The sequence below is a fragment of the Zingiber officinale genome, chromosome 3A (assembly GCF_018446385.1).
Source record: "Zingiber officinale cultivar Zhangliang chromosome 3A, Zo_v1.1, whole genome shotgun sequence".
Taxonomy (NCBI): domain Eukaryota; kingdom Viridiplantae; phylum Streptophyta; class Magnoliopsida; order Zingiberales; family Zingiberaceae; genus Zingiber; species Zingiber officinale.
Genome location: NC_055990.1, coordinates 33,855,974 through 33,928,062, shown reverse-complemented (window position 1 = coordinate 33,928,062; position 72,089 = coordinate 33,855,974). Strand labels below are relative to the sequence as shown.

Below are 72,089 nucleotides of genomic sequence, written 5' to 3'. Positions count from 1 at the left end.
TTTTATGATTAAATTTAACTTTTTCTGTAAATTTATAAAATTCATAGCTCAATTAGTCGTTTATATAATGTCATATTATTAACTTTATATATTTTATCTATTTATGCTGTGTATTTTTTCCTATAGATAAGTAGAGGTGACATTATTATTGCAGATTCTTACATGGTAAGTTTTTATATTTATTCTTCATTAAGCATAAATTTTTTATTTACTTTATTTTAATTTTGATTTTTGGTTGTCAATTTTGACAAGGTGGCTATAGATGACAGAGGTCTAGCACTGGTTAGACTAACTCACCATCTCCCAACATGGTACCTATAGCCCCCCTCAGGCAAGACCTTCACATGGTCAGTCACCGGCAGGACCTTTACATGGTCAATTGTCGGTAAGTCATTTACATGGCCAATCGCCAGCAGGACTTTTACATGACCAGTTGCTGGCAGGACCTTCACATGGCCAGTCATCGGCAGGACCTTCACATTCACCTTCCCCACTCTATTCACCGGCAAGACCTTCCCATTCACCTTCTCCACATCAGTCATTGATACCCGCCAGACACTCATCTGCTGAGATTATTGACACTCGACCGCATATAGTTCCTTTGGGAGACTCGTAAGTATTAAAAATATTATAATTTTTCAACCTTCTTAATTATTTAACGTTGTTTATTTATAACTTTATGATAGGTTTAAAAATTTTGTAAGTGTTATTCGCGAGATTAATCAAATTATGAATAACTATTCGAGAGGGGACTCCATGTCATATTCAAGGACTCCAGGACTCACAAAAGAACTCTGATGGTTCGAGTTTAAGGTATAATCGGTTAATTTTATATTTGATACAATTAAGTAAATATATAATCAATTTTTTTCATTTTTAGTGGCAATTCACTTGGGCCCCTTATCAAGAGACAAATTAGAAGATTTTTTTTTAAAAAAAATGCGGTGATAACATTCGGCATGTATTGAATCATGCTAAAAATAATGGGAAAAGCCAACCTTCATCACATCGAATAATTGGAATAAGATCTCCAATTATTGGTAAAGCCATGAGAGCAAAACAAGAAGTCACCAGAATAAAATGAATCAAGCATATAATTCTGGAGAGTCATCTGCAACATATGCGAGAGGATCTATAAATATTGAGGAACATTCATGTAATTTTTTAACTCTATATCTAGTTTTTTAATCTATTTCAAACTGTTACATTATTTCTAACTGTATTATTTTTAGTCCAAGGAATTGGAAAAATAGTTAGATTTTATAAATACTTTCGTTCGAACTTTTCAAAAAAAAAAAGATAAAACTTGGAGCTAGAGGGGGTGAATTATTTCATTCTCAAATGATTTTTCAAAAATTTTTACTATTATTTAATTTTCTATGAATTATTTATCAAAATATTAATTTTTAATATTAAAAATTATTGAACATTCAATTTTTAAAAATTTATTTTTTTTAGAAATACTTACTATATTACATTCTCAAAAAAGTTTTCAAAATTTTTTAAGCTTAGAAACTATTTTTAAATATTTTGTTATGAAAATATATCTCTCTATATAAAATATTTCATTACTGCTAAATATAATTTTATTTTTTTTAAAAATTTATCATTATTTTGGGTAAATATGTTTAGTCGTAACAAAAATTTTCAAAATTTGTTAACAATTAAAAATAATTTAAAAATTATTTCTTTCAAAACTAATTTATAAAATCATAAAAATTCAGATTTTCAAAATCTAAACTTCATAATTTTTCTGACGATTAGTTACTATTTTTTTTCTCTTAAAATTTATTTCAAATTTATTTTCAGAGTATACCCATATTTTAATGTGATCAAAATGAGATAATTATATATTAAGTATAGGGGGAGGTACATTTTTTATTTTACATTGCATAAATATTTATTAATTGCAATTGTTTCCCTATTACTTTACTATTTTTTTGTTTTGTTTAACCCTAATTTAAGTTGAGTTGATCACATCAAAAAGGGGAAGATTATAAGTACCCCGTGTTAGTTTTAATGTGATCAATTAAGTCAATTTAGGTTTTGTTGTGTTTGATCCTTGTGACTAAGTGTGCAAGAATTCAGGAGCACAAGAAGTTGAGCAAAGATTTAGCTAACCAGAAGGATGGCATGGGAAAGAGTCACTGGGCTCGGTGCATCCGAGGGACGAGGTGTTGCGGAAGAGTACTTTAGCGGACGAGAAGGAAGTGCACGACATTTCCGAGGGATGAGAAGTTGAAGTAGAAGATTGCTCGAGGAGAAGGTCGGAATATTGATTTGGGTGAGCTCAATTTCGGGTGACCGAAATCACCTAAGTGACCAGAGAAGGTGTCGGACAGTCAACACAAGGCTGATTGATCCGTGTGCCTAGACCGTCAGAGCGCTCGGACCACCAAGGTGCCCAAAGGGTGCCTCATCGCTGCAGAACAACTTTTGCATCCACATCAACTATGGTTCGGCTGCCCGAAGAGGGTCCGGAGCCCGAAAAGTGGATAAAACTTTATTGCTAGGCCATTACATGGAGATAGAGCTTTGCCATGCTGGGGTGCCCAAGAGGGTCATGGCACTCGGACCGTGCCACGTCAGCAAATTATCACTTCGACCAGTGAGCCTATAAAAGAAGCTCTGGTGCTATTCATTTTACACAACACTTTTTGTATTCGAATTCTTTCACTATGTTTTTCATTTGTCTGTGTGTTCAATATTCTGTACGAGGTTTTTCCGCGTCTGACTTGTGTCAAAGGAGTTGATTAGTTGAGCTTCATATGCCTTGAATTAGCAACCTTCCTCGTTGAAAATCAAGTAAATCTTTTTGCCTCGTACTTCTTTTATACATTTTATTTTATTTTATTTTATTTTACTTATTAGAGAATAATAAATTAGTTAAAATAATATTTCAATAAAAAAACGAAGGGAATATTATGACATTATATTTTAAATGAATATTATTTAATTATGATCAATAATATAAAAACTATCAAGTAGTTTCTATATCATATAACAAATGATGACTAACTTCTAGCCTATGTAGTAGCCCGTAAAGAAAGAGTAATACTAAATGGTCAGAATCTAACCAGCTAGAATACATGCATGCATGTATATACAAGGGCATTTTAGTAATATTATATTTATATATTAATTATATATATGCGCATGCATGTATTATAATTAGAAGATAAAATTTTTTAACTAGTCAGATTCTGATCAATAAAATTTACTTATAAAGAAATTAGACGGTCGGCTATGATTCAAACTCTAAATACATTAAGGGTACTTCGAATAGTTTCGAGAGCGTCCATTTGATGCTAATTGAAAAACGGGACGCCCGTCTAAAGAGGGGCAAATAGTAGGTGCCTATTTGACTTTTGCCTCTGCTTTTTTCCCCACTAAATCATAGGACAAAGAAAAGAAACGGTAAACTATAGATAAATCCTTATTCATGAATGTTTCTTTATGTCCGCTCTCTCTTTAAACAAAACTTATTTTACACTCCCCAAATTTTTTTTTTAACTCCCTAATACATGAATTTACTGTTGGTGCGGTTAGCACTAACGATTTAACCCAGGTTTTGATAAATGACAAATCAGGTTAAGTTAGTTTGTTATTGTCTGACACTTTGATCAAGTGTGCAGGAGAAGCCCAGACAGGTCGACGGGCTGACCGGATGTCTGGCACGAAGTCCAGCTAGGTCGACGGGCTGACCGGATAGCTGGCGAGAAGTCCAAGCGGGTCGACGGGCTGACCGGACGCTTGGTGAGAAGTCCAGACGGGTCGACGGGCTGACCGGACGTCTGGCAGGTAAGTGAGGTAAGTCACTGGAGGGGAGTGACTGCGAGGACACGTTCCCGGGAAGGGAACATTAGGCGTCGATCCGGCTTAGATCCATTTCGGATGTCTAAGTCGAGATCGTGACTAGATTCCGGTCTCGGAAAGACGGAATCTAAGTCATACTCTTTTTATTTATCTGTTGAACTTTAACTGTGCTGACAATCTGTGTTACAGGATATACATTTGCCTCGGACTAACTTTGTTTTGCAGGAAAAAGGAGTTTTCTGGAACAAGGTGGTCCGGGCGCCCGGAAGGTGAATTCTATCCAGCCGTGTCGTCGCCACGTGGAGCATCATGGTTTGTGCAGTTACGTCACATTCCAGGCGCCCGGAAGGGATCCAGGCGCCTGGAACAGCATATAAAAGAAGCCCCAGGCAGGAGCTTCAGAATGAATCAATTAAGCTGAGAATTCTTCTACTGCTGGTCTTGCTGCTCAACGTTCAGTGCGACGCCAACAAAGCTCCGACACTACGCTCCATTCTTTTCCCTTCTTGTCGGTATTTTGTTTTTAGTTTTCATTAGCATTCACTGTACGATTCTTTTGTAATCATTATTTCGAATTGCTAGTGATTGCCCAACGAAAGTGGTCAAGGACCACGGGCCTTCGAGTAGGAGTCGTCACAGGCTCCGAACGAAGTAAAACAACTGTGTCTATTTTACTTTTCCGCTGCGTTTATACTCGTCTTTTTAGAATCGATATTCACCCCCCCTCTATCGAATCTAACGGTCCTACAAGTGGTATCAGAGCAGGTACCGCTCTGATTTGGTGCAACCACCACTCAGGCAAAGGGGGGACTTTTTGAAAGAAAAATTAGATATCGTTTGTCTTTAAAATAAAACCTTACGCCTTTCGTTTTTTTCCCTCCAAAACAATTTTTGAAAAATACATCGCCATCTCTTCACAATTACTTAGTATTGACAAGATATTACATTTTCAAAAATTTGAAATAATATTTTTTATTAATATTTTAATAATATTTTATTATTTTTTCCGAAAATAGTGAAATATTATTTTTTCCAGCACTGCTAATCCAAGACCAAGTCTTGGGATTTTTTTTATGTTTCTCTGTGTGCAAGAATAATGACTTTTCAAGAAGGACGGAACCCCCACGAACCACCACCATACGATCAAGATTTCAACTATTGGAAGCGATTAATGGAATGCTTCTTAGGAAGCGTAAACTTTGATTATTGGCTGATATTGAGAAAACCTTCTCAGAACTCAGAACTAAACACAAATGTAAGTAAAATCATTTGTAATGACCTAACAATGTTTTATGCAGACTAGAAAAGTACAAAGATGCACATGAGCTTTGGACCCAATTGATCAAACTTCACGAGGAGCCGATGAAGCTCAAGGATCAAGTAAAAATTGAATCCGAACTCGGGTTAGATCCAATCGAAAAGCCTACTGAATTAGGGGTTGCGCTCAAGGTTAGTGATATTTACCAAAATACCCCTGCTAATAGTAGTTTAAAAAATATGAGCATTGATCTGGTTATTTCTGAAAATATATGCGAAAATAATATAGTTGACAATAATTACAAAAATACCCCTAGAATATTATTTGATAAAACAAATCCAATTAATTTTAAAAATTCAAACTTGAACCTAAACAAATCTGAAAACTCAAATGATAGAGATGACAAGGTCAATATTGATTTAGATAAAATTAATAAATTATTTAATAATCTAGACAATATTAATCTAGAAAATCCTATCCAAACCCAAGATAATTTAATTAATAATTAAATTTTAACGATAAGAATAATCTAATAAATTCCACTAATTATATCAACTTAAAAAATAAAGAAAATATAAGGATAAAATCAAACACTTTGATAAAATCAAAACGGAATTTAACAAACTTAAAATTAAATGTTAATGATAACATATTAAACAAAAATAATCTAGAAATTTCAAAATTAACAATTAATAAAAGGTTAAAAGATAAACCTTTAAGGAAACATAATTCAAACAATTTAATTAATTCAAAGTTAAAAATGAATAAAAACTTAAACTTTAAAAATAAGCTATTAAAGAAAGATAATTCAATTAACCTAATAAAAGTGAAATTGAAAGAAAATTTAAATATTAAATATATTTTCTTAAAGAAAGATAATTTGACTAATTTAATTAATTCAAAATTAAAAACTTGAATCTAAATTACAAATTAAACATTAGATTTTAACCAAAACTTAACTATAATCAACCCGGAACTAAAAACTAAATTAATGGCCAATAATTCAGGGGGAGGTTCCAGAATAGCTGGCACCTCCAAAACTAACCTACCCGACAGGGTAACCCTAACCAACCTACTCGAAAAGGGTAACCCCAACCAACCTACCCTACAGGGTAATTAGGACTAGTTAAAGAGGGTTCAAGTTTAACTTGAATCATGGTACTGGTGAAGTTTTTTGATGATAGTACGTTGGGGAAGCTTGGGCATCGCATGTCTAGAAAGATATGGCTTCAATCATGTGCATTTGGCCAAGTGGAACCGACCGAAGCTACCTTTAAATGGATCCTAACTAGTTAGGCCAAGGTTTAGTACTAAGCTCCGTGGATAGGACTATTCGGAAAATCTCGAAAGGTTGGTTACTTCTAATGACGTCCATGTGACTCACCAAGCTTAGAAGTTTATCCGAAGAATGCCTATTTGTTGAGACCAAAGCTAAACCTGAATCTAACACAAGTTAAACCAAACTCTGTAATAAAATCTAATTCATCTCACAAAATTATAGGATTCCCTGATTGATAATCTAGATCGGGTGAGATGAATAAGGATCAAATTAATTTTCAAATTAAATTAAAATCAATTAAAATTCAAATTCAAATTTTAAATTGAATTTCAAATTAAAATTAAATTTCAAATTTCAAATTTAATTTCAAATTAAAATTAAATTTTGAATTTCAAATTTAATTAAAATTAAAATTTTAATTTCAAATTAAAATTAAATTTCGAATTAAATTTCGAATTAAAACTAAATAAAAAAATTAATATTAAATTAACTTTAAAAAATTATTTTAAAAAATATTTTTAAATTTAACTTTAAAAATTTTATATTTAACTTAAAAAATTTATTCTAAATTTAAAAAATTATTTTAAAACATTTTAAAAATTATTTAAAAAAAAACTCTTTTAAAAATCATTTTAAAAACTTTAAAAAAATTCTTTTAAAAATTATTTTAAATTTTTTTTAAAAACTCTTTTAAAAAATCATTTTAAAAAACTTTAAAAAATTCTTTTAAAAAATTATTTTAAAACATTTTAAAAATTATTTTAAAAAAAAAATCTTTTAAAAATCATTTTAAAAACTCTTTTAAAAATAATTTTAAAAACTTTAAAAAATTCTTTTAAAAAATTATTTTAAAACATTTTAAAAATTATTTAAAAAAAAAACTCTTTTAAAAATCATTTTAAAAACTCTTTTAAAAAAAAATAATTTTAAAAACTTTTTTAAATTATTTTAAATTTTTATAAAAACTCTTTTAAAAATCATTTTAAAAAACTTTAAAAAATTCTTTTAAAAAATTATTTTAAAACATTTTAAAAATTATTTTTTTTAAAAAAAAACTCTTTTAAAAATCATTTTAAAAACTCTTTTAAAAATCATTTTAAAAACTCTTTTAAAAATAATTTTAAAAACTTTAAAAAATTCTTTTAAAAAAATTATTTTAAAACATTTTTAAAATTATTTAAAAAAAAACTCTTTTAAAAATCATTTTAAAAACTCTTTTAAAAAAAAATCATTTTAAAAACTCTTTTAAAAATCATTTTAAAAAATTCTTTTAAAAATCATTTTAAAAACTTAAAAAAATTCTTTTAAATTTTTTTTTCTCTTTTAAAAAATCATTTTAAAAACTTTAAAAAATTCTTTTAAAAAATTATTTTAAAACATTTTAAAAATTATTTAAAAAAAACTATTTTAAAAATTATGTATCATTTTGAAAATTTCTTCTTATTTTTTCACTATAATAAAATTCTTTTAACTTAACAAAAATAGTAATAATAATAAATTATTTCTATAGACTATTTTCACTTTAAAAATTATTATTTTTACTTTAAACTCATTTTTAATCCTAAACATCATTTTAACCTTAAAATTATTTTTTAATTTAACTTAACTGAAAATTAAATCTTAAATTAAAACTTAATATTGATTAAAAATTTTAACTTAAACTTAAAATTAAACTTAAACTTAAATTAACCACTAATATTAATTTAAATCCAAAATCAAAACTGAATCAAACGTATGTTAATTGACATAAAAATCATTTTAAATTCCTTTTAAATGCTGGTTTAGAAATCCCTTTAAAAAAAATTTAATAAATATAAATAATAATAATTATGACTAACACTTTCATTAACTAACTCATTTTTTTTATCAACCTTTAAAATATTAATTATTTTTATTAAAACATAATTAAAGTTTGACTTAAATTGAACCTTCCTTAACCTTGTTTAATAACAAGTTTAACTTCAAATTACTACCAACTTTAAACTAAGTTAATCCAACTTAAAAGGAAGTAAATGAAAAGTTAAATTATAACTAACACCTTCATAAATTAATACAAAATTTAGATTATAGCAAAATTTAATCAATAAATTATTAATATTGATTAATTATTGAATTAATAACAACTTATCTTACTTAACATTACACTAAAGGTTAACTCATTTCAACTGAATCTAACGTTAATTACGTTTAGTCAAATTTAAATGAACAATTTTATAAAGATAATTATACAATCGCCTAAAACACTTAGATACGAAAATATGTTACGGTTGTAAAATCTTATATTAAGGGGGAGTAATAAATAAGGAGGATTAATAAATTAAAGGAGTATCAAATTCAGGGGGAGGTTTTTAATTATCTCCTTAAGTGTTATTTTTTAATCTTCTCTTTAAAATATCTCTATAAAATTCTACCTCGATTTTTTTTCTACTTTGAATATATTTAGCAAATATTTTCAAAATTTTATGTCAGGTTCAGGGGGAGAAATAAAACTAATTCAGTTTTTCAAATCGAATTTTAAACTTAATTTTGAAAATCAAAGTTTAAAAATCAGTTTTCAAAATCAACCTGTTTAAAATTATGAAAAATTTCTTAAATCAACTCACAATTGTTTGTTTTAAATCACAAACTTTTTATCCTTTTTACTTAGTACTTGAAAACTGAACTTTTCTAGTATTTTAAACCATGGTTTTGAAACTAGTACTTTTCTAGTATTCTAGAAAACTGAATTTTTCTAGTATTTTTCAATCAGTTTTGAAAAATAAAATTTTCAAACTTAGTTTTGGAATTTTGGTTTTGAAAACTTATGTTTGAAAAGCGTTTCAAAGTTGAAACTTGTTTTGAAAATTTAAACTTGATCTTGAAATTTAGACCTTATACACTTATGTTTGAAAATTAGACTATCTAAACTTTTTATTACTCTACACTATGCTTGTTTACCCCTGCTTATTTTTTGATGAATGCCAAAGGGGGAGGGTTAGGTGGTTAAGTTAGCTAAACCAATTTGAAAATACTAACTAACTTAAAAACCACATAAATGCATGTTGTTACTTGCATATGTTTTCACTAACTTAACCAGGTTGTCATTCCATCAAAAAGGGGGAGATTGTTGGTGCGGTTAGCACTAACGATTTAACCCAGGTTTTGATGAATGACAAATCAGGTTAAGTTAGTTTGTTATTGTCTGACACTTTGATCAAGTGTGCAGGAGAAGCCCAGATAGGTCGACGGGCTGACCGGATGTCTGGCACGAAATCCAGCTAGGTCGACGGGCTGACCGGATAGCTGGCGAGAAGTCCAAGCGGGTCGACGGGCTGACCGGACGCTTGGCGAGAAGTCCAGCTAGGTCGACGGGCTGACCGGATAGCTGGCGAGAAGTCCAAGCGGGTCGACGGGCTGACCGGACGCTTGGCGAGAAGTCCAGACTGGTCGACGGGCTGACCGGACGTCTGGCAGGTAAGTGAGGTAAGTCACTGGAGGGGAGTGACTGCGAGGACGCGTTCCCGGGAAGGGAACATTAGGCGTCGATCCGGCTTAGATCCATTTCGGATGTCTAAGTCGAGATCGTGACTAGATTCCGGTCTCGGAAAGACGGAATCTAAGTCATACTCTTTTTATTTATCTGTTGAACTTTAACTGTGCTGACAATCTGTGTTACAGGATATACATTTGTAACACCCCACCCTCCTCACTACTGGACTGTGAGGGCGGAGCGCTACTGGACTACTAACTTTACTTAACTATCCTTGTTCACATGTTGATAGTAAGTCCTAAAACTTTCGGAGAACTCAAAACTTACAATTAACTAGCAGCGGAAGACTAAATGACTCATCTAATACATTCTACTCAACTCTTTGTTAATAAATTCTTATGCTAAATCCCAAGGCTTCTATAGTCCAGGCATCACACATCCATCCGCACCTCCTTGTCGCCTTCCTTTGCTATAACTTTTCCCTTCCTTTATCTGCAGTAAGAGGAAATGCAACTATAAGCAAAATTGCTTAGTAAGCGCTATCTAACTCACAAAACTCGAATATGCATGTGAATAAAATAAATCTAAAACTGATTTGTGAAGTTTTGAAAACTATTTTCATAATAGATAAAAATAATAATCAACTTTCTTCTTGGGCCCGGCAACTGTACTTGCTATGCGCGCATCCCTAACTAGACCCGAGATAGCTGGTCCCGAATCTAGTAGGGTTTACTAGGTTATCTAAACCTAGGGACGACTATGGGAGCCCAACCCAAGGACAACTAAGAGTCCAGCACAGTGCCACTGATAAAAGTAAAATACTGATTTATAAGCTGATTTATCTTAATTACTTCTTCTTTAAATGCCTTGGCATTTTAACGAGCACCTTGTGTGCCAAAATCCCTAAAGTCTTGACTTTGGGATCTACTTAAGGCCTTGGCCTTTTTCTTTCCTTTCTTTATCTTTCTTATACTTGTTAATACCTCTAATAAAATAATGCTTCTTTAAAAACTGAAATGTTTAAACAAATTCTAACTTTGAAACGCATAAACAAAAATCTGCATACTATGCTAATCAAAATTCTGCATACTATACTAATCAAGATTCTGCATTCTATGCTATACTATTTCTGCATACTATGCAAACATAAATTCTGCACTATAATACTTAACCAAACTGCACTATAATCTTTTTCTTTAAAAACTGCATTATAAGTTCCACAAAAAATCTGCACTACAAGTTCCACCAAAAATCTGTACTATAAATTCCACCAAAAATCTGCACTACAAGTTCCACAAAAAAATGTGCACTATAGACTTTAAAGAAATCTGCACCATAAGCTCTTATGAAATCTACACTACAAGCTCTAAAGAAATCTGCTCTAAAGAAATCTGCATTTTAAGCTCTAAGAAATCTACACTACAAGCTTAATTAAAATCTGCACTATAAGCCTACATAAAAATCTGCACTATAAGCTTAATTAAAATCTGCACTATAGGCTTAATTAAAAATCTGCACTATAAGCTTAATTAAAATCTGCACTATAGGCTTAATTAAAATCTGCACTATAAGCCTAATTAAAAATCTGCATTATAGGCTTAATTAAAATCTGCACTATAGTCTTAATTAAAATCTGTACTATAAGCCTATATAAAAATCTGCACTATAAGCTTAATTAAAATCTGTACTATAGGCTTAATTAAAAATCTGCACTATAAACGCTTCTCATGCTTCGAATTCAAGAAGAACAAAGGTCCGAAACTACTCCTACTGCAGGTGAGAAGCACTTACCTTGATTCTTGGACTCACAATCGAACAAAAAGGGCATCTAGGACCTTGGCCGACCGCCGGAGATGATACCCTAACTCCCTTTCATTTTCTGCCCGAGCTCCGCCATCGTACGCAAAAGAAAAGGAGAGAATGGTTTAAGTCACGGGAAAACAGAGCATCAACTTATCCCCTTTTATAATCCAATATTCTGTTAATTATCTTAAATAAATTTGCTACTTTTTCTAAACAAACAAATCCAACATCAACTTATCCCTTTTATAATCCAATATTCTGTTAATTATCTTAAATAAATTTGCTACTTTTTCTAAACAAACAAATCCAACATCAACTTATCCCTTTTATAATATTCTGTTAACTATCTTAAATAAAGTCGCTATCTTTTCTAAACAAACAAATCCAAGATCAACTTATCCCTTTTATAATCTAATATTCTGTTAACTATCATAAATAAATTCGCTACCTTTTCTAAACAGAAAAATCCGTTTGCACACCTGGTCAGTCGGGTTTTGACCGAGTCAAAGGTCATGGGTTCAACTCTCGACTTGGACATTTTTTTGTCAAAACTTCCTTCGTTTTGTAAAAATACCAAACGATCTCCAAAAATTACATAAAAATACTCTAAAAATTTCTAAAAATCCCAAGAATATTTCTATAGCATTTTTAAATATTTTAAAATTACTTTTAGGACTCTAATTGAGGAAATTTGGGGCGTTACAATTCTCCCCACCTTATTAAAAGTTCGTCCTCGAACTTAGAATAATTCTGAATATCTCTATCTCATACTGTCCTCACGATCCTAAGTAACTTCCTCGTGCTTCTGGTTCTAAATGACTTTCACTAATGGTACTCTTTGTTCCTTAGTCTCTTAACTTCTCGGTCCTCTATTATTCATATCGCATCGTACCCATTAGGGGTCCTTAGAAGGCTTGATAAGGTCACTATCCATTCTACACATACTATGGAATGACTATAAGAGTGTCCATATCGGGTCCTGGAAACTATTCGGACTCTTCATTCTCCTGTGCTCGGTCCTAATGGTACGGGACGTCCTCTTCTTGACATCTAGTTATGTAGAGAAACTTAAAATCGTCCCTATGCTTTCTAGACATATATACATATGTAAACAAAAGAAATCAAGAACTTCTATCTTACTTAAACATTTCTAAGCAAATACTCTATACTACAAATAATAAGAAAAGTATAGAAGAAAAAACTTAAATACTTTCTTACTTGAAGACGACAAAGATGGTGCTGATGTGTGATCTGGAGAATAGAAACTGCTCTGATACCAACTGTAACACCCCACCCTCCTCACTACTGGATCTGTGAGGGCGGAGCGCCACTGGACTACTAACTTTACTTAACTATCCTTGTTCACATGTTGATAGTAAGTCCTAAAACTCTCGGAGAACTCAAAACTTACAATTAACTAGCAGCGGAAGACTAAATGACTCATCTAATACATTCTACTCAACTCTTTGTTAATAAATTCTTATGCTAAATCCCAAGGCTTCTATAGTCCAGGCATCACACATCCATCCGCACCTCCTTGTCGCCTTCCTTTGCTATAACTTTTCCCTTCCTTTATCTGCAGTAAGAGGAAATGTAACTATAAGCAAAATTGCTTAGTAAGCGCTATCTAACTCACAAAACTCGAATATGCATGTGAATAAAATAAATCTAAAACTGATTTGTGAAGTTTTGAAAACTATTTTCATAATAGATAAAAATAATAATCAACTTTCTTCTTGGGCCCGGCAACTGTACTTGCTATGCGCGCATCCCTAACTAGACCCGAGATAGCTGGTCCCGAATCTAGTAGGGTTTACTAGGTTATCTAAACCTAGGGACGACTATGGGAGCCCAACCCAAGGACAACTAAGAGTCCAGCACAGTGCCACTGATAAAAGTAAAATACTGATTTATAAGCTGATTTATCTTAATTACTTCTTCTTTAAATGCCTTGACATTTTAACGAGCACCTTGTGTGCCAAAATCCCTAAAGTCTTGACTTTGGGATCTACTTAAGGCCTTGGCCTTTTTCTTTCTTTTCTTTATCTTTCTTATACTTGTTAATACCTCTAATAAAATAATGCTTCTTTAAAAACTGAAATGTTTAAACAAATTCTAACTTTGAAACGCATAAACAAAAATCTGCATACTATGCTAATCAAAATTCTGCATACTATACTAATCAAGATTCTGCATTCTATGCTATACTATTTCTGCATACTATGCAAACATAAATTCTGCACTATAATACTTAACCAAACTGCACTATAATCTTTTTCTTTAAAAACTGCATTATAAGTTCCACAAAAAATCTGCACTACAAGTTCCACCAAAAATCTGTACTATAAATTCCACCAAAAATCTGCACTACAAGTTCCACAAAAAAATGTGCACTATAGACTTTAAAGAAATCTGCACCATAAGCTCTTATGAAATCTACACTACAAGCTCTAAAGAAATCTGCTCTAAAGAAATCTGCATTTTAAGCTCTAAGAAATCTACACTACAAGCTTAATTAAAATCTGCACTATAAGCCTACATAAAAATCTGCACTATAAGCTTAATTAAAATCTGCACTATAGGCTTAATTAAAAATCTGCACTATAAGCTTAATTAAAATCTGCACTATAGGCTTAATTAAAATCTGCACTATAAGCCTAATTAAAAATCTGCATTATAGGCTTAATTAAAATCTGCACTATAGTCTTAATTAAAATCTGTACTATAAGCCTATATAAAAATCTGCACTATAAGCTTAATTAAAATCTGCACTATAGGCTTAATTAAAATCTGCACTATAAACGCTTCTCATGCTTCGAATTCAAGAAGAACAAAGGTCCGAAACTACTCCTACTGCAGGTGAGAAGCACTTACCTTGATTCTTGGACTCACAATCGAACAAAAAGGGCATCTAGGACCTTGGCCGACCGCCGGAGATGATACCCTAACTCCCTTTCATTTTCTGCCCGAGCTCCGCCATCGTACGCAAAAGAAAAGGAGAGAATGGTTTAAGTCACGGGAAAACAGAGCATCAACTTATCCCCTTTTATAATCCAATATTCTGTTAATTATCTTAAATAAATTTGCTACTTTTTCTAAACAAACAAATCCAACATCAACTTATCCCTTTTATAATCCAATATTCTGTTAATTATCTTAAATAAATTTGCTACTTTTTCTAAACAAACAAATCCAACATCAACTTATCCCTTTTATAATATTCTGTTAACTATCTTAAATAAAGTCGCTATCTTTTCTAAACAAACAAATCCAAGATCAACTTATCCCTTTTATAATCTAATATTCTGTTAACTATCATAAATAAATTCGCTACCTTTTCTAAACAGAAAAATCCGTTTGCACACCTGGTCAGTCGGGTTTTGACCGAGTCAAAGGTCATGGGTTCAACTCTCGGCTTGGACATTTTTTTGTCGAAACTTCCTTCGTTTAATAAAAATACCAAACGATCTCCAAAAATTACATAAAAATACTCTAAAAATTTCTAAAAATCCCAAGAATATTTCTATAGCATTTTTAAATATTTTAAAATTACTTTTAGGACTCTAATTGAGGAAATTTGGGGCGTTACAATTCTCCCCACCTTATTAAAAGTTCGTCCTCGAACTTAGAATAATTCTGAATATCTCTATCTCATACTGTCCTCACGATCCTAAGTAACTTCCTCGTGCTTCTGGTTCTAAATGACTTTCACTAATGGTACTCTTTGTTCCTTAGTCTCTTAACTTCTCGGTCCTCTATTATTCATATCGCATCGTACCCATTAGGGGTCCTTAGAAGGCTTGTAATAAGGTCCTGGAGACCACAGGTGCATTGGTTACACCAAATGGCATGACTATAACTTCGTAGTGTCCATATCGGGTCCTGGAAACTATTCTGGACTCTTCATTCTACTGTGCTCGGTCCTAATGGTACGGGGACGTCCTCTTCTTGACATCTAGTTATGTAGAAAAACTTAAAATCGTCCCTATGCTTTCTAGACATATATACATATGTAAACAAAAGAAATCAAGAACTTCTATCTTACTTAAACATTTCTAAGCAAATACTCTATACTACAAATAATAAGAAAAGTATAGAAGAAAAAAACTTAAATACTTTCTTACTTGAAGACGGCAAAGATGGTGCTGATGTGTGATGCTGGAGAATAGAAACTGCTCTGATACCAACTGTAACACCCCACCCTCCTCACTACTGGACTGTGAGGGCGGAGCGCTACTGGACTACTAACTTTACTTAACTATCCTTGTTCACATGTTGATAGTAAGTCCTAAAACTCTCGGAGAACTCAAAACTTACAATTAACTAGCAGCGGAAGACTAAATGACTCATCTAATACATTCTACTCAACTCTTTGTTAATAAATTCTTATGCTAAATCCCAAGGCTTCTATAGTCCAGGCATCACACATCCATCCGCACCTCCTTGTCGCCTTCCTTTGCTATAACTTTTCCCTTCCTTTATCTGCAGTAAGAGGAAATGTAACTATAAGCAAAATTGCTTAGTAAACGCTATCTAACTCACAAAACTCGAATATGCATGTGAATAAAATAAATCTAAAACTGATTTGTGAAGTTTTGAAAACTATTTTCATAATAGATAAAAATAATAATCAACTTTCTTCTTGGGCCCGGCAACTGTACTTGCTATGCGCGCATCCCTAACTAGACCCGAGATAGCTGGTCCCGAATCTAGTAGGGTTTACTAGGTTATCTAAACCTAGGGACGACTATGGGAGCCCAACCCAAGGACAACTAAGAGTCCAGCACAGTGTCACTGATAAAAGTAAAATACTGATTTATAAGCTGATTTATCTTAATTACTTCTTCTTTAAATGCCTTGACATTTTAACGAGCACCTTGTGTGCCAAAATCCCTAAAGTCTTGACTTTGGGATCTACTTAAGGCCTTGGCCTTTTTCTTTCTTTTCTTTATCTTTCTTATACTTGTTAATACCTCTAATAAAATAATGCTTCTTTAAAAACTGAAATGTTTAAACAAATTCTAACTTTGAAACGCATAAACAAAAATCTGCATACTATGCTAATCAAAATTCTGCATACTATACTAATCAAGATTCTGCATTCTATGCTATACTATTTCTGCATACTATGCAAACATAAATTCTGCACTATAATACTTAACCAAACTGCACTATAATCTTTTTCTTTAAAAACTGCATTATAAGTTCCACAAAAAATCTGCACTACAAGTTCCACCAAAAATCTGTACTATAAATTCCACCAAAAATCTGCACTACAAGTTCCACAAAAAAATGTGCACTATAGACTTTAAAGAAATCTGCACCATAAGCTCTTATGAAATCTACACTACAAGCTCTAAAGAAATCTGCTCTAAAGAAATATGCATTTTAAGCTCTAAGAAATCTACCCTACAAGCTTAATTAAAATCTGCACTATAAGCCTACATAAAAATCTGCACTATAAGCTTAATTAAAATCTGCACTATAGGCTTAATTAAAAATCTGCACTATAAGCTTAATTAAAATCTGCACTATAGGCTTAATTAAAATCTGCACTATAAGCCTAATTAAAAATCTGCATTATAGGCTTAATTAAAATCTGCACTATAGTCTTAATTAAAATCTGTACTATAAGCCTATATAAAAATCTGCACTATAAGCTTAATTAAAATCTGCACTATAGGCTTAATTAAAAATCTGCACTATAAACGCTTCTCATGCTTCGAATTCAAGAAGAACAAAGGTCCGAAACTACTCCTACTGCAGGTGAGAAGCACTTACCGATTCTTGGACTCACAATCGAACAAAAAGGGCATCTAGGACCTTGGCCGACCGCCGGAGATGATACCCTAACTCCCTTTCATTTTCTGCCCGAGCTCCGCCATCGTACGCAAAAGAAAAGGAGAGAATGGTTTAAGTCACGGGAAAACAGAGCATCAACTTATCCCCTTTTATAATCCAATATTCTGTTAATTATCTTAAATAAATTTGCTACTTTTTCTAAACAAACAAATCCAACATCAACTTATCCCTTTTATAATCCAATATTCTGTTAATTATCTTAAATAAATTTGCTACTTTTTCTAAACAAACAAATCCAACATCAACTTATCCCTTTTATAATATTCTGTTAACTATCTTAAATAAAGTCGCTATCTTTTCTAAACAAACAAATCCAAGATCAACTTATCCCTTTTATAATCTAATATTCTGTTAACTATCATAAATAAATTCGCTACCTTTTCTAAACAGAAAAATCTGTTTGCACACCTGGTCAGTCGGGTTTTGACCGAGTCAAAGGTCATGGGTTCAACTCTCGGCTTGGACATTTTTTTGTCGAAACTTCCTTCGTTTAATAAAAATACCAAACGATCTCCAAAAATTACATAAAAATACTCTAAAAATTTCTAAAAATCCCAAGAATATTTCTATAGCATTTTTAAATATTTTAAAATTACTTTTAGGACTCTAATTGAGGAAATTTGGGGCGTTACAACATTTGCCTCGGACTAACTTTGTTTTGCAGGAAAAAGGAGTTTTCTGGAACAAGGTGGTCCGGGCGCCCGGAAGGCGAATTCTATCCAGCCGAGTCGTCGCCACGTGGAGCATCATGGTTTGTGCAGTTACGTCACATTCCAGGCGCCCGGAAGGGATCCAGGCGCCTGGAACAGCATATAAAAGAAGCCCCAGGCAGGAGCTTCAGAATGAATCAATTAAGCTGAGAATTCTTCTACTGCTGGTCTTGCTGCTCAACGTTCAGTGCGACGCCAACAAAGCTCCGACACTACGCTCCATTCTTTTCCCTTCTTGTCGGTATTTTGTTTTTAGTTTTCATTAGCATTCACTGTACGGTTCTTTTGTAATCATTATTTCGAATTGCTAGTGATTGCCCAACGAAAGTGGTCAAGGACCACGGGCCTTCGAGTAGGAGTCGTCACAGGCTCCGAACGAAGTAAAATAACTGTGTCTATTTTACTTTTCCGTTGCGTTTATACTCGTCTTTTTCGAATCGATATTCACCCCACCTCTATCGAATCTAACGGTCCTACATTTACAAATTTACCCCCTCATTCATTCTTTTCCTCTCCCCCATTTCTTTCCCAGCCACATCCATCGGACATAACAAAAGAAAAACCCTAATCCTAACCAAGCACGCCAATCCTCACCTCTCCCCCATTTCATTCCCAACCACATCTATCAGTCCATCTCTACGAAGGAAAAGCTCTAACCCTAACCAAACAAAGTCATTTGTCAACCAATCCCACCGATGACAATGTAAAGCTCTAATCGTCGAGATCCACCAACCGACCGACCAAATCCATCGACGAGGAGACTGAAGCAAACGACGAAAGAAACAAAGTCGAAGTCAGCCAATCACCTCAAAAAATAGTAAGTTTCTTCGCTATTTGGAGTTTTTGATCGATTAATCTTATTTTGTTCAATTTTCACATTACATTATTTGTTTGTTGTTGGTTATTGTTCAAATTTTTTGGCTTCTCGATTTTTAGCAGGTCATTGTGTGATTTGTACAATATTTTTGTGCTATTTGGTGGTGGTTTTTTTACATTTTAGTATCCTTTTTATAGATAAATGAGATATCTAACTACTATGAACCTATAAATTCTTCAACTGAATAATAAATGTTTTAAGAGAGATTAACTTTATGTAAGAAATCAGTTTCACTCCCTGATATATCAATTTACAAATTTACCAATTGAATTACTTTACCTCTCCCCTATTTCTTCTTCAAACATGATCTCCATTCGAAAAACCCTAACCAAACAAATCCATAGAAAATCCACGACCATGCAAAATCCTAAACACTGAGATTCAGTGACCGGCCAAACACTCCGACGAGGAGACTGAAGCAGGCGTCGAAATAGATAGTCGAAGTTTCTTCACCTTGCATTAAGCCTCTTATTAGTCCGATCTCGTTGCTTCCAACTAGTCACCTTGAAAAATAGTAAGTTTCTTCACTTTTTATAATTTTTTGATTTATTTGTCGCATTTTGTTTGATATCCACAGTTCATTATTTGTTTGATGTAAGTTATTGTTCGAATTTGTTGGCTTCTCGATTTTCAACATGTCATTGTACGATTTGTACAAAATTTTGTGCTATTGGTGATGGTTTATTATATTTTGGTGCCCACTAAATTAATGATGACATGTTTTGGATTAAGAATCTCTGCAAACCACTTTGATTTATTATATTTTTTTTAATCATTATTCAGTGCTTTCTTGCTGGAAGGAATTTGCACGAGGATAACCACTTTGGGAGGTTGGACAAAGGGATACTTAGCAAAAATGTGATACTGCAATGGGTATATTAAATAGATTCTTTGTCCAAAATATGGAACACTTCGTATTGAATATTTTTATTTTAGAGAGAGCAAGCATATAGAACCAACTAATAGAGGTTATAGAATTTGAGAAATTACATTGTGTGTTCCACTTCCTAAAGACAATTTTCTAATGTTATATAAGAATAAAGGCCGATAATATTTGAATGAGTATATTGTTCCTCATTTATGATGTGTTATGAAATTGTATATCATTTCTCAATTTATTTTGTAATTGATATTATGTTATGATTTGATTATGAAATTGTATAATGTTTTCTAATGCAATTTCTCAACCACTTAGGTGACGCAGGTTTTTGTTCAATTTCTTGGAGAAATGGAATCTGGATCAGGATCTTCGAATTTTTCATTTCTAGGTAGTTGCAAGTATAAAGAAGACCTCTATATGATTTCAATTTTTAATGGCTTCAGTCTAATGGAGTTGTTTCTTAATCTTGGAAGAAAATGTGAGGAGATTGCTCCACAAAATGTGATCTTGCAATATCTAGCTCCACATCAGAATATGTATGTGACATTGAATGAAGATGATGACGTCCGTATTATGACACATCTTTACACGTCTATGAGATTGACAATAATTAATATGAGAGCGGTGAAAAAAGATGATATGGGTTCCCACAATCTTGAAAGGTAAAAAATTTCTGCCTTGATTTTTTTTTTATAGGAATTGGGTTGATATTGATGATGATGAAATTTTTTTTTTTTTTTTTTTGCTTTGCTTGATATTTCATTTGTAGATTACAATTGCTGATGATATCTTGTTTAGTTATTTATCATTTTTTATCATATGTTTCATGGAGATATGTTATAGGTGTGCTTCTTGTGAATCTTGATCATGCGTGAGTTTTAGTTTTGAAGACATTGGATCATTTGAACTATTAAATAGAACATGACTATATTCCATTTACGTTGCATTAATAATTTATTAAAAGGTAAAAAATGAGAGATCAACAAAATATTGAACTACTTAAAATAGTTAAAAAATGATATCCTATTGTTTAGATTTCATACGCATCCACATGTTGTATTGTACACATTTCAGTTTCATTAATAAGTCTTTGATAATTATTTAAGAATTTAATGCTGTGTGTTTTGGTATATAGATAGTAGGTTAACTAAAATTGTTTTATGCGTACAATGATATTATACTCACTGTTAAATTGATAAGGTTTGAAACTGAAGAAGAGACACAGACTAGTAATGATGACCATCTTGAAGTGGGGTTGGTAAGAAATTCCATAGACATTTGGAGTCATTGCATCCGTGGAGAGGGCCAAATATTCAAGGATGCTGCAGAATTTCGAAAATGTGCTAAAAATTATGCAGTTGCTACGAAACGGTCATTTTTGTATAAAAAGAATGATAATAAGAAGGTTATTCTTGTCTGTAGCACAAGCAACTGTTCTTGGAGAATATATGCTTCAAGACATAAAGCTGACAAACTTTTTGGCATTAGAAAATGCAATCTAATTCATACTTGTGGAGATGACAATCTTCGTAGTAGAGGACATCCTAAAGCTGATGCTGCCTGGGTTTCTAATATTGTGATGGACAGATTGAGGGGAGAGCCCTCGTATCGACCATGCATGATGTTGAAAGATATTCACAGAGATTATGGGGTTGAGCTTAATTACAACAAGGTTTGGAAAGGGAAGGAATTGGCAATGCATGACATTCATGGTGTAGAGGAGGGGGCGTATGATAGATTAAGATGGTATTGTAGTGTTATCAAAGAAACTAATCCTGGAAGTTTTGTCGAGTGTGAAATTGATCATTGTAGTAATAACTTTAAATGATTATTCATCTGTTTCAACGCATGTGCAACTGGTTTTATCAATGGATGTAGGCCCTTGGTTTTCTTGGATGGCACTCACATAAAGAATAAATACAAGGGATGTATTTTGGTTGCTGTGGCAAAGGATGCTAATGATGATCTTTTCACATTAGCATACTTAGTTGTAGATGCTGAAAATGATGATAATTGGGGATGGTTTTGTTTCCAACTTAAAAGTGCTCTACTTTCACATCGCTTTATTGGGTTCCATGAGTTTACCTTTTTCTATGACAGACATCCTGGGATAATCAAGGCTATTCAGTTAGTATTCCCAGTCAGTCATCATGCCTACTGTTTAAGGCATTTGGTAGATAATTTCGTGAAACAGGTTTGTCTAATGGTATACTTTTGTTAGGAAACATTACTTTTTAGATATTACTTTGTGCATACTAGTTTATATTCTTTTTTTTTATTTGAATGTAGGTCATGCGAAGCTACCCACTTCATAACAAAAAATATTGGTCATCTGTTTTCAAGAAAGCTATATATGCCCTATCGAGACAAGAGTTTCAAGAACATATTAACAATATAATACGGTCAATGCCACTTGCTAAAGACTTCATAGTATCTTCGTGTCCAGAAAGTTGGGCAAATGCATGTTTTCTAGGAAATCGTTGGGGTGTCATGAATAATAACATAGCCGAATCGTGGAATAATTGGGTTAAAACAGCATGGTTTCTTCCTATTGTGCCCATGGTGGACCATATACGCATTCAAATTATGGACATGATGCACAGACGACGTGAAGCAACAATGGGGATGGTTAAAAGATTGAGTCCATCAAAGGAGAATGCTCTTGCAAAAACATATGCTGAATCTCGCAGCTTAAAACTACGTAAGGCATGTGGCTGGAGTTTTGAGGTTGTGGATGGAGATAAATCATTTGCTGTTGATTTGTCTGTTATGACTTGTTCGTGCAGAGCATGGCAGGTTAATAGGTTTCCATGCAAACATGCATGTGCAGCAATAGAGTCAAAGTCATTGTCATTATATGATTTCTGTGACAAATACTTTAAGATAGAGTTGTATCGTGAAAGCTACAGAGGAATCTTAAATCCAATCCCTACATGTCACATGTATGAGTCCAATCCCGAGCACCCATTTGTAATCAATGCTCCTGATGTTCGAAGCCAACCAGGTAGAAGAAGAACTCAAAGGATACCTTCACAAGTCGAAAAACGTGTGACAAAGTGTGGTCGATGTCATGGGCGAGGCCATAACCGACGCAGTTGCAAAGAAGCCATTAACTAACTCTGCTTTTGTTTTGTGAAATAGTGTGAAACTGTTTGATTTACAAGTAAATTGCTGAAATTTCTTTAAGGAGCATGTACTCATATATTTGAACTAAAGATTATGGTTGTTCTAAAAACAACTAATATGTTTTCCAATGTACAGGAAAAGGGGGATGATAGAACAAAGAAGAAGCGAGGATGCATCGACAAGAAGGTGTACTCGATCTAGCGACAGTATTCGTGGCCGGTTGTTGCGTTGATGGTCCTTTTTTGTTATTGTATTCTATTAAGTCAGTGACTCCTATGTACTATTTATGAAAGGTGAGCTTATTAGTAGTTGATGTTTGAGAATGGTGTGATATCTATATTTCATACTTTTAGTAAGTGACTTGTATTTGTGGTTGTTGTGTCAGTGTATTTTCTAGTTCAGTCATGAAATTAAATGTTTAGTATACTCTTTATTTCCATGTCATTTGTGGATATAGTAACATGTGTAATAGGATCTTGTCAAAATTTCATCAGTAAATAATGATAGTGAAATAATAATGGTAGCAACTTGTTTTGCTACTTAGTTACTAATTATATGTGAGGTTGCAACAAGATCATGATGGAGGTGCCACTAGAACTTTATACTTAAATTTCTTAAAATAATACACAATCTAAAACAATTCGTACTCAATTTTTCACAATGTATACTAAAAATTTACTATTCTGTACCAATAATTTACTTGCCCTTGGCATAATGATGGTAGTAAAATTATTATGGTAATAACTTATTTTCCTACTTAGTTACTAATTACATGTGGGGTTGCTACTAGATGATGAAGGAGAAACCTCTAGAACATTATACTCGAATTTCTTAAAATAATACACGATCTAAAATAATTCGTACTTAAATGGTCACAATGTATACTGAAATTTTACTATTTTGTACCAATAATCCACTTGCTTTTGACAATTTCTTGGTAGTGAAATAGTAATGGTAGCAACTTATTTTCCTACTTAGCTGCTAAATTACATATGAGGTTGACTCGAGATGATGAAGGAGACGTCACTAGAACTTTATACTCAAATTCCTTGAAATAATACTCAATCTAAAATAATTCATACTTATATTTTCACATTATATACTGAAATTTTACTATTTTATACTTATATTCATAATTGAGTTTGCATCAAGATCATAAAAGAGGTGACACCAGAACTTTATACTCATTTTTTTAAAAAATAATACTTAATCTAAAACAAATGATGAAAGAGACGCCACAAGAACATTATACTCGAATTTCTTAAAATAATACTCAATATTAAACAATTCATAATTAAATTTACACAATGTATACTGAAATTATACTATTTTGGTTTTAATAATCCGCTTGCTCTTGGTATTTTCTTGGTAGTGAAATAGTAATGGTAGCAACTTATTTTCCTACTTAGTTGCTCGATTACATGTGAGTTTGTATTAAGATCATGAAGAAGGTGTCATTGGAACTTTATACTCAAATTTCTTAAAATAATACTCAATCTAAAATAATTCAAACTCAAATTTTCACAATGTATACCGAAATATTACTATTTTATATTAATAATCTGCTTGCCTTTGGCATTTCATAATAGTGAAATAGTAATGGTAACAACTTATTTTCCTATTGGTTGCTAATTACATGTGAGGTTGAGTCGACATGATGAAGGAGACACCACTTGAATATTATAGTCAACTTTCTTAAAATAATACTAAATCTAAAACAATTCATACTTGAATTTCCACAATGTATACTAAAATAATATCATTGTGTACCAATAATCCGCTTGCTCTTAGCATTTTCTTGGTAGTAAAATAGTAATAATATCAACTTATTTTTCTACTTGGTTGCTTAATTACATGTGACTTTGCATTAAAATCATGAAGGAGGTGCCACCTTTTACTCAAATTTCTTGAAATAATACTGAATCTAAAATAATTCATAATTAAATTTTTACAATGTATACTAAAATTTTACTATTTTATACTAATAATCTACTTGCTCTTAGCATTTCCTTGGTAGTGAGATAATAATGGTAGCAACTTATGTTCCTACTTAGTTACTAATTATATGTGAGTTTACATCAAGATCATGAAAGATGTGTCAATTGAACTTTATACTCAAATTTCTTAAAATAATACTCAATCTGAAATAATTCATACTTACATTTTCACAATATATACTAAAATGTTACTATTTTATACTAATAGTCCGCTTGCTCTTGACATTTTCTTGATAGTGAAATATGTAATAGTAGTAACTTGTTTTCCTACTTAGTTGCTCGATTACATGAGAGTTTGCATCAAGATCATGAAGGAGGTGTCATTGGAACTTTATACTTAAATTTCTTAAGATAATACTCAATCTAAAACAATTGATACTTAAATTTTCACAATATATACTGAATTTTTACTATTTTATACCAATAATTTGCTTGCTCTTGGCATTTTCGTATTAGTGAAAAATTAAAGGTAACAACTTATTTTTCTACTTAGTTGCTCAATTACATATGAGTTTGCATCAAGATCATAAAGGATGTGTCATTGGAACTTTATACTCAAATTTCTTAAGATAATACTCAATCTAAAATAATCTATACTTACATTTTCTCAATATATACTGAAATTTTACTATTTTATACCAATAATCCGCTTGGGCTTGGCATTTTCTTGATAGTGAAAAAGTAATGATAGCAACTTATTTTCCTACTTAGGTGCTCGATTACATGTGAGTTTGCATTAAGATCATGAAGGAGGTGTCATTGGAACTTTATACTTAAATTTCTTAAGATAATACTCAATCTAAAACAATTGATACTTAAATTTTCACAATATATACTGAATTTTTACTATTTTGTACCAATAATTTGCTTGCTCTTGGCATTTTCGTATTAGTGAAAAATTAAAGGTAACAACTTATTTTTCTACTTAGTTGCTCAATTACATGTGAGTTTGCATCAAGATCATAAAGGAGGTGTCATTGGAACTTTATACTCAAATTTCTTAAGATAATACTCAATCTAAAATAATCTATACTTACATTTTCTCAATATATACTGAAATTTTACTATTTTATACCAATAATCCGCTTGGGCTTGGCATTTTCTTGATAGTGAAAAAGTAATGATAGCAACTTGTTTTCCTACTTAGTTGCTAGATTACATGTGAGTTTGCATCAAGATCATGAAGGAGGTGTCAATTGAACTTTATACTCAAATTTCTTAAAATAATACTCAATCTGAAACAATTCATACTTACATTTTCACAATGTATACTGAAATGTTACTATTTTATACTAATAATCCGCTTGCTCTTGGCATTTTCTTGTTAGTGAAATAGTAATGGTAGCAGCTTATTTTCCTACTTAGGTGCTCGATTACATGTGAGTTTGCATTAAGATCATGAAGGAGGTGTCATTGGAGCTTCATACTCAAATTTCTTAAGATAATACTCAATATAAAATAATTTATACTTACATTTTCTCAATATATACTGAAATTTTACTATTTTATACCAATAATCCGCTTGGGCTTGGCATTTTCTTGATAGTGAAAAAGTAATGATAGCAACTTATTTTCCTACTTAGGTGCTCGATTACATGTGAGTTTGCATTAAGATCATGAAGGAGGTGTCATTGGAACTTTATACTTAAATGTCTTAAGATAATACTCAATCTAAAACAATTGATACTTAAATTTTCACAATATATACTGAATTTTTACTATTTTGTACCAATAATTTGCTTGCTCTTGGCATTTTCGTATTAGTGAAAAATTAAAGGTAACAACTTATTTTTCTACTTAGTTGCTCAATTACATGTGAGTTTGCATCAAGATCATAAAGGAGGTGTCATTGGAACTTTATACTCAAATTTCTTAAGATAATACTCAATCTAAAATAATCTATACTTACATTTTCTCAATATATATTGAAATTTTACTATTTTATACCAATAATCCGCTTGGGCTTGGCATTTTCTTGATAGTGAAAAAGTAATGATAGCAACTTATTTTCCTACTTAGGTGCTCGATTACATGTGAGTTTGCATTAAGATCATGAAGGAGGTACCATCAGAACTTTATACTCAAATTTCTTGAAATAATACTCAATCTGAAATAATTCATACTTACATTTTCACAATGTATACTAAAATGTTACTATTTTATACTAATAATCCACTTGCTCTTGACATTTTCTCGGTAGTGAAATATGTAATAGTAGTAACTTGTTTTCCTACTTAGTTGCTAGATTACATGTGAGTTTGCATCAAGATCATGAAGGAGGTGTCAATTGAACTTTATACTCAAATTTCTTAAAATAATACTCAATCTAAAACAATTTATACTTACATTTTCACAATGTATACTGAAATGTTATTATTTTATACTAATAATCCGCTTGCTCTTGACATTTTCTTGGTAGTGTAATGGTAGCAACTTATTTTCCTACTTAGGTGCTCGATTACATGTGAGTTTGTATTAAGATCATGAAGGAGGTGTCATTGGAGCTTTATACTTAAATTTCTTAAGTCATACTCAATCTAAAATAATTTATACTTAAATTTTCACAATATATACTAAATTTTTACTATTTTGTACCAATAATCCGCTTGCTCTTGGCATTTTCTTATTAGTGAAAAAGTAATGGTAACAACTTATTCTCCTACTTTGCTACTTGATTACATATGAGTTTGCATCAAGATCATAAAGGAGGTGCCGCCATTACTTTATACTCAAATTTCTTAAGATAATATTTAATCTAAGGTAATTCATACTTAATTTTTTACAATGTATACTGAAAGTTTACTATTTTGTACTAATAATCTGCTTACTCATGGCATTTCCTTAGTAGTGAGATAATAATGGTATACTCAATTGAACTTTAGTTGCAATTTATAGTGAAATAGTAATGGTAGCAATTTATTTTCCTACTTAGTTTTTAATTACATGTAAATTTGCATCAAGATCATGAAGGAGGTGCCACCGGATCTTTGTACTTAAATTTTCTTAAAATAATATTCAATCTAAAAAATTCATACTTAAAATTTTACAATATATACTAAAATTTTATTATTTTGTACCAATAATATACTTGCTCTTGGCATCTCCTTGGTAGTGAAATATAATAGCAACTTATTTTCCTACCTACTTACTAACTAAACGGTAAACTAAATGTGTGGTTACTTCATAAGTTCATACACAACCTATTATGTACTAGACGCTCAATTTATCAAAAATTATACTCAAGATTGTATTATTTGTGAATAACTTGGCTATAAGTCTCCCTATACGTATATATTCATTTGATAATGCATGTATGCACCATAAAATGTTTCATTTCAAAGACACCCTATGTAAGTTATGCACTATTTCTATTATGAAAAATAAATTATATTCATATCAGCATTTTTCCAGGTTTCAAACTAAATTAACTCAAAATAATTCAAAACCACTTATGACTACATATCATATATAACCAACATTACCTATTTTCCAGATTTCAACAACAAAAACATCCACTTTCCAAAATAATAAGCATACACACTTAAATAGCAAACAAAGTTTATCAAAGTCAAAATATCCACAGATACACCAACTCACAACCTAAACATGTTTTCCACCAACAACCATAATCACATGGGATAAATTAGCGAAGACTACTTTTCATAATTCCATTTTCATCCGACAAAATAACGGCTGCCATGTGTGCCCGATAAGTGTCCATTTTCACTTCTCTTTCATAATTCCACATTTCATCATCGTCATGCGCCAGACACTCAATCCACAAACAGGTGTAAACACCACAGTCGAGGGTCTCACCTTGATGACGACACTTTTTCTTAGTTACCGTGACCACACCAATGTTGAAACCCGAGAAATGCATCATGTATCCAGCTAAAAATCGTGCCTGCAAATATAGGTTATGTTTTAAAATTTAAATTTGATCAGTTATTGAAATACAAATGATGAAACTCACATAAATTTTTGCTGTCCCAAAAGAAGATGGATGAGGCTTTGGGTTCATCACCTTGAATTGACCTTCTATAGCTGAATAGATTAACAGAAACCAATGCCATCCATAGTTCAAGGGAAAAATAATATATTTGCATCTTTTAAATAAATTTTCATTCAGATCTTGCAGTTGCTTTCTTGTTACAGAAGTCAGTTTTCCAACAAAATCCTCATACTCCCCATGTCGCAGTGTTCGATTGTTCCTGTGTCGTTCCAGTTTATCAAGCACTTCTCTCTACATGTAGAAATAGAGTCATAATTCTTAAAAATTAAATAAATCAATTGTAAGGTCAAAGAATAACAAAAACCTGAACACCAATGTCCATGCAGAAAATTTCAAATCCTTTCTTGTGACTTTGCTTTTTCATTATTCTCATGTAACAATCAATAATTTCCCCTCTAACTGGATTACGAAATAAAAAACCACAGAATTCGAACCCACCGAGTACCACATGATCTTCCTCCCACACGACAGCACTACAAAATATCAAAATTTATTTTATATTACACTAGAAATGAATAATATTTCAAAAAAAGTAACCACATATAAGATTAACATACTCCAACTTATCTCGAGAAAGATACTCTGTTAACATCTTTCGCTCTTCATCTGTTGCTTCTTCATTTCCACAAAAATCTGCTTTTTCTCTAAATTCATTCATCATATCCTCAACAGCATTCCTTCGTATTTTAGTTGTGCTGGTGTCTTCCTACATGGGAAATAGATTTAGGAACATAAGAAAAAAAATAGAAACATGGTTAGCAACAAACAAATAAATTAACTGTATTTTACCGATTCCACCGTTACAGTGTCAATGAGCGATGCTAAAACCTCTTTGCCCGCGTTTCTCCTACGTTTTGGCGTTGTACTCGGCGGTGTAACAAACATTTCAACCTTTTTTTTCTTAACACGATCTGCCCTTGTCATTACGGTCATTGCAATGGATGACGGGAAATGATGGGTCATGCCCATTGCTAGTGAACTACCAACAATGCTCCCTGAGTCACTTTCATCATTAGTCCCCTTCACAAAATGCTCTGTTGATATAATATTCTTTTCCACAGGCACTTCAAGAAACTGATCAATATCACCTTCACCATCAACTTTAACTTCCAATATCTTGTTCTCTGTTTTCTCACTAATATCTTCACTAGATTCATCTTTCTCCTTGCTTTTACACTCATCCGTATTATTTTCACATTCAATCTCTGGCTCATGTTGTGGCTCACCATCAATATATTTTGTTATCGGTCCACTATTCCACCAATTTGTACCATCAATGATTCCGCCACACTTTGCACATTCCGGAACCTAAAAAATTTGATTCATGTAGTAAATAAATGTTTTGTCAACTTCATTTAACAAAATATTTAATTATTCATAATATTACCGAAAAGCATCCTCGCTTTTGATGAAAAAGTTTATCTTCATCTGAAAATGGTACGATGGACAACACCTTTTCACAATTAAAAATAAATGGTCACTACAACTGATCATATTTGAATATATCTATTAAAAGAATATGAACTTACTTTAGTATAATCAACGCATTTCAATAACTTCTCAGCCGAATCAGCTTTTAGGTATCTTACTTTCACACCAACGGAACAACCGTGGAAAAGCACGTAGAGAACGCACAACTCCAAGGGAAGGAATTTTTTCATATAGCCATGCCTAAATAAATAAATATATTAATATAACAATACAAAACGTAATAAAAACATACTTAAAAAACTCACCATCAAACCAACGGTTGAACCATCTAAATACTTCTTTCTTGGAACATTTCCATCTCCCTTTCCAATATATTTTGAAATTTGGTAGTTCAAAAATCTATATGCCGCATCTCCCCACGAATAATCAAAGAAGGTTGTTAGGTCATCAATATATGACATAATGAACCGAGGTGTTGAGTAGTTGCCAACAGGAAAAATGATACAATTAAACACAAAACAAATAAACATCCTAACAAAATCATCAACATCGGAGTTATTCTCTGATCCAGCTAAGGAGGAAAGTCTCTCATAGATCACACTTCTGCTAATATTGCCAACTTTTCCTGAAAAATGTCGAGCTACAAATTTAGATTTCAGATTGACATCTAGATCAACTGGTTGCCCTGAATAACGCAATCCAAGAACTATGGAAAACTCTGGCGATGTAAAGGGAACAACAATATTTTCACCAAACACAAATGAACGAGATTGCAACTGGAATCTTTTTAAAATTAGATCAACTCTAGAACTGCTGATGGGCAATTTGGGCATCTTTAGCCATGGACCAAATGGAGTGTTTTCAATACTCTTTTTTTTCTTATCACTCATTTTTGGACCGACTTCAGCCATTACAGCTCTGAAAAAAGTTGGTGAACATCCTTAACTTCTTTGCTACTCTTAACCTCCTTTGCTTCTTTGCTAATCTTAACCATCTTTGCTCTTTACAACCATTAACCTTCTTTCCAATCTCAAAATATCATTTCTTAAATTCCTTACATTTTTATACCATTTCTGCACCAAAAACATAAAGCAAATATCCAACACAAATTTAGCATTCAAATCATAAAGTAAACATTTGCATATTTACAAAAAAAATAAACATTCAATTTAATAGAAAAAATTGGATATCATCATTAAACATGAACAGTTTACCAATTGAAGAACTTTAACTCCCCCACTTCTTGATGATTGATACTATACTAATGAAACTGATTTCTTACATAAAGTTAATCTCTCTTAAAACATTTATTATTCAGTTGAAGAATTTATAGGTTCATAGTAGTTAGATATCTCATTTATCTATAAAAAGGATACTAAAATGTAAAAAAATCACCACCAAATAGCACAAAAATATTATACAAATCACACAATGACCTGCTAAAAATCGAGAAGCCAAAAAATTTGAACAATAACCAACAACAAACAAATAATGTAATGTGAAAATCGAACAAAATAAGTTTAATCAATCAAAAACTCCAAATAGCGAAGAAACTTACTATTTTTTGAGGTGATTGGCTGACTTCGACTTTGTTTATTTCGTCGTTTGCTTCAGTCTCCTCGTCAATGGATTTGGTCGGTCGATTGGTGGATTTCGACGATTAGAGCTTTACATTGTCATCGGCGGGATTGGCGGACAAATGACTTTGTTTGGTTAGGGTTAGAACTTTTCTTTCATAGAGATGGACTGATAGATGTGGTTGGGAATGAAATGGGGGAGAGGTGAGGATTGGCGTGCTTGGTTAGGGTTAGGGCTTTTCTTTTGTTATGTCCGATGGATGTGGCTGGGAAAGAAATGGGGGAGAGGAAAAGAATTAATGAGAGGGTAAATTTGTAAATTCATGTATTAGAGAGTTAAAAAAAAAAAATTAGGGAGTGTAAAATAAGGATATATGACTCGTTTGGGGAGCGGACATAAAAATATTTATACGGCTAGGGATTTTTCACTAAGTCTCCCACAAAGAAATCAGTAACATCATTAATTAATACGCTTGATTTGTTTTTTCCCTTCAGGTAACAACTTACCGTATTAACGATTGATTAAGCGACATCATTGGACACTGTTTGTACTGCATCGTATTAACTATTAATTAAGCAAAGATAATGCAGCTCCAGTAAGTCAACCGGCATCATTTAACAGTAAAGTCAGTATGAATTCATTAAGGCAATCAAACTAATTCCCCAACCACTGCAATTTATATAAGCACACACATGATTCCAGAAGCCCAAACAGTGTCTTTAGAACATAGGATACTTTCCCACCCAATCTCTGTAGTTCATATCGGGACCATGCTTCATTTAAGGACTTGTTTTTTTTTAAATTTAATTTTTAATCTTAATCAATGTGAGCTAAAGGTGCACCTCTCTTTATCAGACTCAAGAGAGGCTTAGACTGTCCATGTCCATGTTAATGTCCTTGAGAAGAGGCGCAAAGCAGAGTGATTCCTGGCCTCCAACACTGATGCATAGTGATGAACTACCACTGCTAGCGTAGTCCTTGAGAAGAGAGGGAGAGAGAGTATAGTATTCCAAACACAATTCCCAACAGCAAATCAGTTCAATCTTTTCGACTGGCATTGCCTCTTGTCATGGACACATGGTTGTCACTGCTAGCCAACAACCAGGTGGGGACAAGCAGGTGCTTGACGAGCCTCATCTTTGTCCAGGGTTTGGCCATTTGGGCATCCTCTGCATCTGCCTCATTTATCTGCTTTCACTGAAAGGGAATGGTAGTCTCTGTGTTCCTTCCATCGCTTCTGATTACTATCTGCAGATAAGAGATGAGCTAGCTGCTCTTTATCTTCTTGGAGATGGAGTCCGTTCCCAAGTCACTGCACCGCCATGGGAGAAGGCTGTGCGAGCTGCTGGAAGAGCAGCAAGAGCCTTTCCTGCTCGATGCCTACCTCTCGCAGCATGGCTACTCGGATAGAAGAGCAGCTGACGCCGCTGCATGCGTTTGCTGCCTTGGCAGCGCTTGTTCGAGGCTGAAAGGGCTCTCCGACCACTGGCTCAGGAGGAGGAAGAGGAAGAAGAAGAAGAAGAGCGAGGCCGTCAGGCATGTGCTCGCCAAAATTGCCTGCGACAGGATGATCAGGAGAGCTTGGAGGCGCAATGCTGCGGCCATTGACAGGTTAATGAAGGCCGAGAATCACGGTGGGGAATTCCATAGGCTCTCTTCCGCCGCCGCCACCGATGAGGCTGAGATGGACAAGGAGGAGCGGAGCCCTGTCTCGGTCCTTGCTCTGCATTCTCCTGTCGCAGCCGAGGGAGAAGAATCGACATCGCCGTCGAGTTTTGGGTCGACGGAAGAGGCAGAGAAATCCGGCAGCAATCTGGAAGATTGCCTGAGGGAGTTGGAAGAAAGCCTTCGAGTCGACTACTGCGATGGAATCGTCAACCTATCGCAGCTGATATCTGGCGATCTCTCCAGTTCCAACAAAGAATGGAGCCAGTTCGAGCACGAGAGAAGGGAGGTCGGAGCTGAGATCGAGCACATCATCTTCGAAGAGATCAGACAAGAAACTGCACTCGATCTCCTCCTGCATTGCAACTGCACACTGCTGCGTCGACCTTCCGTCGTCGACGATTCCAGTCATTATTATTATTATTAATTTCAATATTTGCTAATTTCTTAGATCACCAAATCTCTGTGCCGGACGATGCGTGCAGTTCCTCCAGCTCACAAAACTACAAAAATGTCACAGAAAGAAACAAAACCGAGCAATTCCCTTGCTCATGCCAGTTGTTTCTCTAGTCAATGCTGATGAATTAATTAATTCCCTTAATGCCAAGGCAGGAGTTGAAGCTTATAAATGAACGTCCTCAAAGTTGACATGCAACTCATGGAACCTTTTCTCTTTTGTTTTTTTTTTTTCCTTTTTCTCTTTTGTCTTTAATTTGTGAATTTACATGCAAATAAAGAGTTATCCTTTCACATGATTATACCATTGCACTGTCTCATATGCCAAAAGCCATGGAAGGAGAACGCAAGGGCCAAGGGGAGGAAGGAAGTAGTTGGAAAGGGAGTTATTTTGAGTTGGGTGTGTGTATAAATTACAATGCAATGGTCCATGCCATGGCCACAGAGTTAATGGGTCAGGTCGTCGTCTAGGGTTCTAGCAAACCATGTGCAACTTAAATGACGAGAGGTGAAGGAAGAAAGGATGCACGACACCTTTGCTACCCTACCCACACGAGAACATGAGAAAGACCTAGCTAAATTACAAAAAGGACAATTATAAGGGATATGCAATCTCAAGTCTCTTATCAATATAGTTTTGAAGAGGATAGATATTCGAGGATTTAATTAAGACTTGAACTCATTTATAATTTTCATTTTTGAATTTCAAGTCTCTTATTAAGGCACGCGATCCATGGCGTGTTTAGATGGGATCGTACAATTTAATTAGTTGGGGATTTATTAGCAAATTTGACTAATTAAAATTTAATTTGTATAAGGCAGCTGAACTGACCTTCCTACCAGTTTGTCCTTTGGTATTTCATGTCTGCACGTTCTTATAATTTATTTTTTTAAAAAAAAAAACAAGCCATCAAATTATTAATTCGAGAAGAAAGCCCTCGCTTCATGGAGAATCCAAGAAAGAAATTTGTTCATGAAAACTAAATATTTTAAAACATGAGTTCTAAATTTAAAATTCATTTAAAGTGGGGGTATTTTTGGACTTTAAAAAAAAAAGAATATTGTTAGAATATTTTTGAAAAAAAAAACAGAGAGAAACTTTTAGCAGGGCGTTATTGAAAATTCGATATTACCATGTGAGGAAATTTGTATTACCCATTTCACATATTTAACTTTTGTAATTCTAAAAACACTATCACATTTATGTTATAACTCTATTTTTCATTCAAAATTTTTTCATTTTCAATTTACGTTATCAAATTTAGATATAAAAGTATTAATATATCAATAAGACCTACATAAACACATTGATTTTAGTTTAAAGTTAATCTTATCTGAAATCAAGAAAGATGATGTACTGGTATGTGGTGTTACTGTTGACTGGGAGAAGACTATGAGTTGGAAAGGAGCGTTAGACCAACCTCTCTGTGCACACCAAAAAGAGAACAAATAAAAGCGTTAGAGCGAGAACCAGGGAGAAGGTCCCTGGTACAGACACTTCGACAGTCAAGTCAGAATAGTAGCCAAATAGAAAGTAAAGAAGGAGATGAACAGTGCGTGTGTGTAATGTAAAAATTCTAGTTACCTGGTAAATTGAGAAGACCCTCCTTTTTATACCGCCTCTCATAACTTCCATAATAATGAGGCAACAGAAATTATTTAATATCACAATATGTTGAGTAATGGAGGAATATATCAGAGTAGAGTAATATTCTCTAATGGGGATGGTATTTTCTGACAGGTAGTTATGATTTTCTGACATTATTATCTCTTAGAGGGAATTCGACCGGCTCTACGGCCAACCGAGCGTACTCTAGGAGACCGGCTATAGGGCTGAATAGATGTATGATGGGAGCCTTGGTCATAAGCTCGACTAACGCTGGTGCTAATCGGCTATATACTGAGAGACCTGCCTCTAGAGAGAAGTGGAGAGCTAAACCTCTTGAGTTCGACTAACACTTGGGACGACCAAGTGTATGCAGGGTGCCTGTTTGAGGACTCGACCTCTTGAAGATTGAGTATCCGTCGGGCTAAGGAGTTCGATAGGCCAGAGGTACGCTCGGACATGGGACCTGGTTGAACCAACCTGGGATTTCATCAAGCTAGGGAGCTTGATATTTGACCAGACATAATGCCTGACATGTTGGACCATTCGATCTAACTGTGCGACCGTTTCGATCCCAAGTGTTAACTCTTCTTAACTTTGCTTCCACATCATCCGGTCTTTTTGATTTCGGAGGCCTTACTTTATTCTCCGTATTAGAAGTGATTCATAGTTTTATAAATCCATCAACCAATGCTATCTAATTTCGAACAAAATTAGCCAATGAATTACATCATTTAAAAATTAAAAAATTAATATTTTTCGAACTTGAGGAGTTTTAAGAATTTATTAATGGTATTGGGGAATGAGAATAGTAGTTCTAACATTATTTGCGATAAATTTTATCAAACTTTTTCAAATTTAAAAATTCATTACTATCCATTTATGTTATTGAATTTTGGTCTAAGGACATATATATACATTCAGGTGGCATGCTAGATTGGATTAGAAAGCTTAATTTTAAATTAAACGGGTAATGCTAAATGATCAGAATCTAACCCGCTAGAATTAATACATGCAAGTGTACACATGGATATTTTAGTAATATCATCTGTGTATATTAATTACATGCATGTACATGCATATATTCTAATTGAAGGATAAAAAATTTTAGCTGATCAAATTTTGACCAACAAAAATTACCGATTTCTAAAAACCTGTTTAATATATTTATGTACCCATGTGTACACTTGCATTCAAATTCGACGGTAGAGTAATGAATTTCAATGACATTAGAAAAAAACAAAGAAATATAACATGAATGCCATTTTTATTTTTAGATTATAATAATTAAGTACATAAAATGGTTAATACTAAAATTCCCTTACATTTAATATTGAAAATTAAATGTCCTTTGTGGCCCATTGCATCGAAGGATTGGATTGGCGAAAAACCATGGCAACGAAATCTAGGGTTAGGTTTTCTCGACCTTTCCCTATATAACGCACAACGTAGGGGAAATCAAACTACACACAAGCTTCATTTTCCTCCTCTGCTCGATCGGATTCGTCGTTGCTTTATTTGCGATTTTAATTCGTTTCTTTTTTCTCATTTTTGGGCGCTTTGTTCGATGGCTTTCGATTTTGATTTGGAGTTGGAGTTGCAATGTGATCCGCCTTCGTTTCGCTGCTGAAACCGACGGCGCAGGGACTTCTCTCCGTGTAAATTCCAAACTTTGATGTTTTACTGGTGCAGTGATTGTAACGTAAATTCCTCGTTCTGAATGCTGTAGAAATCGGCATGACAGACTCGATTTACACCCATAGAATATGAGCACCATTTGTTTTTTTAGCATTTCTGTTGCCAAAAAAAAGGATTTTTGTTTGTTTGTTTTGTTTATAAAAAACAAATCGTTTACGTGTTTATAGCTTTTCCAATGTCAGATCATGTTGTAACTTGAGTTCATGAAAACTACATCAGGAAGGCCAGAAATAAACCACTAATTTCACTTTGTTAAACCAAAATTTCTTGTAAAGGTAATCTGGAAGCTTTTACATCCGCATTGCCATTCCAAAAGCTTTCTACTTCTTGATTTTGGAAATCACATGGGAAGACGGGCTTATTATATTATCTACCAATTGTTCGTGGCGAAATGAATGACACCTGAAGGAATTGCAACACCGAACAACAACTTCAGACTGTAACTATCTACATCTCGGTGGAGAGGTGTTAAATCAAACCTCTCCTGAAAGGGAATTATGAATGTCGAAGAAGCATCTAGTTTAGTGACTGGTTCTCAATCAATCTGTTCACCTATCAAATCTAGACCGACCAGCAGAAATGAGATCCCTTGGAACAGGAGGAAGTAGAAATGGATTCCCTGGGCTGACAGCAAGCTGCGAGCAGCTGCAGTTAAGAGAAGGAATGCAAGAGCCAACTCCTTCCGGTAAATCCTGTTATGCTTGCGCTCCGACGACTCCTTTTTTGGCTCGAAATCATCCTTTACTAAGGATTCAAGATTGGGCATGGAGGAACCTCGTTGCTGCTTGAACTGCTCCTTTGTGAGAGAAATGAGATCACCCTCAGACGACCGACCAGACTTCTTCGTGACCACCCACTCATAGGCACTCCCAAGCTGGAAGAGCCCTGAGATCATTGCAGTGAACTTGGTCACGGACATTGTGTTCTCGAAAAGAAGGTAAGGGACGATGAAAGGGAAGGATTTGGGGTCAGGGAGAATGTTGAGTAAGGACATGGTTGCTGGGATGTAACAGATAACCCATGCAGGGAGTTGTGCTTCTGGGACGAACATGGTTAACGGGAGGATGATGCAGAACAGAGTGAACGAATAAAAAGGTAATACGAGCTTCCGGAGCAGGAAGAATAGAAATATCAAGTTAGATTTCTTCCAGAATCCAATCTGAAAAATCAAAACCAAATGTATTAGTTCAAAGATTGTCGCTTCTAACAATGCAATTACAGATGAATACCTTAGATCTGATAATGTCAGGCAAGCAAAGCCTGAAGAGCTGCATCGGGCCGGAGTGCCACCGATGTTGCTGTTTTCTGTAAGTCTCGTAGGACTCCGGCAACTCACATTGGCACTGAATTGAGAATTCAAACATGAGATAAGAGTAACAATCGATAAACACAGGATGATTCAAAATCCTTTCCACACCTCCACATCGTTAAGGTAGATGAACTTCCATCCATTCAGGTGAGCTCGCACGGCAATGTCCATGTCCTCGACGGTGGTCCTCTCCATCCACCCTCCTGAATCCTCCAGCGCCTTAATTCTCCAAACTCCGGCAGTTCCATTGAACCCAAAAAAGTTCAGGAACACCCCGTTCACCTGCTGCTCCACCTCAAAGTGGAAGCACAGGTTAATGTTCTGAAGCCTGGTTAGCAAGTTCTCAGTTCTATTCACGAAGGACCATCTTGCCTGTACCAATCCCAGCTGGTCGTTGTCCTGTAAACGACAATTACAGATGAAATAGTTCCAATGTAAATGTTTAGGAGAATCCAATCAAATCTTAGATTTGGTTATAGAGAAGAGGTTATGAAATCCTCAGTCCTGCACACCTTGAAATGAGGCACGGTGCGCTTCAAGAAGTCCGGTGCTGGTTGGAAGTCAGCGTCAAAGATGGTGACGAACTCATAATCCTCGACATAGCTACAATTCATGGCTGACTTGAGATTGCCGGCCTTGTAACCATCTCGAAGCACACGGTGTCGGTACAAGATTGGGGCGCCATTCTGCTTCCACTTCTCCACCTCCTCCCTGATCAAAGCCTGCGTCACGGGATCGTTGGAGTCGTCCAACACCTGAACCAGCATTTTGGACCTTGGCCAGTCCAAATTGCACACTGCAGCGATCGATTGCTGATACACCTACAAATAATAGATGACAGATTTAGATGAGATTCCCAAAATCTAAACAGCAAAAGACCCGAGGTTTATGCAAAGCCGACCTCTTTCTCGTTGCACATTGGTATCTGGACCAGAACCATGGGGTGGTAGTCGCCACTGGCGGACTCGAGATCCTTGGAGTCTCCAATGGCGCTCTTGGGAACTGGCTTGATGCCTTTGAAGCGTATCCAGAAGCAGCCAAGGCAGAGGATTAGGCGGTCGGCGCTCTGGACGAGGAAGAGAATGATGCAGGCGTCGGCAAGGAACTGAAGTGGCGGCGCGATATAGTCTACCCTGAAGGTTATCCAACTAGCGTAGAAATCTAAGAGGTCGGGGAGACCGAAGGACGAGGGAAGAACCAGGCGCCGCATCTCCGCCGCGCTCAAATGCCAGCCTTTGAGGTACGCCGCAACTTCGAAGGCGAGCAAGGAAAGAGAGAGCCAAAGGAACACCTTTATGAAGGAGTAGAACCGAGAGCGCAGCACGGGGCTTTCCTCCGGCGGGGAGGCGAGGGCTTCAGAGTCCGTTCGGCCGGACGCGACGCGGCGACGCACTACGGACGCGAGCCCCACGACGGCAGAGGCGAGCTCGGTGAGGCAGCCCGCGGCTCGGTGGGCCTTAAGAAGGAGTACCCAGGTGACCTGCTTCGCGTTCTTCCCTCGGGCGCCCTTCTTCCGTGGAGCCACAGCGGGGAACTGGTACTCCTCGTCGTCAAGGGAGGAAATCTCAGAGATGGACCAGTTAGGATTTTCCATCTTGACGATCACCGGCGTCCCCCTCTGGGCCTCGGTGTCCCACCAAGTGAACAGCGGCGCCATTACCTACACCACACTGAAATCGCGATCAAAATCCCACCTTTTGGGTAAATCCGGCGTCGCGGACCGATTCTGGACAAGAGCAAAGACAAGGAGGGAGTTTTGAGTGAGGAAGAAGTGGGAGATTTAAAAGGAAGGAACCAAGGGATTCTTAAAGGCGAGATCTAGTGAGTTGGAGGAGATAAAGAGGCTGCCGCGCTGCTTCCCGCAATAAGAAGAGCACGATAAAGGCACCGGAAGATACGGATTTTCCGACAGCCAAACACGTCTCGACAGTGATAACTGATGAGGAAGAAGGAGACGAAGAAGAAAAAGTAAAATATTAATAATTGATGCATTTCGGTGCGAATCTAATTACGCGATACACGGTTTGAATTATTTAATCGCGTAATTAGAAGAATAAATTAAGAAAAACAATATTTCACTTTGCCACCTAAAATATTCAAAATCTAGAAAACTTTTACGAGTAAAAAGAGGCAAAATGAATATTTTCGCGTGAATCTCTGCTTTGATTTCTCAATTTTCCTATTTGTAATAGTCCACGTGGAATGCTTGACTAATGCATACGATACAGCTTAAATTGAATTTTTTTACCGCCTTAATTTCAGTTCCATTTCTGATTTCACCCTCTGCCGGCGACTCGGCGGTCGGGTCTGCGGCCGGCCCGGTTCGGCAGGCGGCCTGTCGCGTCGTCGTCGTCGTGGCGTAATCCGCGGCCGTCGTTTTCTCTTTCCCGTTTACTTTTCTCGATTCGGTGCTTTTCTCTTTTTGCCTTTTTCCTTTTTTTTTTCCCTTCCATTTTTCGCGGATTAAATTAAGAATTGACTAATGACATTTGGAATTAATGCACTGCCACTTCGCCGAAACTTGCGCATGTTAATGCATTTGGGCATCGGTTTGTTTCTAATCCAATTTTTGTTGTTTACTTGTTGACTACTTTAAGGTGATTCCACGTAATCAGGGTTCAAATAATGAAGAAATAATTTTCAATATAAATGTATATTTGTGGAGTGTAGTCAACTATAGGGAGGATTTAGTACGTTGGCACGATAGATTAGATATCGATTGATATCGATTTCCAACAAGAAGAAATCTTGACTGGAAACCAGCTCACAACAAATATGAATTAAGAGGCCGGTAGCCACCCAGCAGTCAACACAAATTTGACTTCACAACTAATTTCTACTTCTATATGAACATGTAGTACTTAGTTCAGATTATGTGGATTACTTTGAATGTATTTTAACATGGAGGATACATTATAAAGAAACAGAGAAAAGGTTATTGGACCACTTGGAAGTTCTAATGCTTACTCATCATGAGAAAGTTTGATCACTTCAGTTAGGCCAAAGTTAAGAAGTGGAATCATGCTTTGGGTCGAAGCTATTTTCTTGTCTGTCTTCCCTATGGCGGCACATGTAAGACGACCTATTCTCGGAGTTGTTTAGACAAGCCGCATCAACAAAACCAGTTGAAACAGTACAGGAAACAATGAATTCTTTCAATTCCAATCTATAGAAAGGATCAAAACTTGCTATGGATCTTTGTTAAACTCTTTCTAGCATTTGATGCCTGGGCTTGTGCGTGCCATTGCTGAGCCAAGCCCATTGCTCCTGAAGTTTATTTCAAAAAGGTTTCTAAGAAGATCATATACAAACCAACAAAGATGAGAGCTCATGTTTTTATCTTGCCTACTGATTTCTACTTAGCACTTCCAGAGAGACAAGCTACCTAACCACAGAATTGCTCTATTTCATGGCATCAAGTAAGGTTTCATAATTAATTTATTATATTATACAATAGAATCATGATAAAGAGCAAATAAATTGTCTTAGGTATTCATTACACTGATAAGAAACTAGAAATTCTTGCTGTAAATTCAAGGTTTTATTAGGTGTAATTTCTAGGCTTTCCCTTCTTAGTATGCTAGAGCTTTCTTCCTACACTGCTACACAAGCAAAAGTATTTCCATTCCATTGACACAGAAAGTTCATATTCACCTAACAAAAGGGCCCAACTTTCTAGCAAAAAAGTAGTTGGCACTTGATATAACATGCAAAGGAATTCAATTATATACATATTTCTTTTAGAAAAAGATCATGCCTTATGTCGATGTTTTCAGTAAAAAAGATATAATTTACTGAAACTACTTAATGAGTCGATGAGACTTGCAAAATATCAACCCAAAGTGAATGATACATGAAAGTAGATATGAGACGAATCAACCAATAGTAAACGTGAACAACTGTTTGCAGCACACATCTTAGGTTAGTCTCTTAGCTGAACTATGGTTTTTAAACCAAAATGTAGCTTGCATAAAGCATGTTGCTTTTGTATATCCATAAGCTTAATTTGCCTGAATATTCAGATGAAAATAAGAAGGAAAAAACAAGTATGTTCCTCTAAAGCTAATTTCATCAACATCTGGATCGTATCTAGAGATGTGCTTCGGGAATGCTTGGCACGAACCCAATACATATAAAAAAGCTTAAGTAGAGCAAAAGCAAACCTGAAGGAGCAACACAAGTAGTAAGAAAGAGCAGTCTAGTAACTTATACCTTTTACATGACAAAACCCCTACCATTTTCCATCCCACACGAACACTAGTCTGCAGCCTCTTGCTTTATCTTCTTTACATTGCTTTGGATGTTGGTAAGGTCGATGGAACAATTCATGAATCTTTAGCTGAATGACCTTCCACTGCATCTCCGTTGCCGCCAATGGCAGTGAGAGAAACACTAAGAGTCTTTTACCACATTCTCTAGTGCAGAAGTTGTGTTCTTGTTATGCTTATCCTCAAATATACTTTTTAAGCTGGAGTCAGCTTCAACTGGGGTCTGCAAAGACATAGTGGCATTTTGAGCATTACCTATGCTCCTATTAAGTATTTCATTAGCAAGCGATGGAGGATTATCCGTTTTGACAGTTTCGTTTGCATTAGTAGCCAGTTGTGGCACAGTTTGTAACTTCACTTGAATATCCGATGTACCTTCTGTAAGAAGGTTGCCCTCCTTTGTCTGATTGATGGGAGAAATTTCTTGCTCCATTGTTGTACCAGAAGATCTGCTTGCAGTTAAGCTATCGTTATGATTGGTGACTTTTTCTAGGGTAATAACATCAGTGATAGTGGAATTATTATCGTCATTGGTGGCATTACTCCTGCCAGTTTTACCTTCCGTCTCCACATCCTTCTCATTGTTCTTCTGTTGATCCTCGTCCACACCGATATCACTAATTTCTGTTCCATTCACTTGGTCCTGGCGAACAGAACTAGAAGCATCATCATTTTTGTAACTTTTTTCATGTGCATCCTGGGTAGAATCATCCTCAGGGTCTTGGTCATCCAGGAACTCAGCCTCCTCAATTTGATCATCTTTTTCTTCTTCATTTACAGTATCATCTCCATCCTCAGCTTCCTCATCCCCCCTCTCTTGATCATCCTGGTCATCTTCTTGCTCATTATCTAGCTCATCGATTCCATCTTCCGGGATATCTTTGGCTTCTTCATCATCCATTCGTCTATGAGATTCTCCATCTTCTCCTCTATCAATTTCTTCAGTTTCTTTATCCTTGTCACTGACTTTATCGTGAGTAAAGATGCTATGGTCATGTGGGAGGGCTTTCCGGCCAAGACCTACAAATTCTGAATCCATGTCGATGGCATTGTCTGAGATTCTTGATTTGTGTTCGTCTAATCCCTTCTTCTTGTCATAAGAATGCTTCAGCTGATAAAGCAACCAGAAGAACATAACAGTCAAGATGCAAATCTGAAGGATATTTTTTATCCTTAGCCCTTTGCTCCTTTGATTCCTAATAGAAGTTTGTCTCATCATGATGACTGACACCAAGAATGGCTTCAAGCTTCCGATTTCAGAATAAGCCAAATCACAATCAGCTAGCCAGTCGGTGCCTGTCCAACGCCCTTGAATCTGAACCAGAACAATCTCAAATAAAAACCAAGAGGAAAAAAATCACCAGGAGGAATAAAATCGCTGCATCTAAAGATTGGTTAAAAGAAGAAAATGCATTATCATTAGAAGAAAATGGGAAATTATAGCATGATACCTCACAAAGTATAAAACCATCAGAGAAGCAAGAAAAATCGCTCCTTTTTGAAAAAAAAAAAAAAAACAAGAGAAATATAGCCCCAGATCGATCAGATCGCGCCTTATTCATCCAAAAACGAAGAAAAATTCATGATTACAAGTAGTGATATAAGACAATCTTACTTCACGAGCTACCACCGCCCACAATCCCTAAGCAGCATAACTTCATGCTAAATGAGGGCAACAAAAGGTCACATTTTTTAACTTCAACTACGCTCGTGTTCGTTTAGAAACTCACAAGACAGAAGAAGCAAAAGAAGAAAAGGATGAAGAGCGGAAGTGAGATACCTCACCTGAATTAGAACTTCTCCATCCCTGCAGGGATTAGGTCGGCACGGTGCGTGGGGGAGAGATGGAGAGGGCAAGAGGGCTTCCTGCTACAGTGATGCACAAGAGGGGGAGAGAGAGAAAAAGTGTGTGCGTTGTAGTGGCACTGCCAGACCAAAGGTGCGGGATTTTCTTTATTATTTTTTCTGACATATTCAGGAAAATTTTCAATCGACTCCGTACTTCATCTTATTCTTAAAAAAGTAACATGATTTTGAAAAATTACTATCGGCCACTTGCCACTTTACATAAAATGTCGAAATCGGCTGCCATTTAAACGAGTAAATTAGTAATAAATTCCATGTTCTGTTAAATGAGGAAATCCTGGGGGGTTAATTAAAAGCTTCCCCAATTATTTTTTGCCCGACGTTGGGTCCTACTTACTTTACCATTCAACTATGAGGTGGAATACGAGTGGTATATATCTGGGCATAGAAAATCTGCGTCCCTTTTGGCGTTACTCAAAATAATGAATGAACACTGTCGATCAATACATCGTCCAATTCTCGTCGAGGTTCAAGAACATGATACGAAGAAGGGGGTTTATGAGTTTATTTATGGCTAAATAACTTTAAATCCTTTTAGGTTTTCCTTCCAAAATAATTTATCTTTTTATATTTAAAAAATAACACTTAATTTCACTATATTTTAAAAAAAAAGACAAAAAAATAATAAATAATCAAAATAATCCTTACTTTGCTATTTAAATGTTAAATTATGACTAAATAACTTTAAATCCTTTTTATTTTTCATCCAAAAATAATTTTCCTGTATTTAAAAAATGGCACTTTAGTCCTCTATGTTTTAAAGAAAAAAAGAAAATAAAATAGTAAATAATCAAAATAACTGTTTTATTATTCTAAATGTTAAAATTATTTTAACTAAAATATCCTTATTCAAGGTAACCTTAGATATTTAGACAAAAATAAAAATTTTACTATTTTATTAAAAATCTCCCCCCTTTACTAACTAACTTTGGTGAAGCATAAAATGTATTTACGTTAATGTCCTTTTTTCTATTTACACTAAAAATAATTCTAAGGTTTATTAGTAATTCCACAAGCGAAACATATTATTATGAATTTTCCTCTTTATTAATTTTTTCTGGTTGTTTTATATTTAAAAATATAATTCTCTTTAGTCCCACATCTTAGAATTGACAATATTATGATCAAAGAAGCTTCTATAAATATTTTAGGTCGACAACGATGTTAAAAAATATACTTTTCTTAGTTTTTTTTACTAAGACACGTATAATATTAAAATTAAAATAAAATAATTTTTTACATAGGGAAGTCCGTTACGTTACAGTATTTTGTTGTTGGGATTCTCTAGCGTTATTATTGTATGGGTCTTACGAATTTTACCCAAATAATTAATTCTTGGTTTATAAAGGTGACACTAGAAAATCCAAACAATTTGGATTTTCAAAAACTCAAATAATTTATATATTATTATATTACACACGCAACGCGTGTGCACGATCACACTAGTAAAAATAAAAAATCTCACATATTCGTTGAAAGTTTAATCTTAACCAAATCTGATTGATATATAGATCAAAAATTTCACTTGTTCATAAAAAAAACTCCCACAAAATTTATACATACATCAGTATAAACAATAGATAAGCAACAACTTTAAAAGAAATAACTATTCAAAAACTCATTCCACCACCCTTACCAAATAAAAAAAATACATACAATAAAGCAACAATGAAATGTTAGTATGATAAAATTGCACCAATACAAAAATAAGGGTAACCTCATATTTCTAGAAACGAAAGAAATATAAAAATAAAAAATCTTGGATGAAAAATAAAAGGGTCTTAAAGTTATTTAATCACAATTTTAACATTTAAATAAAAATAAGGATTATTTTGATTATTTATTATTTTTTTTTTAAAATATAAAAGGACTAAATATCATTTTTTAAATATGAGGGCAAACTACTTTTGAATGGAAAACACGTGAAGTTGAAAGTTATTTAGTCTTTATTTATCGAACATAACTCAAAAGAAGGAACGCCTCTGAAGAAGACGATTTTATGACATCAGATCTCGAGTATTAGATTGTCCTTATGGAGAGCATTGTGATGAGAGTTGTTCAGATCAATTTTGTTTAGGTTTATCAGAATTCAGGAACAGGGCAAGCGTGGAGTGCAGAGCAAGGACTCCATTGTTGTGCCATGAATTTAAAGCATCTCAAACGATCGAAAATAGTCCGAACAAATCTTTTAACAAAAAAGTTAGAATGTGGATTGCGAGACGATTTTTACAGTGTGTTCCTTTTGAGATAAGCCCCCCTCACACTGGCTCTTTCTGATGAAGACTTCTAGCTTTAAAAACGCCCAGAAGACTTTGTTATTGCTGATCGATGAGTGAACAGGCAGAGGAGGAGATGATAGAAGATGGTATTTTCACCGTGTTGTTGTGTTGTGGTTATCGCAGCAAGTCCGGTGCGCTCAGCTCTTTCCTCAGCCTGTGCGAGAAAAGTCGGCAGGCGTCCATGCTGAGGTCGACGGCGGCGGCGAGCGCAACGAAGACCGCCGCGTCCTCTGTGTACTCGATGTGCTGCGCACCCACTTCCACCGTCGGCCGGCCGCCCCGCCCCTCCCCCGCCACCGTCACCGACATCACAAAACCGCGGTAGCTCGAGAAGCGGTTGCCGGCGTCAGTTGTGACAGACTTGCCGGTGGCGCCAGTCAGGTCGATGACGAACTGGCCTCCCTTGATGGTGCTGACGGTGGACTCGGACAGGTTGATCCTGGCTCCCATGTTGGCGTCTGGGAGGAGCTCGAAGCGGTACCCGAGGCTGTCGCTGGCACCGGCGCCGCCGCGTTCGCGCCAGGCCTCGAGGCGCCCCCACGGCGTCCAGGTGCCGTCCCCCGGGCGGAGCACGAGCCACGCGCCGGGGTGGGAGCGGTTCACTCGGTCAGTTCCGGGGGTGGCCACGAAGGGGGTTACCATGGAAGCGAGAGCCACAGGAGAACCGGAGAGGTCGTGGACCGTCACCGACCATCCCTTCCGCTCCTTCCCCGGTCGCTCCCGCTCCGACCCGAACGACGAAAACCATTTCCTGGTGCTACGTGACTCCGAAATCGCCGCCCTGCAACCGGTTGCGACGAACCACGAAATCAAAAATTAAATTTTGAAGGAAACCCTAGAACAGGACCCGGATGATGGAAGGGGCGAGCGGCGGCGAAAACCTGGAGCATATGTTACGGTCGATGGCATTGCGGCAGCTAAATTTGCAGGTGAATACGGGTTGCTTCATGTTGCCTTCTACCTGCAAAACCTGGGGGCTACATTCCGGCACGCCGTCGAACTCGAACACAAATCGAGGATCAGGCTCGGCCTTCACCGTCAGATGCAGCTGAGCCTCCGATGACCAAGAGGAGGAGGACGAAGGGGAGCCCTTGCCAATCCATGCCCTCTTCTTACCAATGGCAACCCACCCGCTGTGGAACTCCATCGCTCCGCTCGCCCCGCCGTCCTTTGCGATACCCTTCAAATCCAGCCGCATCCTGAACTTGCCCACGATATTCCCGGGGCTCCACCGAATGGAACTCCCTTGCGCGCCGGTGTAGATAGAGACCTTGAGTTTCGCGCGGCTGGCGGAGGAGGCGAAAAGCGACGACTTTCCGGCGATTCTGTCAAGATCATCCTTGGATAAGTGGAACCGGGCGGCGACGGGAGCCGAGTTGTCTGCGATGGAGGTTTCGCTAGAAGCGAGGATAGGGACGTCGGCAATCTGGTGAGGGAACTTGCCGAGACTGATCTGTGCGAAGCAGGGGGAGGCAGGGGGCGCCGGTGGAACAAGAACCTTCAGCGCCAAGTTTCCGACGATGATCCGGACGAAGGGGCACCGGTCCATGTAACCGTCCGTCTTCTTCTTCGTCGCGACAGAGCATCAGAGAGCGAGAGGGTTAAAAGAGAATGGAATGGAAGAGCGTTAAAGGAGGACAACGAGAGACAGGCTGGCGATAGGCTCGTACTTGATTTAGACCATTTATATAATAGCTGAATTGTTGGAAAATTAACACAAAAATGTTTCCCACCCCCTCGCTCTTAAATGACCTTTATGTTCCTCTTTCACTTTGAAAATAACAACTCCTTTACTTTTATTTTTTTATTTATTATTTAGTTTTTTGAATCAATTTTATTTGTTATTTTTTCATCAAATATTTTTATTTTTTTATTTTATATAATTTTTAATCTATGTCAAAATATGATCATTTCTTTAAATTATCTTCCTAATCGACACTTCATTTTCTAATATATATTGATCCGGTGATAATAGTTCACCACTCATAGGGTCGTTGTCACAGTGGAAATCAAAATCTAGACAATCAACGTCCCTGTATCGTTGGTCAGTCGGACAACCCACTTGCCCAACCAATGTGAAGGATAGTCAGGCCGATATCAACCCAATGTTACCATAGCTCGGTCGCATACCGAGCTTCCGACGCTCAGAAAACCATGTGCCGGTGAGACATACGCCGAGCGGCCAACTCGCTCAGACTTACATCGAACCTCGGAACGGGATCGCAACCGAGCAATCACACTCAGATATAGTTCGGACAGTGGAATGTTGGTCGAGCGGCCACTCCGCTCTCCCAAGGGTCAAACCACCCAGATGGCTGAGGGATGGCTGAGCGGCCATCCCGCTCGGCCCACTAACAGACAAAAAGTGGATCAGCCAATATCCTTGTGGGAACTCGTGCCACCGATGGACGGCATGGTTGGCGGCATGGCCTAGTAGAGGATCGTACGACGGAAGTTTCCACTGTTATGTCAGAGATATGCTCGGGTCATTGAGGTATGGTGTAAGAGACGCTTTCCTGACATGTCTTTTCAGGGAAAGCTTTGAGAAGCGTGCACACCTCGAGGAGTGTGCATGCGCACCCCTAGCCCTATATAAAGGGCCCCAAGCTTCAACGGAGGTATGCATTGTTGGTGCAGCAGGGACCAGCAAGAGGGGGGGGGGGGTGAATTGCCTGCAAGTAAAAACTAAACCCTCCTCAACCAATTTAAACTCAAATAGATACAATAGCTACAAGATTAAACAGAACTAAAGTATGAACAGAAAAGGAAGACTCAGCTATTTTAACCTGGTTACAACCAAGAGGATTGTTAATCCAGGGCGATGAAAGGTTCAATAAGAAACTCCTTCTCTAAAGGCGGAGAAGTCTTTTACACTTTGAAGAGCACAGAACTATTGCTTAACTAGAGAGTACAAGAGTTGAATTTCGTTCGTATTCGTTGTTCTTTAAAGCTGTCCGAGACCCTCCTTTATATAGGGGTTCTAGAGCTTATCGGATGACCTGATCTTCGGGATCAGGTTTTGACTCGAGAGGGATCGGTCGACCGATCCCCAGGTTCGGTCGACCGAACCTGCTGTACCTGCCCAGTCATCTGTCCAGGTGCAATCTATGAGGATCGAGCTTTGGTTCGGTCGACCGATCCTTATGTTCAGTCGACCGATCGGCCAACGGTCTTCCAGCTGAGTTGGCCCGATCAAACTGCTCGACTTAGTCTCTGGATAAACTTGGGTTCGGTCGACCGATCAGCATATTCGGTCGACCGATAAGCTCCACCAACGTTTAGCCTCTGACGTGGCATCTGACGTGTCTGCTGAGGTTGGTTTCTGATAAAGAGGGGTTCGGTCGACCGAACCATTGACAAGTCAACCTCTTGTTGACTTGCTTCGGATCGGCTCCTTGGGTGATTGCGGCCTACCGGAATAGGGCTCACCCGAACCCAATTCCCGACCTTCTCCTCGAGCAGTCTTCCGTCCCGGCTTTACATCCCTCGAACACCGCGCATGTTCTTCACGCCCACCGGGTGTACTCTTCCGCAGCTCTCTCGTCCTTCGAACGCACATCAAAACTCCTGCACACTTAGACACAGGGTGTACTCTTCCGCAGCTCTCTCGTCGGCTTCCTTCCCGTGCCGTCCTTCTCGCTAGCTGCGTCTTCCGCTCGACTTCCTGCGCTCCTAAGCTCCTGTACACTTAGACACAGGGATCAAACACAAAGCAGGACCTAACTTAAACTTGGTTGATCACATCAAAACTACCACGAGTTTCAACAATCTCTCCCTTTTTGATGTGCATCAACCCAAGTTCAAGTTAGGGTAAAACAAAGAGATAGTAATTTAAAGAAATTACTAAACTAACAATTCAGGCATAAATTTACAACTTTAAAATAAATTGCAATATGACAATTTAAAAAAAAAAATTTAACTAACTCCCCCTAACTAACTGAACTTATCTTTATTCTCCCCCTTTGATCACAGCAAAAATGGGATGTAAACAAATTGAGTTAGGTTTAAGCTTAAAAAAAAATTCTAAGTTAAAATGAATTTTTCAGAATTTTCTAAAGAGAAAAAAATTTTAAGAAACAGTTTTTCAAAAAAAATTTAAAGAATTTTCTAAGGAAATGTTTAAAAACTTTTCAAAGCATTTTAATTCTAAATTTAATATTTTTTATCAGAAAGTTAATTAAATATTTTTATTTCGATATTTCGGCTTCCAGGTCGTGGCGAGGCATTAGGCCTTCTTGGTTATTGGAGCAACAACCACTTCCTTAGACAAAGCTTCCATAAAGAACCTCAATGTTTAATTGTCTCACTTGTAAGCTTTTAATTAAAAGAGAAATTTAAACTAGTAAAGATTTTGGAACCCAATAAAGATTCCTGCTTACAGGGTTGGTCAAAAACTTAGGGGGTACATAATTTGTTGATATTTTCGTAAGTTGACCCTGATGCTTCCGTATATACCAATTTAATTTTCCATATAACTGTTGGTTGCTACTCGGAAAACCTAATGGTTCCACTGCACAAAAATTTTGTACAAAGATCTGAACCTTTTCCTAGCTACCATGTGTTCTTTTAAATTAAACTTGGATCGCCTGCGAAACTTAACACGTTTGATCCAAAGTATAATCTATTTGTTCTTTTAGGTTTAGCCTTGGATCTCCTGCGGAACTTAACACGTTCGATCCAAATCACCTAGGTTATTAATTCCATTAAATATTAATTTCCAAAATTGGCTTCTAGGACTGCATGGCGAGGTACATGGCCTTCTTAGATATGGGAACAACCACCACCGCCTAGACAAAGCCTTTTAAGGAAAGCTAATATTTAATTTCCTTAAATAACTTTAGGTCAACCGAAAAGAACAATCGAATCACAAGGAAAAGAAAAACAAAGAACACAATATCGAAAACAAATTCGAAATACTAGAATCGCATGCCTCTTGTATTTAGTATTTTTTACACGAAGATAAAACTAGTATGATGCGGAAATTAAATACTAGTATACCTTTTCTTTTGCAAGCAAAAACCTCTAGATCTTCTACCGTATTCCTCTTCTAACCTCGGACGTTGTGTGGGCAACGGTCTTCCGAGATGAGAAACCACCAAAGCACCTTCTTCTTCTCCTTGCAAGGTTCGGCCAAATCAAGTGCACCTCCAAGGAAGAAGAGAAACAACCAACCAAGCTCCAAGGGATGAAAGCTTTCTCTCCTTCTTCTCCAAGCTAGAAACCGGCCACCACTTGATCTCTTAGAGGAAGAAGAGATTCGGCCACAACAAGGAGAAGAGAGATCTTGAAGGGGCCGGCCACACCAAGGAAGAAAAGAGGGAGAAGAATAATAAAAGTTGTGTGTCATGAAGGCACCCCAACCCCCTCTTTTATAATCCTTAGCTTTGGCAAATAAGGAAATTTAATTACAATAAAATTTCCTTAACTTTCCTTGACATGAATTAATTAAGAAAAATTAAACAAAATTTCCTATTCCTTCATGTCATGGCCGGCCATATCAATAAGAGCAAACAAGACAATTTCAATCAATAATTAAAATTCCTTATTTGTATTCAGAATTTTTTTAAAAAAATAAAATTTCCCTTTAAAATCCCTTTATGTTTGATAAAAAGAAATTTCTATAATTTTAATTTTTTAACATGTGAATAATTTACAAAGAAGAAAAATAAAATATCTTTTCAATCTACAAATAAGGAAAGAAATCTAATCTCTTTCTTTAATCTTTTGTAGATCCTTTTAAAAGAGATATTTTAATTTTTAATCTCTCCAATAAATTATATCTTTTACATAAGAAAATTTTAAAATTAAAATTCTTTTTAATTTAATGGGGGCCGGCCACCTAAGCTTGGGTTCAAGCTAGGGCCGGCCACCCATGTATAGCCCTAGCTTGATCCACAAGCTAGCTTGGCTGGCCCCTACATCATGGGTATGAAGGTGGGTATAGGTGGGTATAATACTCTATAAATAAGAGGCTACGATAGGGACCAAGAGGAGGAATTAGTTTTGGTCTCCCGATAAAATTAAGCATCTTGTGTTCGCCCCGAACACACAACTTAATTTTATCAATAATAATTCATTCCACTAGAGAACTGTTATTGAACTACCGCACCAATCCCAAATTACATTTTTGGGCTCCTTCTTATTATGAGTGTGCTAGTCTCCCTGTGTTTAAGATGTCGAATGTCCACTAATTAAGTGAGTTACTGACAACTCATTTAATTAATATCTTAGTCCAAGAATAGTACCACTCAACCTTATCGTCATGTCGGACTGAGTCCACCTGCAGAGTTTAACATGACAATCCTTATGAGCTCTTCTTAGGGACATTATCAACCTAGATTACTAGGACACAGTTTCCTTCTATAATCAACAACACACACTATAAGTGATATCATTTCCCAACTTATCGGGCCTATTGATTTATCGAACTAAATCTCACTCATTGATAAATTAAAGAAATAAATATCAAATATATGTGCTTGTTATTATATTAGAATTAAGAGCACACACTTCCATAATAACCGAGATCTTTGTTCCTTTATAAAGTCAGTATAAAAGAAACGACCTCTAATGGTCCTACTCAATACACTCTAAGTGTATTAGTGTAATTATATAGTTAAGATAAACTAATTTCTAATTACACTACGATCTTCCAATGATTTGTTCCCTTTCATTTTGGTCGTGAGCTATTGTTTATAATTTATAAGGTACTGATAACATCATCTTCTGTATATGACACCACATACTATGTTATCTACAATATAAATTAATTGAACAAATGTAGATAATTTGACCAAATATGATTCTTTATTCAAAATAAATGTTTACAAAAGCTTAGGCTTTTAGTATACACTCTAACAATCTCCCACTTATACTAATGACTAAGCTGTCATATCTTCTGCCATACATCTGATTTTCATTCCCTCCACATGCCGATCGAAAGCTTTTGCCGGAAGGACCTTAGTGAAAGGATCTGGCAGGTTATCTGCTGATGCAATCTTGGCTATGACAACTTCTCCTCGCTTCACGATATCTCGTATCAGGTGGTACTTGCGCTCTATATGTTTACTTGCCTTATGGGCTCGTGGTTCCTTCGAGTTTGCAACTGCACCGCTATTATCACAATAAATTGTGATGATTTTGGACAAACCAGGAATCACATCTAAGTCCATTAGGAAGTTTCTGAGCCATACTGCTTCTTTAGCTGCCTCAGAGGCTGCTACATACTCAGCTTCCATGGTTGAGTCCGAAATGCATTTCTGCTTAACACTCCTCCATGCAATGGCTCCACTTCCTAACGTAAACACATAGCCTGATGTAAACTTACTGTTGTCCCTATCTGATTGGAAATCTGAATCCGTGTAACCCACAAGGAGCAAATCGTCTGCTTGGTAAATTAGCATATAATCTCTAGTCTTTCTCAGGTACTTTAATATATGCTTTACTACAGTCCAATGTCCTTGTCCAGGGTTACTCTGATATCTGCTAACCATGCTCACGGCAAAACAGATATCAGGTCTCGTACATAGCATTGCATGAGGAACTGCTTTCATGTCCTCTATCTTCTTTGATGTCTTCGGAGACATCTCTTTAGATAGAGCTACTCCATGCCTAAAAGGTAAGAAACCTTTCTTGGAATCCTGCATGCTAAAACGAGCAAGGATTGTATCTATATATGAAGCTTGGGACAGACACAACATTCTTTTCTTGCGATCCCTTATAACTTTGATCCCAAGAATGTGTGCACAATCTCCTAAGTCCTTCATATCAAATTGTTTGGACAACCATACCCTTACATCCGATAATACCTTGACATTGTTGCCAATTAACAGAATATCATCTACGTATAATACAAGAAATACCACCACGTTTCCGTTACACTTCTTGTATACACAAGACTCATCCGGACACTGAATAAATCCATATGACTGGATTACTTCATTAAACCGGATGTTCTAAGACCTTGAAGCTTGCTTCAGTCCATAAATGGACCGATTGAGCTTGCACACTAGATGCTCTTTGCCTTTTTCAATGAACCCTTCTGGTTGCTTCATATGGATGTTCTATTCAAGACTTCCATTAAGGAAAGCTGTCTTGACATCCATTTTCCAAATCTCATAATCCATATGAGCAGCAATGGATAAGAGTATCCAGATAGACTTAAGCATGACTACCGCTGAAAAGGTCTCCTCATAATCGATTCCCTCTTTCTGAGTGTACCCTTTCGCAACAAGCCTAGATTTGAAGGTTTCTACCTTCCCGTCTGTCCCTCTTTTCCTTTTGTAAATCCACTTGCATCCAACGGCTTTTACACCATCGGGTGATTCTACAAGCTCCCAGACCTTATTAGAGTACATAGACTCTATTTCAGAATTCATTGCTTTTTGCCAAGATACTGCATCTATATCTTGGAGTGCTTCGTCATATGTACGGGGATCAGGTTCATGTTTACCAAGGATCAAGTCCGAAGACTCTCCTAAAAACATGAATCTTTCATGTTCCCTCACCACTCTCCCACTACGACGAGGCACCGTCTGTGGTTGTATATCATGTGTAACACGTGTTGCAGTCTCTTGTGGTATTTCATCTTGTACTGTTGGTACTAAAGTAGATGTGTTCTCTCTAAGTTCTTCTAGAACAACTTTGCTACTGGGCTTGTGATCCATTATATAGTCTTCTTCTAAAAACTGGGCATTGGTGCTAACAATGACCTTCTGGTCTTTAGGATTATAAAATAAACCACCTTTCGTTCCTCTGGGATAACCCACAAATACGCGAACTTCTGTACGAGATTCTAACTTATCAGCATCTGGTTTCAGCACATGTGCTGGACTACCCTAAATCCGAATATGTCTTAGACTGAGTTTTCGCCCATTCCACAATTCTGTGGGAGTAGAAGAAACTGATTTAGAAGGTACTAAGTTCAGAATGTACACTGTTGTTTCCAGAGCGTATCCCCAAAACGAATTTGGTAATTCTGAATAACTCATCATCAATCTAACCATTTCCATAAGAGTCCTATTCCTTCGTTCTGCCACACCATTCTGTTGGGGTGTACCAGGTGCGGACAGTTGTGATTGAATCCCGACCTCTGATAAGTAATTCCTAAACTCTCCTAAGAGGTATTCGCCACCACGATCAGACCGTAGTGTCTTGATACTTTTACCTAGTCGTTTCTCCACATCAGCCTTGTACTCTTTGAACTTATCAAAGCACTCAGACTTGCGGCGCATTAGGTAAATGTATCCGTATCTTGAATAATCGTCTATAAAAGAGACAAAATATTCAAAACCACCTCTTGCCTAGACAGACATAGGACCACACAAATCAGAATGAACCAATTCTAACACTTTTTTGGCTCTATACCCCTTGGCCTTGAAAGGTCTCTTGGTCATTTTACCTTCCAAGCAAGATTCACAAGCTGAAAAATTTTCCAACTCTAATGAACCCAAGAGTCCATCGGCTATAAGCCTCTGAATCCTACTTAAGTTAATATGACCAAGCCTTAGATGCCAAAGATATGCTTGGTTCATTTCTGAAAGTTCTTTTCTCTTATTTGAGTTAGAAGATGTGTTATTAATTTCCATATTATGCTTTGTGGGAGAAATTAGATTTAAAGTATACAAATTGCCAACTAATGCACCAGAACAGATAATCACTTTATTTCTCTTAATAACTATATCGTTACTAAAGGAAACTGAATATCCATCCAAAAACAGTTTAGAAACTGAAATTAAATTCTTTCTAAAACTGGGTACATAAAGATAATTTTTTAAAACCAAATTTCTATTCCTATTAAAAGATAAGTAGACGTCTCCCACTACAACAGCCGTCACCTTAGTAGCATTGCCCATGTAGAATGTAATCTCTCCTTCAGTTAGTCGTCGGGTTTCCTGGAACCCCTGCAAAGAATTGCAGACATGATCAGTGGCTCCCGTATCTACACACCAGGTGCTGGTAGATAACACTGCTAAACATGTTTCAACAACTAGAGCATGAGATATACCTTTGTTGTAGAGTTAGTAGTTAAGTAACGATCATCCTTCGAAAGTAGTTTAGTATAGTCAGAAGCTTGGTCCTACACTGAGATTTATTCACCTTCTTTGCTGAGCTAACTTGTTTCTTCTTCTTCTTTCCTTTCGGTTTAGAAGTAGAACCATTTTCAGCATAGTGAATATGAGAATTATGACGGAAAAAACCTTCTGCTGCCTGAAGTTCTGTCAGTAGTTCCGCCAATGAATATACCCTTTTATTCATATTGTAATTCAGGCGGAATTGCTCAAAACTTCTAGGTAGCGTTTGGAGGATCATATCGATCTGGGTTTCCCCATCAATTTCTCCTCCAAGGATTTGTATTTCATTTAGATAAGCCATCATCTTTAGGATATGATCCCTCACGGGAGTACCCTCTTGCATGGTGGCTGTTATTATCTTTCTCATGGCTTCTTTCCTAGAGGCCCGATCCTGGTGACCAAAGAGTTCCTTGAGATTCTTCATAATATCATAGGCTGTTGGTAAATCTTGATGCTGATGTTGCAATACATTTGACATTGAAGCCAAAATGTAACACCGCGTCATCTCATCTGCTTTTACCCATTTCCTATGATACTCAATCCCCTCTTGGGTAGATTCACTATTGGGTGTATCAGGGCAAGGTTCAGTCAGTACAAACTTATAACTTTCAACAGTAAGAACAATGTCCAGGTTCCTTTTCCAATCTATGTAGTTAGGACCAGTAAGTCTGTTCTCTTTTAGTATTATGGCCAGTGGGTTGAAAGTCATCCTAAGAATCACAAATAACTTTTGGTCAGAACTCTAAATTTAGAATAATATTGATTCCTCAAACAATACTATTTTAAATTAACCAACACCTCAAAACACCAAAAAATTTTGTATGCCACGATAGTGTGGACGTATACAAATTCAACATTTGTAAAATGAGGGTTTAACCCATTAATTTTATTATCTTGTCAACCTAATTTTTTGACAAATAAAATTAATAGTTGGTTTCCTTTGGTCACATGAATAATAGCAATGACTCTGATGGGGAGGATACTATTAGACGTGCCTAAGTGTATACCATTACTTGACACTAAGTCTATTAATAAGATTGTGCCCCTTCCGATAGGGAAGATCACACACTCTTAATTAACTTCCTATAGTCATCCAAAATGGAAGTTTGTTCTAGTGATCCACAAACAAACTCATCCGATATAGAGGAAGGCACTCAGAGCCAACGTGCAAGCTTATCTGCATCACTTACAAACCAGTAATGGAGACCGTGGAATTTTTTTCAAAATCCCTCTCCCACTTAGCTATTTAAAAATGAGGAATTTTGACTATGCTAGCCTACATAACATGTATACTAACAAGCACACACAGTCACAGCATAAAAAGCAATAAATAGAAAAATTAAACTAATTTTCAACTATTATGGCTTTTATCTATTGCTGTCCTCCGTGTGTCGCCAACCCTAGCTGCTGCCATCTTTGGCCACCACCACCGGGTCTAGATGTCGCATCCATCTTGCTCCTTGTTCCGCTGTGCCTCTGGTCCTCAAAAGGTTCCACGCCTTGCAAGATTCGATCCGCGATATAAATAGAATTTTACATTTTTCGATCCTATATTCCTCGAAGGAATGTACATGTAAACTAGATCGAACATAAAATAAAATTTACATCGATCGATCCTATATTCCATAAAAGGAATGTACATGTAACTAGATCAAAAAATAAAATCCTAATAAAACTAAATACAGCTCCTGCTGTATTTTATAATATAATCATGCACACACAATAAATGCCCTTGACATGTCCAAGGGTCCAATCACACACATAAAAACTATAAGTCATAATAGTTGGATCCTGCATCCACAAAGTTAGCACATCCTACTATTAACCTGCCTAAATTATGTATGACATGTGCATAATTAAACTAATACCAAATACACAGAGGTAAAACCCTAGCTCTGATACCAATTGTTGGTTGCTACTCGGAAAACCTAATGGTTCCACTGTACAAAAATTTTGTACAAAGATCTGAATCTTTTCCTAGCTACCATGTGTTCTTTTAAATTAAACTTGGATCGCCTGCGAAACTTAACACGTTTGATCCAAAGTATAATCTATTTGTTCTTTTAGGTTTAGACTTGGATCTCCTGCGGAACTTAACACGTTCGATCCAAATCACCTAAGTTATTAATTCCATTAAATATTAATTTCTAAAATTAGCTTCCAGGACTGCATGGCGAGGCACATGACCTTCTTGGATATGGGAACAACCACCACCGTCTAGACAAAGCCTTTTAAGGAATGTTAATATTTAATTTCCTTAAATAACTTTAAGTTAACCGAAAAGAATAATCGAATTACAAGGAAAAGAAAAACAAAGAACACAATATCGAAAACAAATTCGAAATACTAGAATCGCTTGTCTCTTGTATTTGATATTTTTTACATGAAGATAAAACTAGTATGATACGGGAATTAAATACTAGTATACCTTTTCTTTTGCAATCAAAAACCTCTAGGTCTTCTACCGTATTCCTCTTCTAACCTCGGACGTTGTGTGGACAACAGTCTTCCGAGATGAGAAACCACCAAAGCACCTTCTTCTTCTCCTTGCAAGGTTTGGCCAAATCAAGTGCACCTCCAAGGAAGAAGAGAAACAACCAACCAAGCTCCAAGGGACGAAAGCTTTCTCTCCTTCTTCTCCAAGCTAGAAACCGACCACCACTTGATCTCTTAGAGGAAGAAGAGATTCTGCCACAACAAGGAGAAGAGAGATCTTGAAGGGGCCGGCCACACGAAGGAAGAAAAGAGGGAGAAGAATAATAAAAGTTGTGTGTCATGAAGGCACCCCAACCCCCTCTTTTATAATCCTTAGCTTTGGCAAATAAGGAAATTTAATTACAATAAAATTTCCTTAACTTTCCTTGACATGAATTAATTAAGCAAAATTAAACAAAATTTCCTATTCCTTCATGTCATGGCCGACCACATCAATAAGAGCAAACAAGACAATTTCAATCAATAATTAAAATTCCTTATTTGTCTTCAGAATTTTTTTTAAAAAATAAAATTTTTCTTTAAAATCCCTTTATGGTTGATAAAAAGAAATTTCTATAATTTTAATTTTTCAACATGTGAATAATTTACAAAGAAGAAAAATAAAATATCTTTCCAATCTACAAATAAGGAAAGAGATCTAATCTCTTTCTTTAATCTTTTGTAGATCCTTTTAAAAGAGATATTTTAATTTTTAATCTCTCCAATAAATTATATCTTTCACATAAGAAAAATTTAAAATTAAAATTCTTTTTAATTTAATGGGGGCCGACCACCTAAGCTTGGGTTCAAACTAAGGTCGGCCACCCATGAACCAAGGCTTGGCCGGCCCTAGCTTGATCCACAAGCTAGCTTGGCCGGCCCCTACATCATGGGTATGAAGGTGGGTATAGGTGGGTATAATACTCTATAAATAAGAGGCTACGATAGGGACCAAGAGGAGGAATTAGTTTTGGTCTCCCGATAAAATTAATCATCCTGTGTTCGCCCCGAACACACAACTTAATTTTATCAATAATAATTCATTCCACTAGAGAACTATTATTGAACTACCGCACCAATCCCAAATTACATTTTTGGGCTCCTTCTTATTATGAGTGTGTTAGTCTCCCTGTGTTTAAGATGTCGAATGTCCACTAATTAAGTGAGTTACTGACAACTCATTTAATTAATATCTTAGTCCAAGAATAGTACCACTCAACCTTATCGTCATGTCGGACTGAGTCCACCTGTAGAGTTTAACATGACAATCCTTATGAGCTCTTCTTGGGGACATTATCAACCTAGATTACTAGGACACAGTTTCCTTCTATAATCAACAACACACACTATAAGTGATATCATTTCCCAACTTATTGGGCATATTGATTTATCGAACTAAATCTCACTCATTGATAAATTAAAGAAATAAATATCAAATATATGTGCTTGTTATTATATTAGAATTAAGAGCACACACTTCCATAATAACCGAGGTTTTTGTTCCTTTATAAAGTCAGTATAAAAGAAACGACCTCTAATGGTCCTACTCAATACACTCTAAGTGTACTAGTGTAATTATATAGTTAAGATAAACTAATTTCTAATTACACTACGACCTTCCAATGGTTTGTTCCCTTCTATTTTGGTCGTGAACTACTGTTTATAATTTATAAGGTACTGATAACATCATCTTCTGTATGTGACACCACATACTATGTTATCTACAATATAAATTAATTGAACAAATATAGATAATTTGACCAAATATGATTTTTTATTCAAAATAAATGTTTACAAAAGCTTAGGCTTTCAGTATACACTCTAACAATAACTTTATTTTTGAATGTGAAAAAACATTTTTAAAACATGCATCAGTTTTCAATTTTTTAATTTCTAATTTTTAAGCTTCATTTTCTGATTTCAAAGATTCATTCTCCTTTTCTACTTTATCTAATTCTTTAGAAAGAGCTTTAATAAAACGTAAGGACTATTTAGAGTTTAGGGCACGTACCTTACTTACCTCGTCTTACGATGCTCCCCCTTCTTCACAGCTTTCTTCTTCTTCTGTTGTTCCTCCCCCTTCATCTATGCTCATTTTTGAGCTAGACGTTTCTTCTAGCTGATGGTTGGTCATCAATGCTAGTCCCGAGAATTATTCGACTTCGGATTCAGAGGACGATGAATCATCCCACGTGGCCTTTAGGTTGACTTTGGGTCGAGCTGGTTTCTTACTCTTTTCTCTACTTTTGCTCTTCAGTTTTGGGCAGTCATCTTTTATATGTCCTTCTTCGTTGCAATTGTAGCAACGAACCACTCTTTTCTTTTGCTGGAACTTTTTCAACTGCGATATAAATTTATTAGATTTAAAAAATTTATTAAATCGTTTTACCAATAGTACCGCTTCTGATTCGTTGATCGAGGCTTCGGAGTCAGAACCGTTTGTTCTTGCCTTCAAAGCGATGTTCTGACTAATCTTTTCTACTCCACTGGGCTCTGCAACTCGAGATTCATGAAGTTCAAAAGTAGAAAACAAATGTTCTAGAGTGCTTACCTCGAAATCCTTAGAGATGTAGTACGCATCTACTAAGGAGGCCCATTCGGGAGTTCTCGGGAAGGCATTGAGCGCATACCGGATTGAGCCCCGGTTCGTTACTTCTTCTCCAAGGTTGGTTAGTTGCGTGATCAGTTCTTTGATCCTTGCTTGGAGTTGCGCTACCTTTTCGCCTTGGTTCATCCGGAGGTTCGTCAACTGGGTCCGGAGGATGTCGCGCCTTGCTAGCTTTGCCTCGGAAGTACCTTCGTGAAGCTCCAGGAATTTTTCCTAGAGATCTTTCGCGGAGTCATAGCTTCCGATCCGATTTACCTCCTGAGGTGGCAGAACGCAGTGTTGGTGCGGGAAGCATCCAACGATCGAACCTAAGTTTTGATAATGGCAAAGGATTCAAAGTTAAGGTGCTTTGTTTTCTGACAGCTTTTGCTGAGTGTTTCAGGAAAGCCCTAACTGCGGTTAGGCAAGGTAAAACCCTAGGGGGTGGTAACCCTAGGTCATAGGGGGTGGTAACCCTATGCGGAAAGCCTTGGCAGGTCGATGGCTTCAGGCAAAAGTCCTAGGGGGTGGTAACCCTAGGTGGAAAGTCCTGGTGTCGCGAACCAGGTGAAAGTCTGAACTGGCCGGTGAAGCGGATGTTCAGCAGAAAGTCCGGGAGCATCGAGTGCCGAGCAAAAGTCCAGTCGATCTGGAGGATCGTACTGGCAACAGGTAAAATCTCCTGAGTGGAGTAGGTGAGGACGCGTTCCCCGTAGAGGGAACAGTAGGCGTCGGGTCGACCTAGGGTTTCCGGCGGGAAATCCGAAGTCAGACCCGGACAGTCCGGAGACTGTCATAATTTCATATTCATACTATTACTTTGTGTTAACTTTGTGTTGCAGGTATTTTTGGATTAACATACTTGCAGGTACCAAAAACACAAAGAAGAACTCGGATGAACAGTGTCCGAGGCGCCTCCATGGAGCTTGGAGGCGCCTCGGGTGCGAGCCAGGAAAAGGCCAGCGCAGCAAACTGGAGGCGCCTTGAAAGGAGTTCAAGGCGCCTTGGACCGGAGGTTGAAGGCGCCTTGGATAGGCTGAAGGCGCCTTGAACCAGATAGAGTTCGACCAGGTCCGTGCTGATCCACGCGGGTGACTCGGCTCGTTCAAGGCGCCTTGATGAACAGTTAAGGCGCCTTGAACACCCTTTATAAGGGGTCTCGAGCAGTAGCACCAAAGAGACAAGAAAACAACTTCCAAGCTTCCATTCTGCTGTGTTCTGCTCAAGTGCTGCTTCCGAAGTGCTGTTGCAAGCTCAGATTCCCTTTCTACTACTGTTGTCGGTATAATTCTAATTGCAGTTACATTGTTGTAAATAATCTGTAATATTCATACGAAATTATAGTTGTTGCCCACGGAAAGCGATCAAGGATCGCGGGCCTTCGAGTAGGAGTCGACCTAGGCTCCGAACGAAGTAAACCACTGTGTTCTTGTGTTTGTTTCCTTTATTCCGCTGCTTTAATTACTCTACGAACGTTTTACGATTCCGATAATCGAACGAAATAGCCGCGAGCGCTATTCACCCCCCCTCTAGCGCGACTCGATCCAACAATTGGTATCAGAGCGGGGTCGTTTTGAATTGGTGCAACCACCTTTCAAAACAAATTTTTCGCAGTTTTTTTCTTTCGTTTTCGGAGTCGAATTAGAATTTAGCCTTATAGCTATATTCTAATTTCTGTTTCCCTCGAATCGACTTTTGCTCGAAGTAGGTGCAACACCACTCGAGTTCGTCTTTATTATTCTTTATTCCAGCACTACTAATCCAAGACTCAGTCTTGGAACATATTTTGTTGTTTTCTTTTGTTACATATTATAAATGGCCCAACAAGAGGGTTTCAGCACTGTACGTCCCCCGCTATTCTCCGGAGAGGATTTTGGCTACTGGAAGGGAAGAATGGAAACGTATCTAAAGATACAATTCGAAACGTGGATGATCATAAAGACGGGACTGAAACTGCCAATCGATGACGACGGCAAAACTACACCCTGCGAAAAGTGGGACGCCTCTTTAATAAAAAAGGTTGAAGCCGACGCCAAAGCTACCTGCACCCTCCAATGTGGTCTTACCAAGGAAGAACTCAACAGAGTTGGCCCGTTCTCCTCTGCAAAGGAGCTCTGGGAAAAGCTCATCGAACTCCATGAAGGCACTGACGACACCAAGGTAAGTAAAAGAGATCTTTTGCTTAATAAATTATATAATCTAAAAATGCAGGAAGGCGAAACAGCGAGCTCTCTTCACGCGAGAATACAAGATATCCTTAACTCTCTTCACGGAATTGGCCAAAAGATAGAAAATCGGGACGTGATAAGGTATGCCCTAAACTCGTTTCCAAGGAATACATTGTGGGCATCAATGGTAGATGCCTACAAAGTTTCCAAGGATTTATCTTCTTTAAAACTAGATGAACTTTTTAGTGAATTTGAACTTCATGAGCAGACTAATGCACAGCCTACCGAGAAAGGTATTGCGTTGGTTGCAGGTACAAGCCGAACCCAGGAACTAAGACCACGATGGAGAACCGAACCAGCATCAGAAGCTGAACCAGATTCTGACGATGAAGAAGGTGACATTACAACCGAGCTGGTAAACCTCGTGAAGAAGCTTTACAAGACGAAAGGATTCGACAAAAGAGATCTAAAGAAGGCAGTAAAATCAAAGGAAGGCCCACAAAATATAAAGATGAAGTTTGAAGTTACATGCTACGGGTGTAACCAAAAAGGGCACATCAAATCCAACTGCCCTAACCTGAAGGAGGTCAAAAAGCAAAGAAGGAAAAAGGTCCTTAAGGCAACATGGGACGAATCTTCATCGGAGGACGACGACAACGAGCTCGAACAAATGAGTCTACTTGCATTAATGGCCCGGGACCAAGTCGTCGAATACGGATGCGAGAGCGAGTCTGAGGCCGAGTCCGAGCAAAGCCACGGATCCGTATCCGTTTCCGAAGGACCAGACCCCGCTGTAAGTATTTCCCGGTTGAATACTTTAGTTAGCTATTTATTGCGTAAATTAGCTAAGTCAAACCTGAAAGTTAAGTCACTTCTAAAGGAAGTAAGTGTCCTTAAAGAAGTGGCTAACACCAAACCTTTACCTGACCAGAGTCAGACTGAATTACCAACTCAAGTTCAAAAACTTGAAAAAGAAAATTCAAGTCTAACAAATCAAGTTAAAAATTTAGAAAATACCTTAGAACGGTTTACTTTGGGCTCCAAGAATTTGGACTTGATTCTTGGGACACAAAGAGCCGTCTACAACAGAACTGGGCTGGGATACAAAAGTAAATATAGATCTTATTTATCATTAATAAACAAACAAAGTGTTAAATCAGTCCAAGCATGGGTCTCCAAGTCTAACTTGGTCAATCAAGTTGGACTTGGCCAATACTGGGTTCCGAAGGATCAAATATACTACCTCGATAGACCATATCGAGGCCATGATCCAGGGGGAGCAAAAAGAAAAACAATCCTAAAAATTTAAAATTTAAAATTTAAAATTCAAAATTAAATTCAAAATTCAAAATTCGAAATTGAAATTAAAAATTAAATTCAAAATTCAAAATTGAAATTAAAAATTAAATTCAAAATTCGAAATTGAAATTAAAAATTAAATTCAAAATTCAAAATTCAAAATTAAATTCAAAATTCCAAATTGAAATTAAAAATTAAAATCAAAATTCCAAATTGAAATTGAAAATTAAATTCAAAATTCAAAATTGAAATTAAAAATTAAATTCAAAATTCAAAATTCAATTAAAACTCAAAATGAACCTAATCTAACCAACTAAATTACCCGGCAGGGTAACTGAACCTAATCTACCTGAAATGGGTAAAACAAGAGTAGATCACCCGGCAGGGTAATTAAGGTTAGATTAAAACGGACTAAGGTTAACTTGAACCACAGTACTGGTGAAGTTTTTGGATGATAGTACGTTAGGGAAGCTTGGGCATCGCATGTCTAGGAAGATATGGCTTCGACCTGGAGCATTTGGCCAAGTGAAACTGACCGAAGCTACCCTTAAATGGATCATAACTAGTTAGACCAAGGTTTAGTACTAAGCTCAATGGGTAGGACTATTTGGAAAACCTCGAAGGCATGGTTACTTTAATGAGTTCCTTGTGACTCACCATAGCCCAGAAGTTTATCCAAAGAATGCTTACTTGTTGAACCCAAAGCTAAACCTGAATCTAACACAAAGTTAACCCAAACATTAAAATTGAATTATAATTCATCTCACAACAATTATAGGATTCCCTGATTGAAAATCTAGGTCGGGTGAGATGAATAAGAAATTTAAAATTAAAAATCAAAATTATTTCAAAAAAAAAATTAAACTTCAAAATTATTTTAAACTTAAATTTCAAAATTATTTTAAAAACTTAAACTTCAAAATTATTTTAAACTTAAATTTCAAAATTATTTTAAAAAATTAAACTTCAAAATTATTTTAAATTTCAAAATTATTTCAAAAATTAAACTTCAAAATTATTTTAAATTTCAAAATTATTTTAAATTTCAAAATTATTTTAAAAACTTAAATTTCAAAATTATTTTAAAAACTTAAAAATTATTTTAAACTTAAATTTCAAAATTATTTCAAAACTTAAACTTCAAAATTATTTTAAACTTAAATTTCAAAATTATTTTAAAAACTTAAATTTCAAAATTATTTTAAAAACTTAAATTTCAAAATTATTTTAAACTTAAATTTCAAAATTATTTTAAAAACTTAAAAATTATTTTAAACTTAAATTTCAAAATTATTTTAAAAAACTTAAAAATTATTTTAAACTTAAATTTCAAACTTAATTTAAAAACTTAAATTTCCAAATTATTTTAAAATTAAATTTCAAAATTATTTTAAAACTAAAATCTCGAAATTAAACTAAATTTCAAAATTATTCAAAACTCTTTCAAAAATTTATCTCTAACAAGTTTACTTCAATTTAACTATCGTAAAATCCATTAAAACAATTCAACCACTTACTATGTAGGAATTGGATCAATGGATGTTGGATAGTGGCTGCTCCAGACACATGACTGGAGATAAATTGAAGTTTACTAAACTAACGTACAAGAACTTAGGATCAGTTGCATTCGGTAACGAAGGTCAACTTAAGGTAATCGGAAGAGGTAATATCGAACTCAACTCCGATTTTATTATTCGAAAAGTCCTTTTAGTTGAAAATTTCAAGTTTAATTTATTAAGTATAAGTCAATTGTGTGATAGCGGATACTTAGTAACTTTTGACAAAACCAGGTGTTTAGTTAAAAACATTGAAAATCCTGAAATCTTACTTAAGGGACTTAGGATAAATAATATGTATTCAATTAATCTACCGACATCCTCAAAAAGGTGTTTTCTAACACAAGAAGAGGAAACTGATTTGTGGCACAGAAGATTGTGTCACACTCACACTAGACTCATTTCAAAAATGAGTCATAATGGTTTAGTTAAAGGTTTACCAAAACTAAAATTCATTGAAAATTCTATCTATAATGCGTGTCAACAAGGAAAACAAACCAAATCAACACACAAGTCAACGAATCTAGAAAGAACTAACTCTGTGCTTGAGCTCCTTCACCTTGACCTATTTGATTCACATGGAGCCAAGTCACTAAGCAAGAACCAGTATTGCTTAGTTATAATTGATGACTACTCTAGATTGACATGGGTAAAATTTCTAAAAACAAAAGATGAAACCTTTGAAATATTTAGTAATTTCTGCAAATTAACAGAAAATGAAAAAGATTCTAAAATTAAACGTATCAGAAATGATCATGGGGGAGAATTTGAAAATCATAGATTTACCCAATTTTGTAAAATAAATGGATACCAAAATGAATTTTCATGTCCTAGAACCCCCCAACAAAATGGTCTGGTGGAACGTAAAAATAGAACTCTACAAGAAGCCTCAAGAACCATGTTAAATGAATATAATTTAAATCACCAATTTTGGGCAGAAGCAATAAATACTGCAAATCATATTCAAAATCGAATCTTGATCAACAAATTTCACAAGAAAACCCCTTATGAACTATATTATCATAAAAATCCTAACTTAAATTATTTAAAAGTATTTGGATGTAAAGTTCAAATTTTAAATACTAAAGATTATTTAAGAAAATTCACACCCAAATCTAACAAAGGAATATTTTTAGGATATTCCTCAAACAGTCGAGCCTATAGAGTCTACAATCAAAACACCCTAAAAGTTGAAGAAACAACTAATTTAATATTTGATGAAGAATATAATCTACCAAATATAAATGAGAATGTTGAAGTTGACCCAAGAAATATAGAAGATGATGAAATTCAACCAAATCTTAATATACCAGAGGAACCAGCCCCTGACCCACTTATCAGACCAACTAGGGTCAGTACCTCTCACCCATCTGATCAAATTTTGGGTGATCCAAATCTAGGGGTAAGAACTAGATCCTCCTATAGAATTCACAGTCAGATTGCCCTAATTTCTAAAATCGAACCAAAAACAATAGAAGAAGCACTACCTGACCCGGACTGGATCATAGCTATGCAGGAAGAGTTAGCCCAATTTGAGAGAAATCAAGTCTGGGAACTTGTATCTAAACCCTCAAATAAGTCAATAATCGATACAAAATGGGTATTTAGAAACAAGCTAGATGATCAAGGCGAAATAATTAGAAATAAGGCTAGGCTTGTAGCTAAAGGATTCAGCCAAGTTGAAGGTTTGGACTATGATGAAACCTATGCCCCAGTAGCTAGACTCGAATCCATTAGAATGTTGTTAGCCTATGCAGCAAACAAAGGATTTAAACTATACCAAATGGATGTCAAGTCAGCATTCTTAAATGGATTTATTAAGGAGGAAGTATATGTAAGCCAACCCCCAGGATTTGAGGACTTAGGATATCCTAATCATGTATTTAGGTTAAAAAAGGCCTTGTACGGACTTAAACAAGCCCCTAGGGCATGGTATGAACGATTGTCAAATCACTTAATATCCAAAGGTTTCAACCAAGGTCAAATAGATCCAACTCTATTTGTAAAAATTGTAGACAAAGACATCTTCATAGCTCAAATCTATGTTGATGATATAATTTTTGGATCAAATAACTCTAAATTTTTAAAAGAATTCACTAAATTAATGGAAAATGAATTCGAAATGAGTATGGTTGGTGAACTTAATTTTTTCTTAGGCTTACAAATAAAACAAACTAAAGATGGAATATATATTTATCAAACTAAATATGCAAAGGAATTAATTAAAAAATTCTGCATGGAAAATTCAAAAATAATAAATACACCAATGGCAACCAACATTAACATAGACTCTGACCCTGAAGGAAAATCAGTAGATCCAAAGTACTATAGAAGTGCCATAGGAAGCTTGCTTTACCTAACTGCAAGCCGACCCGACATATTATTTGCGGTTGGTATGTGCGCAAGATACCAATCTTGTGCAAAAGAGTCACATTTAACCTATGTTAAAAGAATACTTAGGTACATTAAAGGTACTCTAAATATAGGACTCTGGTACCCTAGAACTTGCACCTTTGACCTTCTTGGCTATTCTGACTCGGATTACGCCGGATGCAAGTTAGATAGAAAAAGCACAAGTGGTAGTTGTCAATTTCTAGGACAATGCCTAGTAAGTTGGTCAAGTAGAAAGCAACATTGTGTTGCTTTATCTACCACTGAAGCTGAATATATAGCCTTAGGTGAATGCACATCTCAATTGCTTTGGATGATGCACACTCTTAAAGACTATCAACTGAACTATCATAACACAAAAATCTCAATTGATAATATAAGTTTCATAAATTTAACAAAAAACCCAATTCATCACTCAAGGACTAAACATATAGAAGTGAAGCACCATTTTGTAAGGGATCATGTAGCTAAGGGTGATATTATACTCAACTATGTTGAGTCAAAATCAAATCTAGCTGACATCTTCACAAAACCCTTACCTGAACTTGAGTTCAGTTCACTTAGAAGACAAATAGGAATGTGTTGGGTAGAATAGACACTTGTTTTTGGTTATCATTTGCTTTTAAAAATTCTAGGAAAAACAGTTTTCAAAACTCCAATTTTGTTAGATTTTTAAAATTTGGATTTAGCCTAGGTTTCCCCTAGATATCATGTACCCCTAGATTAAAGCCAGAGCATCTCACAATCACCTAGGTATACCTTGCTTGTGTCTTGAAAAACTTAGAAAGGCGTGAGATGCATAGGGTATTGCCTGGACTCAAGAATGCTTATATCTGTGCATCAATATGAGTCTGGGCGTTAAATATGCAATAAACATTAATCAAGTTAAGTTCTCCAGCTCTAGTCAAGTCTACCTGGATCAAATTAACTCAACTTGACTAACCATGTGAAAGCTACTGCCCTCTAGGCAATCAGCAAGTAGCTAAAGGTTAGACAATTGGGAAAAGTGTGTTTCAATTTTTTTAAGCATGATTGTACTTTAAGGTTCTAATCAAATTACTTTACCTGATTATTTCAAGGCTCTGATACTTAATCAAATTAAACTCAGTAATTTAATTTGACTCATGCTTGGACTAGAAAACAAACTACTACTACTCCCTGTGAACCAAAACTATATATTTTTTAATATCAAAGTTTCTTCAAAATGCATATTCAAAACTTAATTACAGTTTTTTAAAACTTGCCCATGTAATTAAGTATTCAAATATTTTCAAAACTAGTCAACTTTTTATAACGTTTTAAAGTTTTCAAGTGACCTCATATTTTATAACTTCTAAGCAAATTCCTTTATTGAAAATTTAAATACTCATATTTTCAAACTTAGTTAATTTTAAAGACTATTTTAACTAGACTCAGTTAGATTGTACTCTAAACTTAGCTATTTGGCAAAATATTTTCTCAATACAAGTCATTTCGAAGCTAAATATATAGCTAAGTATTTTCAAATTTGGCAATCTAAGAAGAAAATTCATTGTTATCCCTCTTTGAAAATATTCCTTCAGAAAAAATACAAATCTACTTTCAAACTGGTTTATTTTTGATATATGGCAAAGGGGGAGAGTAGGTAAATTAAGGTTAAAAGAAAATTCAAAATATTTAATAAAAGGAGGGCTTTTATTAAGGGGGAGTCTAATATTACCAAGTTAAAAGTTTCCAGCTTAACTGTTATTGCATTTGAAGTTTATTTACTTAAGCTTGGTTAACTTTATGCATATGTTATTTTTTTTTTCTTAACTTTGAATTACGTATTGCCATAATCAAAAAGGGGGAGATTGTTGGTGCGGGAAGCACCCGACGATCGAACCTAAGTTTTGATAATGGCAAAGGATTCAAAGTTAAGGTGCTTTGTTTTCTGACAGCTTTTGCTGAGTGTTTCAGGAAAGCCCTAACTGCGGTTAGGCAAGGTAAAACCCTAGGGGGTGGTAACCCTAGGTAATAGGGGGTGGTAACCCTATGCGGAAAGCCTTGGCAGGTCGATGGCTTCAGGCAAAAGTCCTAGGGGGTGGTAACCCTAGGTGGAAAGTCCTGGTGTCGCGAACCAGGTGAAAGTCTGAACTGGCCGGTGAAGCGGATGTTCAGCAGAAAGTCCGGGAGCATCGAAGTGCCGAGCAAAAGTCCATCGATCCGGAGGATCGTCACTGGCAATAAATCTCCCGAGTGGAGTAGGTGAGGACGCGTTCCCGTAGAGGGAACGAGGCGTCGGGTCGACCTAGGGTTTCCGGAAAATCTAAAGTC

General features: G+C 35.9%; 4 protein-coding genes and 1 non-coding gene across 7 annotated transcripts; 2 read left to right on the top strand and 3 right to left on the bottom strand.

Moving 5' to 3' along the window:
- The first annotated feature begins 20,401 nt into the window (after positions 1 to 20,401).
- Positions 20,402 to 23,281, top strand: LOC122050334. Its single transcript, XM_042611249.1, has 7 exons — positions 20,402 to 20,616; positions 21,155 to 21,700; positions 21,833 to 22,148; positions 22,244 to 22,750; positions 22,838 to 23,010; positions 23,096 to 23,117; positions 23,216 to 23,281. Exons 1-7 carry the CDS (start codon positions 20,402 to 20,404, stop codon positions 23,279 to 23,281), a joined length of 1,845 nt encoding a protein of 614 aa, XP_042467183.1.
- A 14,226-nt stretch (positions 23,282 to 37,507) lies between these two features.
- LOC122054534 lies at positions 37,508 to 37,601 on the top strand. Its single transcript, XR_006132821.1, has one exon. It is a non-coding gene; the product is annotated as a small nucleolar RNA snoR8a (small nucleolar RNA).
- A 153-nt stretch (positions 37,602 to 37,754) lies between these two features.
- On the bottom strand, positions 37,755 to 40,678 carry LOC122051699 (probable xyloglucan glycosyltransferase 9). The gene is made up of 5 exons (XM_042612924.1): positions 39,734 to 40,678; positions 39,345 to 39,653; positions 38,941 to 39,231; positions 38,753 to 38,866; positions 37,755 to 38,682 (listed from the first exon to the last, which is right to left on the bottom strand). Exons 1-5 carry the CDS (start codon positions 40,487 to 40,489, stop codon positions 38,059 to 38,061), a joined length of 2,094 nt encoding a protein of 697 aa, XP_042468858.1. The 5' UTR covers positions 40,490 to 40,678; the 3' UTR covers positions 37,755 to 38,058.
- A 2,185-nt stretch (positions 40,679 to 42,863) lies between these two features.
- LOC122051698 (midasin-like) lies at positions 42,864 to 45,037 on the bottom strand. Of its 3 annotated transcripts, XM_042612923.1 has the most exons (3): positions 44,886 to 45,037; positions 43,476 to 44,415; positions 42,864 to 43,323 (listed from the first exon to the last, which is right to left on the bottom strand). In XM_042612923.1, exons 2-3 carry the CDS (start codon positions 44,317 to 44,319, stop codon positions 43,313 to 43,315), a joined length of 855 nt encoding a protein of 284 aa, XP_042468857.1. In that variant the 5' UTR covers positions 44,320 to 44,415; positions 44,886 to 45,037; the 3' UTR covers positions 42,864 to 43,312. The 3 variants fall into 3 exon arrangements, with proteins under 3 accessions (XP_042468857.1, XP_042468855.1, XP_042468856.1); XM_042612921.1 differs by having other exon boundaries at positions 42,864 to 44,415; XM_042612922.1 differs by having other exon boundaries at positions 42,864 to 44,415; positions 44,881 to 45,030.
- A 2,115-nt stretch (positions 45,038 to 47,152) lies between these two features.
- Positions 47,153 to 48,916, bottom strand: LOC122051697. Its single transcript, XM_042612920.1, has 2 exons — positions 48,127 to 48,916; positions 47,153 to 48,026 (listed from the first exon to the last, which is right to left on the bottom strand). Exons 1-2 carry the CDS (start codon positions 48,792 to 48,794, stop codon positions 47,360 to 47,362), a joined length of 1,335 nt encoding a protein of 444 aa, XP_042468854.1. The 5' UTR covers positions 48,795 to 48,916; the 3' UTR covers positions 47,153 to 47,359.
- Positions 48,917 to 72,089: the final 23,173 nt, after the last annotated feature.

Excerpts from the sequence above, each read along its gene's own strand:
- LOC122050334 (XM_042611249.1), top strand. The coding sequence starts at position 20,402 with ATGGAGTTGTTTCTTAATCTTGGAAGAAAATGTGAGGAGATTGCTCCA. Across the intron at positions 20,617-21,154 it reads GGTTCCCACAATCTTGAAAG|GTTTGAAACTGAAGAAGAGA; the intron begins GTAAAAAATTTC and ends TAAATTGATAAG. Across the intron at positions 22,751-22,837 it reads GTTCGTGCAGAGCATGGCAG|ATAGAGTTGTATCGTGAAAG; the intron begins GTTAATAGGTTT and ends AAATACTTTAAG.
- LOC122051699 (XM_042612924.1), bottom strand. The coding sequence starts at position 40,489 with ATGGCGCCGCTGTTCACTTGGTGGGACACCGAGGCCCAGAGGGGGACG. Across the intron at positions 38,867-38,940 it reads TCTACCTTAACGATGTGGAG|TGCCAATGTGAGTTGCCGGA; the intron begins GTGTGGAAAGGA and ends TTCTCAATTCAG. Across the intron at positions 38,683-38,752 it reads CTGACATTATCAGATCTAAG|ATTGGATTCTGGAAGAAATC; the intron begins GTATTCATCTGT and ends TTGATTTTTCAG.
- LOC122051698 (XM_042612921.1), bottom strand. The coding sequence starts at position 44,319 with ATGATGAGACAAACTTCTATTAGGAATCAAAGGAGCAAAGGGCTAAGG.
- LOC122051697 (XM_042612920.1), bottom strand. The coding sequence starts at position 48,794 with ATGGACCGGTGCCCCTTCGTCCGGATCATCGTCGGAAACTTGGCGCTG. Across the intron at positions 48,027-48,126 it reads GACCGTAACATATGCTCCAG|GGCGGCGATTTCGGAGTCAC; the intron begins GTTTTCGCCGCC and ends AACCGGTTGCAG.